A 72,089-nucleotide genomic window follows, 5' to 3' on the forward strand; every position below is an offset into this window, starting at 1 on the left:
GGTGTTAATTCTACGGAAGTTCATTTCATCTATATAGAGTTTTGTCACATGACAATGTAACAAACATGATGCCAATCGTCAATTTGAAACACTCGTAAACGAGGGATGAATTTTTATTAAAAATGATCATTAAAAGATTTTAGCTTTAAGTGTTGCACACAAATGAAAGGAATTTTAGCGACATTTTCAAGTGTTCAAACTTATTTCGAAATATACATTTTCTAGCAAATGCATCGCTACATTTAGACTCTAAGTTTCATCTGAAAACTCGATTACCATCTCTCTTTCAATAAATAGGAATTTATACGCAAATATTACCTCTAATAGATTCCTACAAGGCGATGGGGAAAGAAAATATTTTTAAACAGAGAAATATTTTCCTGCAATTTCATGTATGTGATATTGATTGATATTTTGACAGAAGAAGAAAATGTAAAATGCTTAAAATAAAAAGGCATTTGACAATGTTGAATTTCATAATCAAACGGGAAGTTTTCAGGACTCACATATTTGATGTCCCAAACAACTGTGCTTGCCCTAGCGCTGTCGCGCTGTCAACATATTGCTTAAAATTCAATACAACAGGAAATTTAAATTCAAAATAATTTTGATGAATTTCAAATCAATATACTTAGCGCTGCCTATTACTTTCAGTACTTTGATTTATTATGAAAACGTTGAAATTTCGTTATCATTTGTACTTCAATGGCAATTTACTTTCTTTGATTAGTACATGTACCTATATCACATGTAGAATAACTGCAGCTGGTAAAAGAAAAATTACTATTAATGTACTTATACTTACCCTTGCAAATGAATTGAATTGAAGTTCTCTCTTGAAATTATAAAATTTTATATTTAACAAATATCAAATATCTTGAAAGATTAAACGAATTGGAACACATTGTTTACTGATGAGCACAACTGTTTAACAGATAACAAATGTCCTTAAGAAAAGTTTGAATCAAGTCTATAAACCCATTACTTTACAATACTACGACCAGTTGGTCAAAACATTCCGATCACATCTTCATTTGTGGTTCAGTGAAGCACAAACTTTACCAGAGTATACGTGAAGTTAGTAACTTTTCAACATTTTCTTGTATAATCTTTGTATACTAAACAAATACCAATATATTTTTTGTTGAATGAATATTTAATTTCCTGTTGTATTTTTTTTTTCTTTTTAAAATTTCAAAATAGTACGAAAAATGATGATCAAAAGAATTCCTTTATTTAAGTGTATTACAAAACATTCTTAACAAGAACGAGGGCGCTTTTGATTGCCATTCGGCAGGAATCGGCGCACTTGAAAATTTCATTAACATGTCACTTGAAATTTTGATTTTGATTGTCATTCGGCATGAATCGGCGCACTTGAAAATATGTCACTTGAAATTTTTATTTTGATTGCATGCCATTCGGCAGGAATCGGCGCACTTGAAAATTTCGTTGATATACATTTCACTTGAAATGTTCGCATTTTTAATGTATCAGAATCCTGAAAAAGAAGAAGCTTGTTACATGTAAAGGGTTTCATGCATATTCAGCTTACAGTTATATAGCAAATACTTGTACGGTAATTTCTGGTAGATATATTGTAGAAAGACAGAAATAGCTAACATTTGATAATTTCGACGAAGTTGGCGGGAGCTTATTGTCCTTTCTGACATAATATATTTTATCAACAAAGTTTCAGTTGCTTCAATTTCAGTCAATTAAGGAATGACCGGGTTAGAGCAGGTTAAGGTTTTTGAGCAGGTCCTATTTCCAAGTACCTTAAAACCCTATGTTGATCAAATCTGCATTAGATGATACTTCACCTGACTTGTTTCTGTTGCTGGACCTGACTTAGATTTTCCGGATGAGAGACCAGATTTGGTTTTAGAGCAAGTTCATTCTAAAGTAACTTTAATAAGCCCTTTGATGACCAAACTTGCATGGATGATACATCGATCTAAGGATGCACAATGATTACCTGACTTGCTTTGGATGCTGGATCTGACCTTTATTTCTGAATGAGGGACCAAGTTAAATATTTTCTGGAGTAAGTTCATTCAAAGGTAAATATTTGCCGTATGCTGACCAAATTTGCGGCATGGGTAATACTTCTGGGGATGCATACCACTTGATTTTTTTTTCTTGATGAGTGACTAGACTATCATAATTGCTTAGTGTTGCGTCTTGGGATATACATGTAACTACTAGATTATCAGTGTAAAATGGGACTTTGCTTTACGCACTTAATTTTGAATTGAAATATTTTTTTGCAGTTGATGGTGTGTATGCATTTTTTACGTCTGGATTTTGTAAAAAAAAAAAAAAAAAAAAAATAGTAATATATAAATAAATAATGAAATAAAATAAATAATTATTTAAGGTACTCAAGTTCAGAAAATCGTACATTTACTAACTGAAAATGCTCACAATAATCTCTCCGAATTCTCAATCATGTGTTTTTACCCACGATTATTCAAAATTAATTCTAAGTTAATCAAATTGTATTGGGAAAGTAGTAAATCTCTTTTTGTCAGGAAATGCAAATAAAAACACATACAATATACATCTGATAAACAGACATATTAATTTAGACATTAGAATCATTTGGTACCCAGGCTTTTTGGAAAAAAAAATTTCTTATACATAATACATGTACAAGGTACTTTTATTTTCTTCTATTAACTTCGATCAGTGTATATTTAATTCAACTAAAGTTATGATATTTAACTCAAATGGCAAGCCTCAAGGAAATGAATTTAGTTTTAATGGTAATGCAATACAAATTGTACCAAGATACATGTACTGTTATTTAGGTATTATGATGAAATGTAATAGGAAGTTTAATTTAGCAACAGCTTTGCTTATTGAAAAGGCTAGAAAAGCATGTTTTAAAATGAAAAGAATTATTGGATTTGATAACCCATGTAAACTTTGATACATGCATGGCGGAAAGGTGGATTAATAATTTTTTTCATTTCAATATTCAGACTTTTTTAATCAAGTGATTTCTTTTATTGAAGATTAAAAAAAATAAATATTATTGATTTGTAGTTTTTACTCGTGATTTTTTCTTTTATGTAAGGAAATCATTTTCTAAAACGATCTACATTGTACATGTATCTTCTTTTTTTTTTTCCTTCAAAACATTTAATTTACTATGATTACGATGAATGCGTTTAGGTTACAAATAAATTTCATATTAAAATAATTATTTTACGTAGTTTCACTCAAAACCAGACACAAAACACGAAATGTTGACCCTGATTTATAAATTACAAATATTAAAGAGAACTTGATCCTTCCGTTCTGAAAAATATCGGGCTAGGAATCCTTTTAATAGAAACCGGAAGTCTCAATGTTGTCGACGATCCACTCTGACGCAACGCACGTTGTCTTCACACGATGGACATGTCAAGTATTTTCAGCAATACCGTTGAAGGAATAAAAAATGGGGATCCTTCAGCGATTGGAATCTTAGTTGCTGTATCTGTAGTAGTCTTAACTATACGTAAGTCTATTGTAAATAACAGTTCTTGTTTTTTTTTCACTATATACTAGACGGAGATCCACAATGAACATATGGACAGATGAAATTAAAATGTTTGGTCAAGGAAGTATTTCTTTACCTTACCATTTAAAAACATCTTTTATCCAAAGTTATTGGAAATTGGCTAGCCTGAAAAAGAAACCAGAATATATTTACAATATAGGAAAGACTACATGTGCACATCTGACCTCAGCTGTTGAAAAATCATCTCTGATCTACTCAACCTTACAAATTTATTTCATTTTAATTTGAATTCAGGAAAATTAGCGATCTGATAAACAGAGTACACTTGAGTACACTTGCTCCGAAGGAGAGGGGGATAATCCGATATATTTAGATTAATTATTTTTATTAAATAATATTGCAATATTTTAGTGTTGTCAAAGAGTACCAAGTTAACCATCAAAGAATGCAAGTGCATGTATCAGATAGTAAAACACAGCTATGCTGATACTCGGATAAACCATATTTTACGTGATAAATACGTTAAATATTAATGTTATACTGTTTAGAAATGTATAGACTAACAAATTTCCTTCATTTTTATGTACCGTTAGACTCGATCTTGTTAGTAGTTCTTCACAAAATAGGATTGAATTTTTTTTATTAGTTTTCATTGTTTAATATAATTTGGGTAACACAAATCAAAGAAATGGTTGCTGGGGGGGGGTATACAGTTTGAAAAACTGAGTTATAATGACCTCTTTTTAATGATTTCTATGAGATGCCGCCACAGACATATGACACTTGGAGGTGTTTTTAAAGAACTTAGTTGAAATCTGTGAAAGGTGAATTATCCAAATTGGAGTCATCATGTACGGGTTTGACTATAAATACATGTATGTAAAATCACCTAAGCTTAAAAATTATTTGGAAACCAGCGTTTTACTGGACACTCCACAAATTAATCAGTAATAACAGAGTACAGTATGTAATAATTCAAAAGTTTCATATAATGTTAAATACTGCTACTAATGATCTAATATATCTGTTTATCATTTATATAATAGTGTTGCATTATGCATGTACTATGCCTAAATAGTAGGCAGGGTTTGACACATGGTGCACGAGCCGGAGGCGAGTGCACTATGTGTTAAACCCTGCCTACTATTTAGGCATAGTACATGCATAATGCAACACTATTGTTATTATTATGCTGACTGTTGTTATTATTTATGCGGCAATCCATTTGATTTTTTCCTGAAAATAATGGTGGTAACACAGCGCACTTGCAAATATTTGTCTATTTTCTCCTTCTTGTGTCAATTGTATAAATTAAGTTTATATATTTAATAAAATTCTCTCAATCAGTGATCGTCTCTGTGGCGTAATGGATAAGGCATCGGACTGGCAACCTCACGGTCGTGAGTTCGATTCCCGGTGTGTGCATTGAAGAATTTTCTTCAGAGAGTAAGGTCGTGCACTGTTTCGGCATAGTATGCTTACGCTATATAAATCCTTAGACCACTATGCGAGAATAGTAGGGTATGGGCTAATATAGAGACAAACTGACAGGAAGCATAATAATTTATGATAATTTTTCAACAAGTGTTCAAATTTATAGTTTTAGATAAAATTATTATAGATTTACAGTATTAGTAATTACACTTATAAAGTCATAAAGTCATAAAGTTATAAAGTCCAGGGATGGGCTTTGTTATAAGTGAAATTTGTTATATATCAGTTAAGTTTACAATATATTTTAAAGTCACAGGGAATGAAAGTCACTAAGTGACTTTGTTACAAACATAATTCATTATAAGCTTGTTCACTAATCACTATATGAATGTTTTACTGTACATACTTTTTTTTTATCTAGATTGAACTTATTTTGCATACTTTCAGTGATATTTCTTCTGGGTGGCAAAAGCAACAAACGCCAGGGTGTACTACTACTGGGAATGTGTGACACAGGAAAAACCCTCATATTTCATAGGGTAATAGATTTTAGGAATATTTTAGAGCAGAATAGAGTTGAAATAATTTTTTTACCTAGGCTATTAAAAGAATACAGTTCTACTATCAATCCTGTTTCCAATTTTAATTAACTGTGATCAATCACATTGTAAATTGTGAATAGTGAAAATTGAATTCCTTTCGTAAATTCTTGATTATTATTTAGTATTTACCAGTAATTATTTTCTTTTGTAGCTTGTTCACAGAAGTGAAAAACCAATACATACTGTAACATCAATATCCCCCAACAGTGGAGATTATTCTGTGCCAGGAAAGGTAATGCTGCTTTATTGAATTCATTAAGTAATGTTCAAGTACAATTTATATTACATGTACAACTTGAACTATATCATTATGTGTTTGACTTTCAATTATCACATGGAATATTTACAGATATCATATGAAATATCTTGGAAATTTTTTTTAAGAAAAAAGCAAGTGTGTCATACTGTTTGACAGAATCATCAAATTTTGTTACTGTCAAATTTATGTTTGCTGATGATTGCAAAGATCATGGTTAAACCATAGGCCCCAACCGCCCTAAAATTTTAAAGTTTTACTACCCCACAAAGATATATTGATAATATTTTCTGGATTTTAGATTTTTTCAAAGAGTATCCAGATAAATAAGGTAAAGATGATCTTAGACCCCCCTTAAAATACTCCTGTAGATGACCCTACCCCTTGCTAAAATGGTATGTTAGGAAATGGAATTCATTTATTTAAGGAATCACTGTCTACATAGTAGAGTGTGTCGTCAACGATAGTTGGAAACATGGAATAATTTATGTAGAATGAGCTTCGAAATCCATGTTTCATTGATGTCCCTGGCATACTCTACTAAACTAGACACTGATTCCTTATATTTCCATTTCATTGAGAAATAAAATAGTAAATTTAGATTTTAAAGATCGAGACTTATAGATTTAAATTACATGAGGCCTTCCATGTCAATTTCATTAGTCCCTGCCCACTGACAAAAACACAAGGACAATAACAGGAGATTTTCATGCATGTTAGGTAGGCCTCCTTAGCATCAGACACAAAAATAGAATGATTCAGAAGATTGACATGCATATTAGACCTCCTAAGCTCCTGACCTTTTTCTTGCAGAAATTTACATTCACATTACATTTACATTTTGACATTTACATGATAATAAAAATCAACATAACAAACTTTAAAATCAACCTTCTACAAGCATCTATAGCAAAAGGGGCATGTATCAACTTTCATATAATGTACAGAATATACTAAAAGATAAATGAGTTATTTCCCTTTTTAATATGTCAATAAAATTGATCGATGAAACAATGTTTGACTAATCACAACTTCTCGACCTTTCTGACTAGCGGAAAATGTGTCTTGAATGTGTTATGTAGACGCCATGACAACCCCATTTTTCACAAACTTTGAAATAAATGTTAGAAAACATCTAATCTGTGGAGTATGGGGGTTTAACTTTATTTGATGTAAAGATATTACCTATTTTGTACCACAGAAAGGACTTTAAAATCCTTCTATCCTAAAATTATATAAAAAGGAAGATGTATAGATTTTTAACATCCAGTGATCATAATAATTGTAAACTCTAATTTATTTTTCCCAGGTTTCTTTAATTACCTAATTTCATATAAACTTGGTGCTGAACGAAAAATTGATAACACTGCAGTGCTGGAAATTGGTTAAACCTAAATAAACTGTATACTGTTTACTAATACATAGATAATCCAAGAAAAAGTCTCAGTGGTCGGAATTAAATACAGTGTACTTAAAATAAAAAAGAAAAACACGAAAAACCTCAGTCATACTGTATACTAATACTATACATATTTTTTAACAATGATTCCTTTCTTTACAGAATTTAACATTGATTCCTTTCTTTACAGAACAAGTCTTTGAAGATCTATGATCTGCCAGGCCATGAGAGATTGAGACTTCAGGTGTTGGATCAGTTCAAAGGACTGGCCAGGTAAGAGATCTCAGTAAATGAGGTGGATTTTTTTTTTGCCATTTATTGAACGGTACAATAATGTACATGTTGTGATGCGTCTAGGAGTACAGTTAAAGCTGTCAATTATAGGCTCATGGGATGAACTTGCTAAATGATTAGCTTTGATTTGTATGATTTATGTAGGGAATCTATTGAGACAAACTGCCTATGAAATACTGGAATATTGATCCAGGCTGTTATATACAATGTATATGTTAGATGTTTGAACTCTGCTTTGCCTTTTTATTGAACATATAGCCATTTAGGAAAGCAAAGATAATTATTATGATTAGAATGTTATAGCCTTGGCCTAGGCCTACCAATTTCAGCAGTCACTGAATGATTAGATTTTATAATGTTTTTATGTATTGATACTCTTTTTAGCTCACCTGAGCTGAAGGCTCAAGTGAGCTTTTCTGATCACATTTTGTCCGTCGTCTGTCTGTCCGTCTGTAAACCTTTCACATTTTCGACTTCTTCTCAAGAACCACTGGGCCAATTTTGACCAAACTTGGTACAAAGCATCTTTGGGTGAAGGGGAATTTAAATTGTCAAAATAAAGGGCCAAGTCCCCTCACAAGGGGAGATAATCAAGAAAAGACAAAAATAGGGTGGGGTCATTAAAAAATCTTCTTCTCAAGAACCACTGGGCCAGAAAAGCTGAAACTTATGTGGAAGCATCCTAGGGTAGTGTAGATTCTAAATTTTAAAAATTATGACCCCCGGGGGAAGGGCGAGGCCACAATGGGGAATCAAAGTTTTACATAGAAATATATAGGAAAAATCTTTGCAAATCTTCTTCTCAAGAACCATTGGGTCAGAAAAGCTGGAACTTATGTGGAAGCATTCTGGGGTAGTGTAGATTCTAGATTGTAAAAATCATGACCCCCGGGGGAAGGGCGGGGCCACAATGGGGAATCAAAGTTTTACAAAGAAATATATTGGAAAAATCTTTGAAAATCTTCTTCTCAAGAACCACTGAACCAGAAAAGCTGAAACTTATGTGGAAGCATCCTGGGGTAGTGTAGATTTTAAATTGTTCAAATCATGACCCCTGGGGGAAGGGCGGGGCCACAATTGGGAATCAAACTTTTGCATAAAAATATATAGGAAAAATCTTTGAAAATCTTCTTCTCAAGAACCACTGGGCCAGAAAAGCTGAAACTTGTGTGGAAGCATCCTGGTATAGTGCAGATTCTAAATTTTTTTAAATCATGACCCCCCGGGGAAGGGCGGGGCCACAATGGGAATTTTACATAGAAATATATAGAACAAATCTTTGAAAATCTTCTTCTCAAGAACCACTGAACCAGAAAAGCTGAAACTTATGTGGAAGCATCCTGAGGTAGTGTAGATTTTAAATTGTTCAAATCATGACCTCTGGGGGTAGGGTGGGGCCACAACGAGTAATCAAAGTTTTACATAGAAATATATGGGAAAAATCTTTGAAAATCTTCTTCTCAAGAACCACTGGGCCAGAAAAGCTGAAACTTATGTGGAAGCATCCTGGGGTAGTATAGATTTTAAATTGTTCAAATCATGACCCCCTGGGGAAGGGCGGGGCCACTATGGGTAATCCAAGTTTTACATAGAAATATATAGGAAAAATCTTTGAAAATCTTCTTCTCAAGAACCACTGGGCAAGAAAAGCTGAAACTTATGTGTACATGGAAGGATTCTGGGGTAGTCTAGATTTCAAAATGTCTAAATTATGATCAGTTGGGTATAGTGGGGATGCATTATGTATTACAAGGAGGAAATCTGGTAAAAAACAGAATGGTCAAAGCTTCTCAGGTGAGCGATGTGGCCCATGAGCCTCTTGTTTGAAAGAATTGTCCACATTTTTACTTCATAATGATCCTAACACCTGTGGTTATTGACATCCCAGTGAGTGCCTTTGCCCTCACATATCTATGTTTCAAAATCTCCCAGCCATTATTTAGTTTTTTGCAGTGTTTGAAACTCATCGTAAAATAAGCTAGACATGTAGGGCTGACTGTGAATTATAAAGTTGTCAGCCCTGGAAAAAATGGCCCTAGAAAATATTAATAAATTCATTTTGTAGGCTGAAAAATTTTATCTGTTTGCTTGTTTCACGTAGCAGCAATCATGTTTAGAAGTTTTGAAAGAGATTTATCAAATACAGTTGTATCTAAATTTCAATTTTAAAAATCTTTACATATCCAGCATGGCTTCAATACATGCAAATCTGTTTGCCCACGACCAAAATTTGTGCAACTTAAGAAACAAAATAGAATTTAAAAACAGTGTGTCTATTAATTCTTTAAGTCCTTTTCTATGTCATTGATGAGATCCCTCCATCATGTTTCAAGTAGTAGAGCCCTAATTGCAATGAAACCTTGGAAATTAAAAAAAAAATTGTTTCATATATCTCCTAATATTAATTATGTGTGTGTAAATTGACTTTGAATACGGATGTGAATTTTTTGGTGCTCAAAAATTCTGTCAGAAACTTGAACTTTTCGAAGACATGCATATATACTGTAAATCACTTTTTACTCGTGAGAACTTTATTTTCATGTAATTACACAAGACAATAAGCTCGCAAAAATTTCATTTTTGCATATAATAGTATACCTTATGATTTATTGAGAAGTAACACAATTCATGAAAATTATGTCTCGCTAATAAAAAGTAAATGACAATCTCGCGAAAATAAGGTGTCGTGAAAATTTATTGATCTACAGTACATAAAAATATTAAGTTTCATGTATCTCCTAATATTAATAACGTGTGTGTGTAAAATGACTTTGAATATGGATGTGAATTTTTTGGTGCTCAAAAATTTTCAGAAATTTGACCTTTTCAAAGACATGCATATATGTACATAATGTATGCTCGATGACTTACATTTACATGTATATTTTACACAAAATATGTTGTTCACTAATCACTTTGTATAAGTCCAGATTTACTTGTTTCATTTACTTTTTGATATTAAATGTACAAAAATAAGACTTAGTGTAGAAGTCTTTTACTTGCTTAGTCTGCCCACTTGCCTATACTACATGTATATTGTGAACAATATGTGTGTGGAATTATACTGGAATAACTTAACTTTAATTTATAAATATTGTTTAGAGAATGCACTTTTAATTTTTTTTCCAGGGGTATTGTGTATGTGATAGACAGTACTTCTCTACAGAAAGATATCAAAGAAGTAGCAGAGTAAGTACATGTACAAACTCCTTTTTTTATGCATCAAGATCAAGAGGAAGGATAAAACAAGAGACTTCTGAATATTCCTTTCCAAGGTCTCAGGTTTTATCTTACATCTATAACCCCAAATGGAAATAGATGTATCTCATCCGATGTCGTATATTGTATCGAGGTAATATTAGGGAATGAACGAGTGGTTTACAATAGAGAAGCTCAAACAGAAACTTCTGAAACGTTGACAAGAAAAAAGTCTCCCCAAGCAAACAAAGTCATTTTAAAGTAGGTTAATGATTGATTTACTCAATGGAGTACCCTGTATACGAAACAAGTGCCTGTGATCAAGACCAGAGATTGTTGGAGGGGGTATAGTGTTTTTGTTCCATCGGATCATCTGTCATTCTTTGTCTATATCACCCTTCCTGATAATTTTTTTACCACTAAACTTAGCAACTTTATATTTGATAGAGTGTTAGAATTAATGTTTTTCATCCTTCATTTTCCAGAAGTAAAAATTATGAATATAAGTGAAAATTGTATGAAATTTTAATTTTAAAACTTTTTTACTTACTCACTTGAGCAGAAAGATCAGGTTAGCTCAAGTAAGGTTTTCTGATACTTCAGATGTATACTTTAAAACAAATCTTGATTCAGAAGAATGTATTAACATTTACAAAAAATTATACATTTATAAAATGGATGTCTTTAATGAATATCTTGTAGGTGCATGTAGGTGCATGCATATGTATTTCTTGGATGGAATCAAATTTTAGATTATACTGTATAAGTAGAAATTTTAGCTAGGATTGAATAATTATTTTAGCATATTTAGGAAGAGCTTGCTAAAATTAAATGTTATACAAATATTGACTGGGGTTAAAGGCAACATTGACCACTTTGGACAGAGTTATGCCCCCTGGACTTAGAAAAATTAATTTTTTTTTTGCAGAGGTTGCACATATTGAAATGAAATTTGATAAACAGATTAAACATGAGAATATCTGGATCAAGTTTTGTTTTGGGTATGATCGAGATATTTTGGATAGAGTTATGCCCCTTGGACTTTCAAAAATTCCAATCATTTGATTGAGGGGGACAAACATTTCTTGTTAAGTTTGGTATTATAATATCACCAAATGATGGATATGGAGATAATGAACAGCATTCAATATCAAAGTCCATAAAAAAGTACAAAACAGAAGCAGAGCAAACACAGATCTCCAAAACATCAGAGGTGGGATCAAGTGCCATGGAGGAGTGAACATCCCCCAGCCGACCGGTCACACCCGCCTTGTGCTCATGATAGGGAAATAACAGAATAATCCGTCATCAATTCAGTGTATAAATAATAGACTCACAAAAAGTATGAAAATTGTCAGTCGGCATTTGACTCAATGATAAATTGTATTTGCTGACAAGGTCATTGTATCGACCATAGAACTTACAAAATGATGACTTAAAAGGACACTGCTGATATTCTTGTTTCATCAACTTGTTTGCCAAAAATACTTCTTCCTAAAATTATGACTGAATGTACTGATTTTTAAGCACAATTTTCTTGCTAAATTTGTGACTTGCTGAAAATTCAACTTACATGACATTGCATTTATATTTTTGCATCATGTGCATGTATACATGTAATATTACGTTTTATAAAATATATGTTAAATTAACAAAAAATTATAAGTGCAAAAATGCTCAAGAACATTTTATTTTCAAATTACTGAGCCTAAGTTTTTGTTATAGATTCCTGTACACAGTACTGAGCGACCCAGTGGTTCTGGGTCATGCCCCTCCTGTTCTGATTGCATGTAACAAGCAGGATCAACATCTAGTCAAAGGAGCTGGCTTTATAGAGAAACAGCTGCAAAAAGAAATGTAAGTCCTTCATTTAACACATTGTTACAATCATTGTTGATGGCAGTGGTATTTGCATTACTAATCAGTAATGATAATTATTTCTCCCCTCCTCCCTCCAAACAGAAAGGGGAATGGAATGTGAATTTCAGTAGAATTTATCCCAATGGTTGACCGGTTCCAAAGAAATTGGCTGAACTAGACAACATTCTGCAATATTTAACATTTTAAAAAATTGAAATTAATGAAAAGGACTTTAAGCTCACATCTTAATATTAGACAAAATTTTAGAATACACTACATCTAGATAAGATTTTACTGTATTTTAGGAACACTCTGAGAGTGACCCGCTCAGCTGCTCTCCAGCAACTAGAGGGAACCACAGGAAATAATAACACCTACCTAGGCAAGCGCAACAAGGACTTTGAATTTTCAGATCTGAAGCCAATGAAAGTTCAGTTTGTAGAATGTAGTGCAGTAGACACTTCTGACAAAGATCAACCTGGACTCATGGAAGTGGAGAAATGGCTCTCAGCATTAGTATAAGTAAAGTTGATTAGATAATATTATGGGTAACTTCAAGATGTACATGTAACAGATTTGTAGATTGTGTAAGGAAAATGTATTGGATGTACATTGTATAAATGTTGTTTGATGTTTATGAGTGAAAACAGTTGACTGCAAAGGTTACAGACATATTTCTTCATTTATCAAGTTCATCACCAGTATCATTATTTTTTAGGGAGGATGGTATTTTCAATTTCATTTTAAGCTCTACTGGTCAGAGACCAGAAGAGCTTATGCGATAGTAATGCGTCCGGCGTCCGTCCGTCTGTCTGTCTAGCTGTCCGTCTGTCCGTCTGTCTGTAAACAATTTTTCAAAATGCTACTCCTCCTACAGTTTTGGTCTAATTTCAATATAACTTGGCACACAAGTAGACTACACTAAGATACATAATTCTGTGTATCGGTTTTTGATTTCGATGAACGGTGTTGCCGTGGTTACTAAAAATAGAAATTTCTGTGAAATTCTTTCAAAATGCTACTCCTCCTACAGTTTTAGTCTGATTTCAGTATAACTTGGCACACAAGTAGACTACACTAAGATACGTAATTCTGTATATCGGTTTTTGATTTCGATGAACGGTGTTGCCGTGGTTACTAAAAAATAGAAATTTCTGTGAAATTCTTTCAAAATGCTACTCCTCCTACAGTTTTGGTCTGATTTCAGTATAACTTGGCACACAAGTAGACTACACTAAGATACATAATTCTGTGTATCGGTTTTTGATTTCTATGAACGGTGTTGCCGTGGTTACTAAAAATAGAAATTTCTGTGAAATTCTTTCAAAATGCTACTCCTCCTACAGTTTTGGTCTGATTTCAGTATAACTTGGCACACAAGTAGAATACACTAAGATACATAATTTTGTGTATCGGTTTTTGATTTCAATGAACGGTGTTGCCGTGGTTACTAAGAACAGAAATTTCTGTGAAATTCTTTCAAAATGCTACTCCTCCTACAGTTTTGGTCTGATTTCAGTATAATTTGGCACACAAGTAGAATACACTAAGATACATAAATCTGTATATCGGTTTTTGATTTAGATGAACGGTGTTGCCTTGGTTACTAAAAATAGAAATATCTGTAAAATTGTTTCAAAATGCTACTCCTCCTTCAGTTTTGGTCTGATTTCAATATAACTTGGCACACAAGTAGAATACACTAAGATACATAATTCTGTGTATCAAATTTTAATTTTGATGAACTGTGTTGCCGTGGTTACTAAAAATTGAAATGTCTGTAAAATTGTTTCAAAATGCTTCTCCTCCTACAGTTTTGGTCTGATTTCAATATAACTTGGCACACAAGTAGACTACACTAAGAACATAAAGTGACTTTATCAACGATCATTATTCTATATATTGCTGTTGTAAAGTTTCAAATCCCAGCTGCTTAAGTACTCTTCTCTTCCTTTGCTATAAGTTCAAACCAGTAGAGCTTCAGTCTCGACAGAGACTTCTGGTTCTATCCTGCCATTATTTTGTCCACAATCTTTTAAATAAATTTGGATGAATGTTCTGCTTGTGTTTTACTTGATAATAATTGTTATGTGTATTAAAAAACACATCTAGAGATAGAGATGCCAACAAAATTATTAGTCAATCTTGTGTAAAACAAAACCCGGTTATACAGAAGTTCCCTGGACCTTCGAATTTACTTCCCTATATCCCTAAGTCATTATATCTTATTTAACAAAGTCATTAATGTATGCATAGAGTGAATTTGTTGTATAAATTTTTTCCTGCAAGTATATCTTCCTAATGTATTTACGGAAGTTTGAAATATACATGTAACATTTATCTTGGAACTCAGAATTTTAACTATGAACCGAGTTTCAAATGTTTATACGTACAGAGTTATTATACACTCAATGCTTTAAAAATTGAAATCTTTCAAAATTCGTGTCAGATAAAAGTTGTCAATTTTGTTATATCTGTGTTCCTACTAAACGAGTTTTACTGTACTGTGTATATAAAGAGCCAATAGAATGAGGCTGTGAATATTATAGTACTAGTTCTCAAAATGTAAAATTGTATTGAAAGAAAGGTGTGATTGTGAAAGACTGACCCCCAGCCGTGGCAGAGGTCAAAAGCGTAATGGTAAAGATTTCCCTGACACTTAAAATCTGTTAATTAGATAAGAAAAACCAATGGCAATACTAATCAATAAAATATTATGGACACGATTAAATTTGTTCAAGAGTACATTGCAGGTAAACTGTCCATTAATATGGTCTTGTCACAAGGGATATACCTGTGAAATGTAAGAGTTGTGGAAAGTATGCCAAAATCCAATGTCTTTGGTTTATCACGGAGAACAAATCTATGAAATATGAAAGTCCTAGACTCCTATCACTAAGTCTTCAAAAGTTATGGTCAAAGTGAATGTTTTAATTAAAAAAAGATGAAACCCATACATGTATGTCAAGGTCAAAAGGACAGATTGAAATATAAGGAGGAAAGATCTTATCACAAGGAATATGCATGTGAAGGATATTATGAGATTTAAAGTCCCCTGGTTTTTTATGCCCCTGTAATTGAAGATTCAGGGGTATATGGTTTTTGCCCCGTCTGTCCATCATTCTACTGAGTTTTAAATTAGTATTTGTCTGTTTATCTGTTTGTCCGCAAAAACTTAAACCTTGCCTACAACTTTTGAATGGGTTGAGCTATGGATTTCGTATTTCACAGGTGTATTCCTTGTGAAAAGACATTTTTATGGATACCACCAAATTTGACCTTGAAGTTGGACCCACTTTCAAAAAAAATACCAAACTTTAACCTTGGCCATAACTTTTGAACAGTTGGTGGGGCTTTCTTCCTTCACATACATGTATGTACAATGTATTTATGATGACAAGACCTTTCAATTGGTACAAATATTTTGACCCTAGAATTTGACCTACTTTATAGAAACAAAACTTTAACTATAAAAGAATCATCTATCACCAGATGAGAAATTCAAAAATCAAGATGTGTTAAATTTGTGAAACACTGATGCCCTTGTAAAAATTGAAGTTTCTCAAATACAAGTCAAATTCCAAGCTCAGTAAGTCAAAATTGTTGGTATTGAGCGAAAGGTCATTTCACAAGGAATACGCCTGCTAAATATGAAAGCACTGAGGCAACGCACTTTGAAAAAATTACGCACTTTTATTAAAAAATTTTTCAAAGTTCTTAAAATTGGGACAAAACGCACTTTGAAATTTTTTTTCAAGGTGCGTTAATTTTAATTTGGGACAAATTCAACGCAAAGTGCGTTAAGAGTTCACATCTACATATGGTTACCATTGAGACACTTACGCACTTTGAAAAAAAAATATCAATAAAACAAAAATTCTGGACTTAGATTTTAGTAATGGAATGCATTGATTTGTTATTTATCTTTCGAACAACTTAAGAATTCATTTACTCCCGTCGAGAAGAGAAGACGGATAGAAGGTTTCTAAGCCCAACTCTTTAGCTTTTCAAGCCAATACATAGATGTTGGTGGCAAATTGAATGGGGGGAGGGAAGTAATGAACCCCAACAAGGGTAAGTCGCATTTTCAATGACTATATACTAGTAATGTAAATCTTTACCAAAAAAGGTGGGCGACTAAGCCCCCCTCCCCTTGCTCTTAGCCCGGTTTCGATGCCTACATGCATGCTTTACCCAAAACATGTATATCTATTTACATGAACATAACTGGTATGACGTTGAAAACTTTTAATTGAATTAACTTAAAACTGATAAAATCTTAAATTTTTAAGTACAATAAAACGTATGAGAAAGAAAGAATTTTCATGGTACTGAAAAATCAAATCGCCCCTTTTTTTTCTTCAGAGGAGTCCGCCCCCTCCATCTACCGAACTTATTACAGACTAGAATATTTAAAAAGAAACGAAATTATATTATACTACCTGCTGATTTTTTTTTTCTAGAAGACCAATTTCCCTTTTATAACATTTATCGAAACCTAAAATATTCAAAACGTCAATATCTCAGGTCCTGAAGTGACCTTATCACCAAATAGTTATCAATTATTTAACATACCGAAAATTTTTAATAATATTGATCAAGCTATCATATACATTTTTTTTTCAAAGTGCGTTAATATGGTCGATATTAACGCACTTTGACAAGAAATTTTATTTTTTTTCGAAGTGCATTAGCTTGGTCCCAAATTTAACGCACCTTGAAATTTTTTTCAAAGTGCGTTGTAACAAGGCACTAATACTAACTGTTCAAGGTATTGCCAAGGAATAATTATTTAACAAGGAAAATTATTCGAATGTGACATGAATTTGGGAGCATTTTCACAAAAAATTAAATAAACGTTTTAATGAATGATCTTTCTCATAATATTTTGGCTATCTATTGATAAATCGGTTTACTGTCATATGTTGAAAAAGTTCTATGAAATATATCACCAATATCGCGTTCTAATTGACTAAAAATGCGCTTAATTAGAAATACTAGATAAGTCATAAGGTAAACATCTTACAATTTTAAACTATAAATTTACTTTTTCTAAACCATTTCTTCACGATTTTAAAACCCTTCGCTCAAATAGAAACGAGCATATAACTGCAATGTTGAAGGATGTAACAGCATCATACTAGTAATCGAAAACACGGATCCGCCCCCCTGGACACGCCTCTCCCGAGATCTGAAGTCATCAAACCAATTGCGATGTTCTCTGGACAGAGAGAACGTAGCAGAGCCTATATACTTGCAACTAATAGAGAAAAACTCATTCTGTAACCATTATTTATTTATTTAAAAAAAAAATTGTACTTTGCCTTTAAGATGGGCGTGTTGTGTGACATCTCTGCTATAATAATACGTGAACTGAGTGCTTGCAATAGACACCGGATAGAAAGTCGGCACAGAAGTGTACATACTTGGCCACAGAAAAATGATTTTATCCTTAGATGTTGAATGCATGTGCAGAGAAATGACAGCATCACGTTCATCTTGTAGTAAAAAGTAAACACGTGAGTACAGAAAGTTTCTGAAAAAATTTCTTCATTTTCTTCCTTAAAATAATAAATCAACATAATATGAAATTTGAGGAAACAAAATTAAAATGATAATATTGGTTTCTAGATTTTAGAGTGTTAAAACTCTGACGCTAATTGTTGGATTCTATCATCTCAAAGCTTCAAATGCATAGTCTTTTTTGAAACTGCAAAAATAGGCAGAAAAAAATGATTAAAAATATACATATGAATCACAGGCACTTGTTTCTGTAATAAATTTTTGACCCGTAGTATAATAATACTACGGGTCAAAAATTTATTACAGAAACAAGTGCCTGTGATGTGAATTTCTTTTTAAGGAGTAAAACATCCATGCATTAATCATTGTGCGTTGGTGTTTTTTGGATATTTGAAATTTAGAGCTATAATTAATTTCTGAAGTATTTTATATGATCGCTGACTGTGATATGAATTGACAAATTGATATTAACATGATTAAGTATGAAAAAATAAATTGTATTTGAGAACATATTGTAGTAACTGTAACCTCTCTCTCTCTCTGCCAGTTTGCAAATTTGGACGATCCAAATCAATAAAAAAGTAATCAAGTTGGTTTTACAGTATAGGGGGACTTGATTAACCAATTAATTGTTTGGAGACGAGTCTATGCAAATAAGAGGTTAAGATATTTTGTTTCATCTTTTTTGTTTGAGATTTAATTCCATATTGTTAATTAAAGATTATACAGAACCACCCCTATTATCTTCGGGCATACATTCCAAACAAAGCATTTATATTGGAAAATAGATAGGTTTATGGAAATATCTCATCAACAACTCCCTTTATTTCGGAAGAGCTTGCTACGATCGAGCAAGGTTTAAAAGACGAATTAAGCTAATATTTTATCGGCTCTCAGTTCATTTGATCCCGAGCTTGTTTTCACGTGCTTCATTGATATTTTCGCCATCTACATATTTTGCATTGCCTTCTCAGCGCAGTCCATCTGATATCTAAAATTTTGTATTTTTTTTTTTTTTTTGCCAAGATTTTAGAAGAGTCAAATGATGGAGTTGAGGTTTTAATTAAGATGCATTTAATTAGTACTATATATTGAAATGTTTTATCTCTGACGATCAGGACGTACACGGGATTTTCCATTTCCGTTCTGCTTCCTGTTAATTATGCTCACATTATGAAAACTGCCAATCTGTCAGCACTCGGATCTAATTAACATTGAATGTCAATATCGCCGTGTCGGGGTAGATATAATGACTCGTTGAATACATGTATATTATTTGTATTACAGATTAGATTTACATTTATATATGCATTATAAAAAAGATATTAAAGAAAAATATATACAAGTATACAAAAATATTGACAGACCAACAATACTTTGTACATGATCATCCAATACCATCGGATATTAAATCCTTTCAACAAGTTCCATGTTCAATCACTCCAAATCTATTTTACGTGCTTAATATGTAGATTGAAAATAAGATTTAAAAAAAATAATAAATAACTGTAAAAAAAATTCCCTCAAATTGTTTTTTTTATTATTTTTATTAAAGTGTCCTTTCTATATTTTTTTTCAAACTTGGTCGACACAACTTGCCGGTGGATGGCTGCAAATTAAGACCCGCATGAGGAACACATATTACATGTTTCAATTTAAAAGCTACATATACATGTATCTTGTGACATGAGTGGTGTTCGAGTCAAAAGCGGTATTTTTTTCTCACTGAAATATTTTCATTAAAAAATGTATTTATTTATCAAGGCCATAAATGTGTCTTTAATATTTCACGCCTTCTTTTTCAATTTCAGGAAAAGGAAAAGCTAATGAGAACCCAGCATTTCTGAACTGAGAAGTTCTTAACATCCTGACAATCAAAATGGATCCCATGTCAGCGGGCCTAATAACAGTGGATTTCCTTCTGATTTTTACCATTATTTTCACTAACACATTTGCAATCGTCTTTATATTGAAGAAATCAAAGAGAAATTCTAAAAATTTACTTTTAGTTTCTCTATCCCTTTCAGATATTGCCGTTGCAATTTTTGTTATTCCTAACGTTATTTTCTTGAAATTGCACAACTCTTCTGTAAGCCCAATCATATGCCAAATTTGCTTGTACGCAGAATACATGGCAAGTGCAGCAAATGTCTTTTCTATTTCCGTTCTGGCTTTGGACAGATTCAGAGCTTTAGTTTATCCTCTACAAAACAAGGACCCAAGACGCGAGGTGGTATACGGCAGTATTGTACTGATTTGGGTTGCATGCCTTTTCTATGCTATACGGGCACCTGTTGTTTTCAGGGGTAAGATGTTCAAAGTTGGAAGCGGCAACTCGACGACTGTAAAGTATGGATGTGCTGTACCAGACCCTCTTCTAAGTCTGCATGCTGGATTTATTGTGCTCGACTTCGTCATTCTCTTTGCCATCCCAGCTTTAATTTTAATTGGCTGTAATGTTAAGGTTTCTCTAGAACTGTGTAATAACACACCTGTAGCATCCACGATGCCAGAGACCATAGCAAAGAGACGCAGAAGGGCCGTGCGAATTTTGCTTATCCTGATTTTAATATTCATTGTTCTCAATTTTCCGCTACATTCTTTTCGATTGGCCAGACATGTCTTTAAGCAGACTATTACTGGAGCGTCAACAATCGGACATATATTTCTGATTCTTACCTTTACCAACAATTCCTTGAACGTTTTCTTCTACGCTTTGCTGAACGAGGACATAAAGACGGCCTGCTTGATGTGTTGCAAAAGGGGAAGAAATCAGGTGGTTCCTTCCGCTAGTACTAATCAAACAAATAAGACAATCCAACAACCAACCAGGAATCCGCATGTGTCATAGTGTATCCAGGAGTGATGATTTATAATTTTGTTTGTCAGTCATTCTACGATTGCAGAGCCAATTCATGGTAGATGTACATGTACTTATATACATGTATAACATGAAAAAATAAGTAGCTTTATATAGCCAATTTACACCATATAAACAAATTCTTTAAACAATGTTTCACTACACTTAACAAGCTAATTCAGAGAATTCGTGTCCCCCGCTTAGGGAAAAAGTCGGATCCCCCTGACTGAATTTGTAGAATTATTAAAAGTATACATGTATACTGAAGCAAATAAAATACATGTATATCAATATGCATATAAAGGTTTGATTGCTTATTCTTTATTATGTGTATAGAAGATTCTTTTTATATGGAATATTTATCACACTGTAATGATGATTTTATAACCTCATAAATTTTTCATTTCACATGCTGAATACTATCATTTAGTAAAAAAAGAAAAGTATTAAAAAAAAAAAAAAAAAGGATCGACCGAGATTCGATCCCGTGACTTCTCACATGTGAAGCGAGAGACATACCACTGGACCACGGAATCGCTTTATATGGTAACAAGTATATGCAGAACCGAAGTCACATACATGTATATATTCATGTTCGGTATTCTCAAAATTTTACACAATCCATGGTGTTTGATTTATTTAGCCTTTATTAAACAGTTCTAATAGATGTAATAAGAACATAAAGTCCGCCGAGAACCTGTTTTATACGCAATAACTCTCCTCATGCCCCTGTGCTAAAATAGCGACATGTAATACTATAAATACTAATAAAACAAACGGGGCGGGGCACTTTGAGAGGGGTGAGAGAGGTCCTAGGGAGTTTTGGTATAAAATTATATTGCATAAGCTCAAAATCTTCTTGAAATATCGCCCGGAAATGATAGTGTTACATACAGACAGAATGTATAAATTTACGACCTTGAACTTTGACCTTTTGACCTTAAAATCAATAGGGGTCTTCCTTAGGCCACAGGGAGTTGTTATGTAAAATTTCGTGTGGAAACGAAAGTGTTATAACAGACAGCATTTGCTTATTTATGACCTTGACCTTTTGACCTCAAAATCAATAGGGGTCTTCTTTAGTCCATAGGGAGTTGCTGTGCTAAATTTCATTGCAAACGCTCAAAGGGTTCTCGAGATATCGTGTGGAAACGAAAGCGTTACAGACAGACAGAAAGACGGACGGACGGACAAACCCAAACAAGCTAATTCAGAGAATTGGTGTCCCCCGCTTAGGGAAAAAGTCGGATCCCCCTGACTGAATTTGTAGAATTATTAAATGTATACATGTATACTGAAGCAAATAAAATACATGTATGTCAATATGCATATAAAGATTTGATTGCTTATTCTGTATTATGTATATAGAAGATTCTTTTTATATGGAATATTTATCACACTGTAATGATGATTTTATAACCTCATAAATTTTTCATTTCACATGCTGAATACTATCATTTAATAAAAAAAAAGTATTTAACAAAAAAAAAAAAAAAAAAAAAAAGGTTCGACAGAGATGCGATCCCGGGACCTCCCGCATGTGAAGCGAGTGATATAACCACTACACCACGGAATCGCTTTATCTGGTGTGAAGTATATGCAGAAGTAAAGTCACATACATGTGTATATTCATGTTCGGTATTCTCAAAATTTTACACAATCCATGGTGTTTGATTTATTTAGCCATTATTAAACAGTTCTAATAGATGTAATAAGAACTTAAAGTCCGCCGAGAACCTGTTTTATACGCAATAACTCTCCTCATGCCCCTGCGCTAAAAATAGCGACATGTAATACTATAAATACTAATAAAACAAACGGGGCGGGGCACTTTGAGAGGGGCGAGAGACGTCCTAGGGAGTTTTGGTATAAAATTACATTGCATAAGCTCAAAATCTTCTTGAAATATCGCCCGGAAATGATAGTGTTACACACAGACAGAATGTATAAATTTACGACCTTGAACTTTGACCTTTTGACCTCAAAATCAATAGGGGTCTTCAATAGGCCACAGGGAGTTGTTATGTAAAATTTCATTGCAATAGCTCAAATGGTTCTAGAGATATCGTGTGGAAACGAAAGTGTTTTAACAAACAGAATTTGCTTATTTATGACCTTGACCTTTGACCTTTTGACCTCAAAATCAATAGGGGTCTTCTTTAGTCCATAGGGGGTTGCTATGCTAAATTTCATTGCAAAAGCTCAAAGGGTTCTCGAGATATCGTGTGGAAACGAAAGCGTTACAGACAGACAGAAAGACGGACGGACGGACGGACAAACCCAAATTAATATCCCCCGCTTTTCAAGCGGGGGACAATTAATATCCCCCACTTTTCAAGCGGGGGACAAAAAGTACTCTAGTAATCTGATCTCGTTGTAATAATTTCATGTACAACAATTCAGAGATAAATCTGTGTCTTTGGTTATAAAGAAGTGTAATCGAAGCTCATGATTAAACAGGACTCATTAATAATTTCTATTAATAAACTTAAATTTTGACGTTGAGTATAGAAAGGTATAACAATTTTTATGTCTTGCAAAAATTTGGTATAAAGTTTAAATTTAGAATATCGTTACGGAAATCAATCGTTACGGAAGTTAATTTTCAGTAATAAAAATTAATTCTCAACAATAGATAATTATGATTACCGTTCGTTTTAAGATTTTTATGAAAAGAATGAAGTAATTCGCTACCAAGATAACTTTTAAAAAACCTTATTAATTATTCCTAAAGTACAAAAACAATTTAAACATTCATATACATAACCGTTACGGAGATGAATTTTTGACAGAAACTGCGAAGAAATTTATTTTCCCGTATATAATTTTATTATGTCGAAAATGTAACGGTCTTTAAATGAGGGATTCTAATTTCAAGTCAAATAATATTTTACTTGAAAATAGAATCGGTCATATTAAGTTTCCGAGGTCATTTTTTCGGAAGTTCCGGGGGGTAGGGCTGGCCCACAATAGGGAATCCAAGTTTTACATTGAAATACATAAGAAAAATCTTTAAAAATATTCTTCTCAAGAACCGACGTCGATGGAAAGCTGAAACTTATGTGGAAGCATCCTGGGGAAAGGTAGTTTCTAAATTGTTAAAATCATGACCCCCAGGCCAGGTGTAGGACGGGGCCACAATAAGGAATCCAAATTTTACATAGAAATAGGAAAAATCTTTATATTCTTCGCAAGAACAATTGGCCAGAAATGCTGAAACTTATGTGGAAGCAATATGGGGTAGTGAAGATTTTAAATTGTTAAAATCATGAACACCCTCCCCCCCCCCCCCCCCCCCCGGGGGCATGTTCACAGTAGGTATTACAAGGGGGAATTCTGGTTAAAAACGACATGTATTTAATTTATTATTATAACGAAAAAGTATTCGTTCCTGTAACAAAGTTTTTGGCGAGTACTTTTTATCGCGAACTTGGCCTTCAACGTCAAATCTCGAAAATTATAATTGAATGGACGGTTGATCAACAAAATTCACAAAGATTTCAGCACCAGAAAAATAACAGCAAGATTTATTTTTTCGCGAGTAATGCTTCTCGCGAAATTACGCGGAAATTAATTCCTCGCGTATAATTAGGAATCTACAGTATTTTCTAAAAGTATAGAGATCGTATAGGCTATTAATTCAAGTCTTTGTAAACATACGGAGATAACGAACAGTATTCAAGATCAAAAGTCCATAAAACAATACAAAATAGGAGCAGAGCAAACATGGACCTCAAAAACGTCAGAGGTTGGATTAGGTGCCATGGAGGAGTGAGCATCCCATGCCGGTCGGTCACACCCGCTGTGTGCTCCTTGTCGGGAAAATCCGTCGTCAATTCAATGTATAAATAATGGACTAACTATTAGTATGAAAAACGTCAGTCAGTATTTGATCAATGATAAATTCTATTGTGACAAGTTTTCTTGTCTTAAGAAATTTGATCAGCAGGGTGGGGTGGGGTGGGGTGGGTTGTTACACCTTCACTTTCATGCAGATTTCTTTGGTCTTTCTCAATAGTTTTTTAATATAACAAGTATTTATTGATATAAAGAACATTTCCTCTTTGAAAAAGCCTTGCATACAAATATAGATTTTTTTTATTATCATCTGAACTTTATAATTTTGAGTGAACGTGACCATACCGACAGAAATTACGTACTCTTCATCACTGAAACTGATTTGAATATAAAGTAATTTTAAAGAATACATATATTTCTTAATACCAAATTATTAATAGTAAATATGCAAGGTCATGTTGTAAATTTTGAGTTTACTACTGTTACCCGGTAGTTTTAAATTATACAATATTACAACATTTAGGACTATTTCCTTTTAAGCTTGAATTTCAGTAAGGCGTGGCATTTTTGACATTACATAATTAGCTTCTGTTTAAACAGCTTTCCTTCACTGTTGAAATATACTTGGGATAGAAATTCGGGCAAATGCCAAGTAGTGTATCAATAACATTGTCTCTTCCCGCAAAGAGGTTGAGCTTAAGTCGTCTCATCGTTGTCAACAACAATTAAAAGTTCCTTATGTTATTAATTTCTCAAGCAATGAGAATCTATTTGGCAATTGAGAGCCGCTATTTACGTAGCGCCGAGAATGCCACGCCTTACTGAAAGTCTAAAACTTACCTGGAAATGGTTCTAAAAAGCGTTATTTAAACAATAGATAAGGGTGACTGGAAAATAACCTCTTTCGCATGTTTCGGGCAAGTGTAAAATGAACCCCAGCAGCCATTATGCTTTTTAAGCAACACTGGTTAGTCATGATCTTGCAAATACACCATGTTCATGAACTCAACTCTGCGTCTTAAAAAAAATACCTACACTAGTATACGATATTAATAAATGTCCTTCACATTAGATTGTCAACCATTTTTTTTTTAATTTTATAAGTTAGAGTAACTTGACAGTTGTCCATGTAATTAGTATCATGAGTAAAATTATATGTATCTATTATTAGTTTTTTATATAGTATTTGCTATTTTTAATGATTTTTTTAATTCAGGTAATAAATAAAAATATTTAATTTTAATGTATATTATTCTTTCCATATGCTAGTATTCTCTTTCTCCAAATCACAATTATGATATAGAGTATAACAGTAATTACATGTAATTATCTTGGACAAATTCAGTTTCGCGCATATTTTTTTCAATATCTAAAATTCAAATGTGTGGAAAACGGGAACAAACTCTGCATATTAATCCACCCCTGATAGGCGTTTTGATAGTCACACATATAATAAGCAGTTGGTGTGGCCTTCAGTCCATTCCTAAAAGTAAGTCGATTCAATCATGCGGAAAAGCTTTTTCAACGGATGAATGTATTACATAACCTGATAATGGCGATAATGAAAGGGTCAATGCTTGGTCTTGGTTTATCCCCGGGGAGTCACAAGCCATTTAATGTAAATAAAAGTACAATGAAAGTAAGAGGGGTCTTTTATGTCGACTTTGTTTAATTGGTGAAAAACGACATATTCAATAATTGAATGTTTGTCAATTTCGTCTAACGGGAAAAGGGTAACGGATGTTACATGGAGCACTCTCGTGTATATACATGTATCTAGAGAGTGGAAGTCAAGTTATGTATACGAGAATATAAAGGAGTAATACACCAAGTATGGAATTGCTGCGGCCTTAAAAACGTTATCCTGTACATGTTTGGAAGAGGGAAAAGCATAACTATGATAAGATGGACAAGCAACAGCAAAGGGTCTTTTTAACATTGGATGTAATATTTATGTGTTGGATTATTGTTTTCAACATTTCATCAATTGTTGTCATTATACGAAAATCAAAATTGAGGAATCCCAAAAATTACCTGTTAATTTGCCTTGCTTTTTCGGACCTGTGTATTGGTGTGTTCGTGATACCAAATGTAGTGTTCTTATCGCTTCATAATTCTCCTGTGTCTGCCTTGGTTTGCCAAATGTGTATGTATTCCGAATTCATGGCAAAGGTAGCCCATGCGTGTTCGATTGTTGCACTTGCAATAGACCGATTTATAGCAATACAGTTTCCTATGAAGTCAAAGCAACTTAGAACCCAGAGAAACTATATGTTTGTTGTTGGTGCTATAACCGTTTTCTCTCTCCTGTACGGCATTCGTGGGCCTACCCTTTACAGACAGACAGAAAAAGTCATCCCAAGCCAGAACAACGGTAACAACACAGTGGTGAAATACCTATGTAAAGTTACAGATGATGTAATTCCCATTCATTTAGGATTTTTGATTGTGGACTTTCTAGTGCTTTTTCTTCTTCCCGCCATTGTATTAATCATCTCAAATACTGCCGTATCCCGGACGTTAAGCAAGAAAGCAATAACAAGGACCGGAAAGATCCCTCCGCCATTACTTGCCACAAGGAAGAAAGCCATGCGTCTTCTGCTTATTATGGTCGCCATCTTCATCATCCTGAACTTTCCACTATGGTATTATCGAATGGCAATGGACATTTTTAAGCAGAATATCCCGAATTCCGCAATAGTGAAACACAGTTTTTTGCTTCTAGTTTTCTTTTATAACTGTTCTAATGTGTTCTTTTACGGGATGCTGAATAGTGAGTTGCGCATGATGCTGTTTAAGATATTCAATGCGTGTGGACTCTGCCAAGACGTGGATATGTTAAGAAGGTCCAGCTTCATGAGTCATTGCTCCTCCAGTAACACAAGTTTATACAACATTTCAAGAAGAAATACGAACTCTTCACTGCGACAGATGACAGTAATTGTTGAGAATACTTAACTAATACATGTCTTTGAAAGAAACCTTCATTTCATTATTAAACTTGTAAAATTTAAAATGCGTTTTGACTTGTGACCTTACATTTTATCCAAGAATGAAAACTACATTCTACGTGTAGATCCATTTTGAGCAAATTGATTGTGACGACGTGTTCAATTCCTGCAATACCGCAACGTGAACAAATTTAACACCTCAATTAATAAGAAACAAAAAATAAAACTATGCATCCACTTCATTATATTTCAGAAATGTACACACTAGTCCATCATGCTTTCCCTACCAATGCAGTCGCATTGACAAAAGAACGGAAAGATACACTTACAAGTCATGTATTTGTACAATGGATGTAAAGGGAGTTAACGCGATAAGATATAATTATACATCTCATAATAAAAGCTTTATTATTGATTGTCCAATTGTCATCTTATTTCCTAATTACAGCATTAAAATTCATAACAAAAAATTAAGTAAATTTTAATATATTCTATATTTGATGAAATATAAGTGTGAATGGATGTCAATTCAACAAAGAAAATTTATAATGTTTCCCAGAAATTGTTGAGAATTTTTTGATACATTTACATGTCTATCCTAAAATGTTGAATTAATAACGTATAATTTAACATCTGTGACTGCTGATGTTCAAATATTACTATCAAAAAGGAACCCTATTTTAAAAGTATTTGCAGACTGTTTAGCCAGTGATATTTCTAAAACTGGGTATATTTCGCCGTCTACTTTGTATTTCTTGCTAGAAAATATTTTAAAAAGAAGAGGAATTAAGGTAAAGAAAAGAGTTGTAGAGCTAGAGTAAACTCAAAAATCACATATCAAAGAAGGATAGGACATTTGCTCATTAGAAACTGCATTTGGTTTAGAAAATGAGTTTCACTCCTATTGTAGCCCTACTCTGTCTTTCTCTCTGCTGAATTCCTATCCATTTTTCAATATTTTGACATACATGAATCGATAATAGACAATTAATGAAATATCATGTTTCAGAGGCATCCCTGCTTTTGTACTTCTTTGATAATAAATATCTATAATATGGTTTCTTTTTTAAAAGCACTCATTTTGAACATTAGCAATCGACTGGAAGAATGCAAAGGAAATGGTAAATTATTCGTGTAAACTGCATTGTACATGTAGCTGTGTCATTTGATAAAATAAATCACACATCATTTAGTGTGAAAAAAAATTCTGTGCAATATTTTAAATGATTGTATTAAACAATGTTAAATGAATTGTATAAAAAGCATGGAACTAAAGCATTAAAAAAAAATTTCAAACTATTAATATTCCAATTTTTTTTAATATTTAAAAATCCAAAAAATATTCTCAATAATTTCTGGGAACACTATAATTAAAATCAGTAACAAAGCTTTGAAAAGATTAACATGTATATTTATACAACATTTATACATGTACATATTGATCACATAGTTTATCTGAGAAACTGACAATCTCTTTTTATTTAATTCATTCTTATAAATCACCATCTCACATACATGTATCATCAACAATGATATTGTTACTGATAAAACCTTGTCATAGTATTTTTCATCTGAAGAAAAGGGGTACATGTGTGTGAAAATGCAAGCCATTTAAAATGCAAAAAACAAAATTATCTTACGTGTACATGTATATCATATTTTACAGAAGAAAACAAGCCAAATAATACTGTATTTTGTAATTGTAAAGCAATGTTACATGCATTTATGTTATTTTTATAACACAGACACACAAGTAGTCTAACAAAACAAGAGGCCCAGGGGCCACATCGCTCACCTGAACAATTGGCTGGGAAAAACACATATCAGATCAGAACTGAAAGTTTACTGGGGGGAGGGAGGCTTGAATTTTAACCCCCCAGGGGGTCATGATTTGAACAAACTAGAATCTACAATACCTGAGGATGATTCCCTATAAATATCACTAAGCATGGCTTTGAAGTACTTGAAAAGAAGATTTTAAAAGGTTTTCCTATATATTACTACATGTATTTAAACTTTTATTGGCCAATTGGCCCCACCCTACCCCAGGGGATCATGAATTGAAGAAACTTGAATCTACACTACCTGGGGATGATTCTACAAGAGTTTCATCTTTCCTGTCTCAATGGTTCTTGAGAAGAAGATTTTTCCTATATATTCCTATATAAAACTTTGATCGGCCATTTTGGCCCCACCGTACCCCCGGAGGTCATGATTTGAACAAACTTGAATCTACACTACCTGAGTATGATTCCATATGAGTTTCATCTTTCCTGGCCCAGTGGTTCTTGAGAAGATTTTAAAGATTTTTCCTAATATATTCCTATGTAAAACTTTGATCGACCATTTTTCCCCCACCCTATCCCCGGGAGTCATGATTTGAACAAACTTGAATTTACACTACCTGAAGATGATTCCACATGAGTTTCATCTTTCCTGGCCCAGTGGTTCTTGAGAGGAAGATTTTAAAGATTTTTCCTAATATATTCCTATGTAAAACTTTGATCGACTGTGGTTCCTTCCTACCCAGGCGATCATGATTTTGAACAAACTTGAATTTACACTACCTGTGGATGTTTTCACATGACTTTCATCTTTCCTGGCCCAGTGGTTCTTGAGAAGAAGATTTTTAAAGATTTTTCCTATATATTCCTATGTAAAACTTTGATCGACCATTTTTCCCCACCCTACCCCCGGGGGTTATGATTTGAACAAACTTGAATTACACTACCTGAAGATCATTCTACATGAGTTTCATCTTTCCTGGGCCAGTGGTTCTTGAGGAGAAGATTTTTAAAGATTTTTCCTATATATTCCTATGTAAAGCTTTGATCGACCATTTTGGCCCCACCCTACCCCCAGAGGTTATGATTTGAACAAACTTGAATATACACTACCTGAAGATCATTCTACATGAGTTTCATCTTTCCTGGGCCAGTTGTTCTTGAGGAGAAGATTTTTAAAGATTTTTCCTATATATTTCTATGTAAAACTTTGATCGGCCATTAAGGCCCCACCTACCCTCGGGGGTCATGGTTTGAACAAACTTGAATCTACACTACCTGAAGATGATTCCACATGAGTTTCATCTTTCCTGGCCCAGTGGTTCTTGAGAACAAGATTTTTTAATAATGCCATTAATTTTTCTCTAATTCATAATTATCTCCCCTTGGAAAAGGGCGTGGCCCTTCATTTGAACAAACATGAATCCCCTTTACCCAAGGATACTTTGTGGCAAGTTTGGTTGAAATTGGCCCAGTGGTTCTTGAGAAGAAGATGAAAATGTAAAATGTTTACGACGACAACGACAACGAAGACAGACGACGGACAAATTTTGATCAGAAAAGCTCACTTGAGCCTTCGGCTCAGGTGAGCTAAAAATCTGTTGTACTTGAATATTGACATTCAATATGTGTGACCAAGATAAAATAAAAAGACATGAAGGTTTAAGAATAGTTAAGTACATTTTCAAGTAAAGAACACATCAACATTCAAAAAATAGATTAAGTTTTAAAATTTAAAACATTGAAAAAAGTGTATGAGTACATATGGTACATGAAAAAATCATCATTCAGTTGGTTCACATAGTTACATGTATCACTTAATAAAAATTCTAGAGGAAAATAAAGGCACATTTTCATTATTATGTGTGTGTGTCTGCTTTGTAAATTATACTTTTCATGTACGATATTCAAATACTGATAGCATGTTACAAATATGGATAAAATAAAAAAAAAACATGTAGTAGTTATTCATGCTTACATATGATAAAAATTTGGCATAGCTTTAACTTGACAAACCACAGCCTATTAATCCTCTAATGTAAGACTTCAACTCTATGACAAGTATTGCTACAAATAAGCACCAAAAAATTTCATTAATAGATTAAATAAATTTCATATTCTATCAAACCGGGCATCAATGCTATCAAATTTATCAATATTTTTCAATACTTCATACAGTACATGGATTAAAGTAGCTTAATTTTTTTTTAAAAAGTAAAAAAGAAATGAAGTTAAGTTCCTTTAAATACCTCAATCAAGATGATTTTAAATATTGATAAAACCAAATTAAACTTTAATTCTTTTGATTTTATATCATTATGGAAAATAGATAAGCAGAGATCATGTTCTGGGCCATAAAACTTAAATGAGCTCACTTTTGATATCCGTCTCACTTTTACCAATGGAATTAGTAGTAGAAAAGAGAGACTGAGAGCAAAAGTGAGCTCATTTGACTTTTTATGGACCCTGAACCATATCAATATGCGAGTTTCGAGACTGTAACTCTCTTACAACAGAGACGCAAAAAGTATCCAAATCAGCATGGAATTGGGACGGGTTGCTGTGTATACAAACGTGCATAAATAAATGAAAGAGTTTTTGGCTTTTAAAATTCATATAATGTTATAAAAAAGATAATAACAGTAAGGCCCCAAAAAATTAATCAATTGTTTCTCAGGCACCGCCGCATCAGTTCAAAAACGGCCGCATTGATCAATTTTATTGACATATTGAAAAGGGAAATAACCCAATTTTCTAATTTTCCAAGTTGAAAAAGAAAATCGAGTTATTGCCCTTTTCATAAATGCTAAGATAGACGTTTATATTAGAAAAACAATGTCTTTCTTCTAAATCTACAGTATTTTATAAGTTAACTTTTAAATAAATGTTTGGAATAACATTATTTAAAGTTGAATACATACTATAACTAATTTCAGAGAATAAAACTTAAAAATTACTTCAATTAGTAGATATTATCATTTTATGAGAACAAATGACTTTTAAAAAAGGTGTAGACTAAATCCTGCTTCAAAAAAAAAAAAAAAAAAAAAAAAAAAAGCCTGCCTGCCGCATTGAATTTAGATTTTTTTGGCCTGAGAAACAATTGATTAATTTTTTTTGGCCTAATGCATTTTAAGATTTCATTAAGCTCAACTATGCATATTTAATTTACATATCTACTTTCAATTAGGATATTTGAAAACTTGTAGTCTTTATAAAAAAATAAAAGATTTCCTTCATTATGCAAACCTTTGCTAAAAAATTAGCGGGCTCCTTGAAGTTATAGTAAGGGAAAGAATCATTCAGATAGCTGACATTCAATGTCAGATCAGATATATATGTATTTCCTAGAGACCCATATCTCTTTCCTCGTCTGAAAAGTCTTACTTTGATTGATATTTCCTTTTGTTACAATTGTTTTGTTTAAAAAAAATTACGTCCTTTCATCAGTTTGGTTCTTTTTGAGTTGAAGAGTACATCCTGACAATCATGTACATGTAGTTATGATAAACCAGTATATCAATGATGCAATGTGTTTAATATAACTAAGTGTCCCACCTGTCTGTTAATGCAGCAACAAAACTCCCCTCCTCAATGAAAGAGTGCAGAAAGGGAGATAATCTCGAAACTTGCGTATTGCTCCAAATGATCATTTTTTTAGCAATTTCTGATTAAGTTGATGTGTTCTTTCTTATTCGATATATACCAGTGCTTAAAGCGCAATAGTGATAATGGTTTTAAACAATAAAGATATATTTACATAAAGCTGCCCTCCATATTTGAGCCAACAGTAGATGTCCCATTTAAAAGATAGATAATAGATAATACATGCATTGTGATAAAACAATATACTAGGCACTTACATAGTCAAAAGCTTTCTAGAATTGTTATGCTCGGTATATGTTTTATCTATGGGCATTTCTGCTTTCTGAGAGCACCACGATCAGCACACATCATGAAATGGTTACCATAGATCCGTCCAATGGATATTGCAACTGCTTTATGGTTATGGGAATAAAGCTGCCAAGCTATTCACACTCTTTAGCAGTCTGTTGCAGGAGCATGTATGCCTTGAATGGGACAAGTGACCATGGCCCTGATTTTTTCTGCGGTCAAGCGGGGCGCTGTTTGCAGGGACAGCCAGCGAGGGACTGGGATGCTAGTCTGAGTATTTAACAGTTTTATTTCAATCAAGACAGTTGAATGATAATTTTGAATGTTAACCTTTCTGATCAAACCCATCAGTTCCATCCGGACCACGTGGTTGTCTCAAAATAGCCACAGTACAGTTATTATTCACGTTAAGTCTTCCATCTTCTAGCTGCATCAGCCTCGGTGGTCTGGAATTAAAAAATAAAATATTTCAAAAAGCAAGGTTCTTAAGAGTCTTACTGGCAAGTGCTGTCTATATAAACAATAACAAGATTCCATGGCCACAGTGCTCACATGGATTATCTTGGCCCTGTTATTCTGCTTCAGATTTTTTTCAAATTAACATGTACAGCTGCATTGCTGTGAAAAAAGTTTGATTTCTTGTTAGAATATACCTATAAAATTCACTGCTTTCTAGTCCCTCACTTCTTATAATTCCCCAAGTTTCTTCATGTTGGCATCATAAACTGCATCAATGTCCCGTATTCATGAAAACTCCTTCAAACTTTCATAGCCAAGGACTTTTTTTATATCTTTGCCATTAGGAAACAAACTAACTTTGGTGACCCACTCTCTACTGACCTGTTATTAGTCACTGTGACTTCCTCTTTCACTTCTGTTGATGAAGTTGAGCCTAAGATTCTTCTTCTTGCTTCAGCATACTCTGCTTCTCTTTGTTCCAAAGTCTTTGTAGGTTTGTTATTTGCTCTGCAAATTCAATGAACTCAATATTGAAAATCATTTCAATAAACAGAACATGTAAATACTGATGTACAGGTACATATGCACCTAAATGAACAAAGGTCGCTTTCCCATGTTTACAATGCATAAACAAATATTACATGTATTCCAAAATTCCAAAGTAGCATAGACTGTTGGAGAGATAAGACGTGTTTTTATGAGCTCTTATCAATACCTAGCTGATTACTAAAAATTGATAATGGAATAATGGATCTGAGTGGAAGTTCTAGTATTTTTAAATCATTTTTGAACTCATTTAGTGGATTTTCACAATCTTTTAATGGAAATGATAATGAATTGGACTTAAACCCATCGGCGAATTTACCAGACTTTATTCAGGTTAAGCTTAACACAGAAAGTGTCACCGTAAACTACGATGACCAGAAGCATGAATTTGTGTTATCCGTGCTTCAGAAATTGCTTTCATTTCATGGGAATAATAAGAGGAATGGATGCATTTACAAATCTGTGTGTGATACAGTTACTGTAACTATCTACAGTAGCACACATACCATTCTCATTCAAGGGACTAGAGCGTTTGAATGGTACAGGAACGACTTTCTGAAAGAAATAAATTGTCAACCAGATATAACCCACAATGACTCTGAAACGGAGTGCAAAATTATTGTTGACCAGCCGAACTGTACCTCGACCCCACGGCCCTCTAAGAAACTGAATGAATCAAATATTGCGACAGGATGCGGTGGCCATTGTAAGAGTGCAGAAAGCATAAAACATCTTTCCGAGACAGTGAAAATGCTCACCAAAGAAGTTGAAATCCTGAAGAAGCAGCTAATGGAAGCAGAACAAGCCAAGCCGCATTCTAATACTTCTACACAAACTTGTGGGAAAAAAGTGAAGCAGAAGGAAACTATGACTGAGGGACTCTCTGTAACAAATGGGATTTCAAGGCATACCCAGTGTACAATTACTGTTGAGAAAAGAACCTCCAGTACCTCAACAGATGCAGATGTCAGTCCCAGTCCTGTGTTGAAAAACACCCAGTCCATCAAGAAAGTGACAAATAAAAAGACAGATGCACACATCTCCAAAGAGAGTCAAAATATATCGACCTCTAACAGACAAAACATCATCACAAGAAATTCTCAGCCTCCTGCAAGAGAATATAACGAAATACCGGTATCTACACTTGTCATCGGGAGTTCAATTCTTCAAAGAATAAAAACCCGTGGCTTAGATCAAAGTGTGAGAGTAAGTACAAATCGAGGTGCCAGTATTGCACACATTCGTTCAAAACTACAAAAGTTTGATGTGTCCTCAATCCAAAATGTTATTATTCAGGCTGGAGGAAATGATATTGCAAATTTCCGTAACATTGATGCGATTGAGAACGACTTTGCAGAAATAGTTGCTGATTTAAAAAGAAGAAATCCTAACATTGCAGTGTATCTATCGGAAGTGATTCCAAGACGGGATGCAGATGTAACCGAAGTGAATAAGTGCATTAGATATGTTTGTGAGGAGTACGGTGCTGTGTTAATCGAATCGAATAAGTCATTCAAACACTGGAATTCCCCTTCTTTTTGGAGAGATGGCATTCATTTGTCCGACCGTGGCACTGCTTCGCTTCTCAAGCTCTACAGTACTCATGTGAAAATTCTAAAACATCAAAATTCCTCAACTGTGCAGAACTGCTACTACTGTGGAGAGCAAGGTCATTCTTCGCGCAACTGCCGACACGGTAACAAAGTAACTTGCTGGTACTGTGGTGAACATGGCCACAAGCAGAAATTTTGCACAAAGTAGGATCGCGGCAAAGAAAGCTGTGCCGATTATACGAATTACTGTCCGATTATTAACAATGTCAAAAATTATTTTCACCCTTTGATTAATGTCTGTTTTGATTGTAATGAATCAATTTGCACCTGTCTTTTGTTCAATGATAACTCAAGTAATTATAGCTTAAAATCTGTAAATTCAGATCTATGTAAATCTAAACAGAAAATCCTTTTGAACCAAAATCAAAGAAAACTTTACAATTCCTCTCCAACAACAGACACTCCAAAAAATCATAACAAACAAAATGTGTGTGATTCAAAAGTTGGCCTTTTAAAAAAAGGTCTACATTTTGTAAATTTAAATGTTTGTCACATTTTACCGAAGTTAGATGAATTAATTTTATTTTTACAGGATCAACAAAATGTTGACATTTTTTCTCTATGTGAAACTTTTCTTGACGAAAATATTAGTGATTGTATTATAAATGTAAATGGATATACTTTTGAAAGAAAAGATAGAAAAGGAAAGGCGGGTGGTGGACTAGTTACATATATTTCAAATGATTTGAAATATAAACGGCGAACTGATTTAGAAATTAGTAATTTAGAAACATTGTGGCTTGAAATTAATCTTAAGAATTCTAAACCTATACTTTATTGTTCAGTTTACCGTCCACCATCTGCCCCCTCCTGCTGGGTAGACGATTTTGTTAGAGAGGTTCAGTGCGCTACCTGCTGTGACGATCAGGAAGTGATTATTACAGGTGATTTCAATATAGATATGCTCAAAGACCCCCCGCAGAGTTGGTCATCTGCAATTGTAGATTTGGGATTAACACAATTAATTAACACCCCAACAAGAATTACCAATAGCTCTAAAACTCTCATTGACCATTTCTACACTACGCACCCTGCTAACATATGTGAAATATCAGTACCCCCTGTAGCAATGTCTGACCATTATCCAATATGTGCTACCCGAAGATCTAACAGCATGCAACGCAAAGGCAGACACACTGAAATACAATACCGTGACTTTAAAACCTTTAATGAACATGATTTTTTGCATGATTTAAATAATGCAAATTTTGATGAATTAATTCTCCTGCATGATCCTGATGAAATTTTAACATATTTTTATGCAATTTTCAATTCTGTACTTAATAAGCATGCGAAAGTTAAAACAAAGCGTGTGAAATCAGAAATTCGCACTAAATGGTTAACTCCAGAAATAAATGAGGCTAGGATTAAAAGAGATCAATTCCATAAACAGGGAGACATGGGCAATTTTAGATTTTGGAGAAACAAGGTCACCTCTCTAATTAATGATGCAAAATCTACATATTATAAGACAGTAATTGAAAATAGTTCTACATCAAAAGAAATGTGGGGTCATTTAAATCAGCTTTCCTCAAAATCAGATAAATATTCATCCCCTTCCAATATAACTTATAATGGATTAGAATTTGATAATTTAAAAGACATTTCAAATGCTTTTAATGAGCATTTTGCACATATTCCAAGAAAATTGTTAAATAATCTTTCATTGACTAGTTTTGATTCAGAAAAATTGAAAAGATACACGGAAACAAAACTTGGAGATCAAGACTTTTTTGAAATTCCATTGATTAATGAAACAAAAGTATTTGATATGTTAAATAGGCTTGACATAAACAAATCTGCTGGCATAGACTTTCTTGGACCCAGATTACTTAAAATTTCAGCTAGTGTAATATCCAAACCTCTAACACACTTAATAAATTCCAGCATAATCAAGGGGTCCTTTCCTTCACAGTTAAAAATAGCAAAAGTAACTCCTCTATTTAAAAAGGGTGATAAATCAGACCCAGGAAATTATAGACCAATCTCAATCTTACCAACTATTTCGAAAGTCTTAGAGAAGCATGTAGCAGAAAATATACGAATCTTTACTTCTCACTATGATTTATTAATGAAAGCACAATCTGGATTTAGAGAATTTCACTCTTGCCAGACAGCTCTCACAAAACTAACTGATAATTGGCTACATGCAATAGATGAAGGAAATTTCGTTGGCATTACTTATTTGGATTTTAGCAAAGCATTTGATCTCGTAAATCATGATATACTTATTACTAAACTTAAATGCTACAACTTTGATCCTATATCGATTCAATGGTTTGAATCATACTTAAATGATCGAACGCAGAGTGTTAAAATTGGTGCGTACACATCTGAATCACTGCCTGTCACAGCAGGTGTGCCACAGGGATCTATTTTAGGTCCCTTGTTATTCCTGTTATATATTGCTGATTTACCATTATCTGTTGAACATTGTAATATTGATATGTTTGCTGATGACACTACAATGCATTTTCATGGTAACAATATTTCATATATTGAAGCAGCTCTGAATCAAGACCTTTTTCAAATACAAAACTGGTGTCAACAAAATCAGATGATTTTGAATACGGACAAAACTAAGAGTATGTTAATGGGAACACATCAAAAGAAATCAAAATTAGAAAACGCTAATCTTCATTTACAACTTTCTGGCCAACCCCTTGAAAATGTTACAACAGAGAAATTATTAGGTGTTCACATTGATCATAATCTTCAATTTACTAGTCATGTAGATGCAGTTTGCAAAACTCTTGCTTATAAATTATTTACTCTACGAAAAATTAAGAAGTTCCTTCCATTGCATACTAGAAAGCTATTTTATAACGCATTTATTTTACCATCAATTTTATATTGTCTATCTATTTGGGGTAACTCTCCTCAAACTCACATCGATAGAATATACAAACTTCAAAAACGAGCAGCTAGGATTATTTTAAATGAAAAATACGATGCACCTTCAATGCCCTTGTTTAACATATTAGGCTGGTTAACAGTTCATGAACTTCTATATTTACAGAAAAGCATTCTGATGTTCAAAACATTCCATGGTATGTCTCCTGATTATATGCATGATTTGTTTGAATTTCAAAGTTGTGGATCATACACGCTACGCTCACAGACAAATTCAGAACTTCGTTTACCAAAATTTAAAACTAATTTATTTAAAAATTCTTTGCAATATTCAGGGGTTATTATATGGAATGAGTTGCCTATTAGTATAAGGAATTCCCAATCCCTTTCAATATTTAAAAGTAGGGTAGAACATTTTTTACTTATGAAACGTTCTTCATGAAAAAAAAAAAAAAAAAAAAATTTTCATTCCTCTGAACTTATAATGAAACGAAAGTGTTTAATTTATTCTAGTGTAACATAATGTGTGTTTATATCTTATTGTTCCATGTTTGTGATTATTGTCTTTATTATTGTATAAAACATTGTATATGTGTTTTTAAGAAGGCCCCGAGGAAGACTAGTGCTCGCACTAATCGGATTACCTTCTATAAATAAAGTATTATTATTATTATTATTATTATTATTATTATATCTACACAAAAATACTGTCACATAATAACCCAAATTCCAATTTCAAGTTTCAAATTGTTTTTAAAATTGCCAATTTAACTCTGACATAGTTAATTATGGTGTTATCTTTCTGTTTACTATGTCAGTATGTGATAAATTTAAAAGTTTTTTGACCACAGATAAACAAAATTTACTTTGTACAGAATAATCAATATGTAAAATATTTTTTCCCCAAGGAAAGAATTCATTTCTCATTTCTGAATTATTTACACAATTTCCAGATTTCTCCACTTAATTCTTTTCTTCACTTTATAAATGTACTCTACAATAATTTTCAAAGACAAGAAAATTTCTCGCAGGATACATGTAATTGTTTTGACAATCTGACAAGTAAAATTCACTAATTTTGATAAATCTAATTAAACAGTCAATCTTGCCTTGTCCCTTGGTTTGCTGTAGAATTAGCATCTGATTTCCTTTTTAGTATGCGAACCTGTGGAGCATACTGTGTTCTATTTCCATCTTCAACCACAACTGCTTCTGATGCAAGTCTACAAAAAATAAAAAGGCAAACACTGACATTTATTTATTTCATTAATAAAACTCATTAATAAAATAAATAAACTGTACCAATACGTTCAAGCAGACATCATGCAACCTTAAAAGATCAGAGACATGCAATATAAAATATATTTTATTAGGCCTCTAAGGGTTGTGATATGATGTATATTTTTGTGTTCGTCTCAGTAATGTTGAGTGTCTTATGCTTGAAACTGGAAAGTTCCAAAACGTAAAAAAAAAAAAAAAACATTTTCTATAACAAAAAAATCTTTCTTTTGGATAGTTAAATTTGGTATAATTTAACAAATTTAAACAGCTCTCTCCAGTTTTAGACTAAATTTAAATCATTATAATTAAGAATTCCCTTTCATTACTTTCACAATAATGCACATGAATATACAAGCATAGACAGTCCTAAAAACATTGAAATATCTTCTCAGTCCATGTGCACACTGCTAATACAGACTTACTTTTTGGATTCCTTTAATTTCATTTCTTCTAATTTCTTGTCAAGATCCTTTAAAATAAAGAAAAATTCTGAAATCACAAAATTGTCAGGAAAAAATCCACAGTTGTAACAGTGCATGTCAACATTGTAGACATACAATGTTTATTTGAAGTGAGAATATTACAAAAATATGTGCATTTTTCAGAGAAAAATACATCAGGGCTCGACATTAATGCTTGTCCGGTACTGATGAAAAAATTTATGGACAAGTGAATATGCTGGGAACTAGTCCAATTGGACAAGTCACTTTAGTGCATTTTAATGTAAAAGTCTCTTTATCATGTTTATAATAAAAAGAACAACTGTTGAAAGTTAATTCGTAGTTTCAAGTCAGAAGCTGTACATAAACCCAAGCTTCAATTGCTATTAATTGAGATCACATTCAATCAGGATCCAAGTTCACTAACTGCATACTTCTGGAAAGGCATGGAGCTTACAAAGTTTGGATTCTGTTGGATGTTGACAGGTTCACTTGTGAACATTTATGTTGTTGTCAGGACAGAAAGCCTAGATAAAATTTCATTTTCTTTTTTTTGTTGTATTTATAAATAATATCATGAATCAATCAAAATTTACAATAATATCACGGATCAATCAAAATTTATTGAAAAATTTTCAGACAAGTGAAGTTGAAGTTCCGACAAGTTAATGTCTTGCCGAATGGTTACTTGTTTGAATGGACAAGTAGGAAAAAATGTTAATGTAGAGCCCTGTGCATATATAACTGCTCCCTATATAACACCTAAAACTTGGTTAATCAATATTTAATTTAATTGATACTTTCAGTTACTTTCCAAAAATCATGACAGAGTAAATCCATTCTCTTATTTACTAGATTGCAAATATATAGAACATGTTCTGAATGTCAGGGACCAACCTAGACCAAAAATTTAGGGAGACTTCACTTCTCCCTCAGAGAATTTTAGGGAGAAGTTTCAAATTTTAGGGAGACTTCTCAGCGCGCGCAATGCGCATGAATTATTTAATGAAATTTTAATGTATATTCAACCATTGATTTCTTTGAAGTATTCCATCATTCTAAACCTATTTAAGGAGACAGAAAATGTAGGTCTTTAAACAATGTATTTAATTATTTTTTCATCAATTAATTAGTCATCAATTCATAGCATGAAAATACATTTTTACACAATCCATTTAAATGGCTGTCAACTTGTACAAAATGAGTTTTGAATCAGTATTTACAAATTTTACACATGTACACATCATTTCAAAACTTTAAGATTGAAAAAGTTTTCTCTTTTTTTCATCTTTCCAGATTTTCAGAGCCTTAGCAAAGTCAAAGTTTTCAATTGATGGACCATCCTCTGAAATCCTCATTAAGTCATTCACTGAATTATTATTCAAGTTTGTTCTTAGCCTTGATTTGATCCGATTTTGAGTGGAAAACCCCCTCTCACAGGTAGCACTGTTCACTGGCAACAGTGTGCAACACTGAACAAGTTTGATGACGTTTGGCAGGATATCCTCATATTCTGAACCAAGTTTCTCACAAACTTCACTCAAAGAAGATGTTGCGAAAGAGCCTACCACAAGTCTTTTGTACTGTTTGTATTCCATAGGTACTTGATCCGTTTCTATTCCTTGGACAGCAAAATGTTCAGCTAAAACAGCTACACTTTCATTTCCAAATTTGGCTAACTCTCCTTTTTTGTGAGCTGAAGTGATATGAAGAGGCTGTAACACTTGCATTTTTTCAATTAATCCACTTTCTTGAAATCTATCTTTCAAATTCTTTACTATGTTGTCCACATATTGTGGCATGATAGATCTGAGAATGTTTCTCTGCTGGGAAAAGAATTTGACTTGAACTCCTTGTTGTCCTTCATCTTCATCATCAGAGCTCTCAAATCCATCAAAACCATCAATGTTAGTGTCAATGGCCTCTTGGACAACTGATTTTTTGCTTTCACTCTCAGGTCGATTGTACGTTACATCATCCCCATCTATAGTAGTAAATTCCTCAAGTTTATCTACATAGATGCCTTGAGCCTTTTTGAAATCAAGAAGGGCTTCACAGGTACTTTCCACTATTGGTGTAAGTTTACTCTGGTCCAAGTCCTTGGTTTGGAAAATCCGACTCAATCTACCCAGGAAAGGCAAAATGTCCATCAGCATATGAGTAATTGCAATGAAACTGTACTGGGAAACTTCTGCATGAATTCCCCTTGCAGCTGGGTTGGAAGTTCCTTCATGCTCTAGGGCTATAAGAAGGGCAGGGTAAGTCCTATAGAGAATTTCAACTGATTTCTGAAGACTTAACCATCTCACAGAGTGAATTTGGGCAAATTTCAGTGTAGGAAGGTTAAGCAGCATTTGGATTTCTCGCAGCTTATTTGATCGTAGTGCAGATCCACTGAAATAAAAGAAAATGTTTGACACTGTATCAGAGTATTTTTTCAGTTGAGGAATACATTTTGATGCTTGTGAGGCAGCAAGGGCACATCGGTGTGCAGCGCAGTGAATCCCGACTAAAGCTGGGCTGTATTCTTTGAGCCTCACAATTACTCCATTTTTCCTTCCTGTCATGACGCTGGCTCCATCAGTTCCAACACCAACAAGTTTTGACACATCTAGGCCCTTAACTCTCAGCTCTGAAATCACATGACTAACTATGGTCTCTGCATCTGCCTTGGGTGTAGAAATTTCTATGTTGCTTAGAAACCGTGTTTCCAGTTGTCTCTCCTGCAGGTAGTGAGCATAGACGAGGAGACGTTTTCGATTTCCCCGGTCTGTGCTTTCATCCAGTGTTAAAGAAAAGATGCCAGAGTTTGTGATATTTTCAACTAGATCGAGTGATATAACTTTAGCACATGCACTCTGAAATTCTCCAACACTTTTGGAACTGGTGTAAGAAAGTTCTTCTTTCAGTGTTTGGCTCCCTATTTCACCCATTAAACTAATGATGTATGGAAATTCTTCCTTAGGTAGCTCTCTCTTGGCAAGGAAATAGGCACACTTAATGTAATGGGTGATGAGTTGCTCATCTTTGTCAAGCTTACTGGCTAGTAGCTTCTGGAGTGGTTGCTGTTTGGCCAGTTTGGACTTTGTAATGGCAGTCAAGTGGAGCTGAGCTGAAATAAAATTGTTGAAAAGTTATTATTTTTTAATTCTGTTCTTACATTGAGCTTAATTTTTTTTCCAGAGTGGTCATTTGAAATCTTGCTAAAAATAACAAAGTTAATGTATGAAAAATAAAATTATTGATATTAAAAATTGTTCAGAAAAAAATATCTATTTTAAGTACAGACACTAATTAACTGTACAAAAAATAAAATTTTAAGGGTTTTATCTCAGAAAGTATTTAAGCGAAGTTTTTATTTTATGCAAAAATAAAATATTAACAAAAAATTCAATAAAACATAAAAACTTACAGGACGCATGTCGCATATGGTTCGTTGTTTTCGCTGGCTTTTCATGACCATGTGCGTATGGATTGTCCAAACCTGCAGCTCTACACAATGTACAGTGCCACTTTTTTTCAGAATCCAATTCATACCATTCAAATGCATTTTGTGTGATTTCTTTAGCAAACTTCTTTCTTGGAGATTGGATTACATTTTCGTCTTGTAACTTTCGCTTACTTCCGGGTTTCGGCGAACCGCCTGTCAGCCACGCTTGTAACGACATTTATTCTTTCTTGTTCAATTTTCTCTTGTGCTCGTTTATACAATAATGATTTTTTATTTTTAGCACATATATATATTTATAAATGAAAACAAAGGACAATAAATATATCAATTTATTATGTCAATATGTGTATACTTCATACTGCCGATCGAGCGATTTCATGTCTTGGACAGTCCAGTCCAATACGAAAAATCGTAATATTACTAAAATTCGTAATATAAGCAATTTCTAACTCTTATAAGAGTTACTTCCCTTTTTTCTGATACAATATCTTTGTTATGTTTCATCAGAGATTATATGTGTCTGGTTTTATCATCGTGGATATGTATGGTTAGTGCATTTTCTTTGTTTTTGTGCATTCGATCCAAGTGCAAGCAGATTCAGAGCCTAGTGAGAGTCTTACAAGTTATCTCTCGTAACATCTCGTTATTTGAGATGAGGGTCTGATTTTCAGGGTAGACTTCGGGAAAAAAATAGGGAATTCGGGGATTATAGACCACTGTGACAAGCTTGAGGATACATTGAAATTTTATGGAAAATTGTTCCCAACCTTGGGAAAATTCTTATATAAGAATAATAAAACAAAATGTTCACTCACCCATTACAATTGTTACTTTCTTCTTGCTTTTCCATACTTTTCAATAGACGTCACTGACCAAGATGACCACGTGATACTAGTACCATTGGGGCATAATGTATTTCTGACGTCATACTTCCCTAAACATCATTCAGTTTTTTTCAATGCTTAATTTTGTCTTGCATTACGAAAACTTGTAATATATTCTCTCTCAACTTGCTATATTATGAGTTTCAGTAATTTAACTATATTACGAAAAATAGTAATATAAGAATAATATTACAATATTCTGTAATATTACGATTTCTTGTAATATTACTATATTTCGTAACATTACGATTTTTCGTATTGGACTGGACTGTTGGATGTTGACATGTGTATAGTAAACGGTACATTTTGACAATAAAATTCTTGATATGCGACTGTATTTATGACATGAGTGTAATATGCAGTTAATTTAAAAGTCTAAAAATCGTCTTCAACAACTTTGACATCATATCGATAGCTGGTCAGGTGTTTTTCGTCTCTTGTGTATTATTTCCACTTACAGACTTTTTCATATGTTAAAGCGTAAATTTTAGAGGTGTTCCGACGGAGTATTCGCTCAGTGGCCAGTAGCAGTGAAACAGATGCAAGCGCCCTGCTGTGATTCATGTTACTTCAACGGTGAAAAACACCATAAATTTTTCTTAAAGACAGTGTCGATTTTACCAGTTGTTCTTGATAGATTTTAATGAATAAAAGAAAATAGGGGGGTTAACATTTTAGGGCGACTTAAACTTCGCTTTTGTGATAATCTACGGCGAAGTTTGGAGCCCAAAAGCGACTATTTCGCCCCAGTCGCCCCCTAGGTTGGTCCTTGTGAATGTTGAAGGGGCTTGTTCAAAGATCCAGTTAGATCATTTAAATTCTAACTTGTTTGTCCGAAACACAGTTACATTATTAGAAAGCAATTTGTTTATAGCCGCCCAATGTAGGACAAATAAGAAGATCATATGAAAATTGACAATAACTGGATGGTGCAATCTTTCAGAATTGTTAGCTTGTTTCAATCGATACAAAATGTTTTTGATCAGCACAGTACATATGTATTAATTATCTCAGGATTAATGTTCCTTCATCAGCATGTCAGATAAGAGCATAATTTGATGAACCCCTTGTCACAAGAGCATAATTTGATGAACCCCTTGTCACAACAAGGAAAGCTTTATAGCATACAAACATCTGGGTTTTTTCCGTTTTAATGAGTATTTTTCAGTCAATTGAAGAAAATGCAAGGGGCTTTGAATGAAAAGATTTAAAAGACTTTCTAGCCTATACTAACACATAGGGCTAGAACTGTAGAAGATAACAACTTTACCCCAGTATCTTCAAACTCCTCCCAGCTATCAAGTACCTCTCCATTCGCGTCTTCTGCCATACTATATATGTGTAAATATATATTTTCTCTCAATATCAAGATTACTATTTCATTTGATTCGAAAGAGGGGTGGTGTTTCTCAAACTATTTTCATTTCAAACGATTTTTGCGACCTGCCAAAAGTGAAGAGGAAGTTCACATAAAAGTAAACTGTAACCGTGAAATATATCCGGATAGAACTAAGCACAATAAAAAAAATATGTTAAGATAGAAAATAATTCAACGTATGGTGTATATTCCATGTATATTGAATCATTTGATAACTATATTTTTTTAATTCTTTAAACTGAATAATTTTTAGTTCTTTGGTAACAAGGTGCAAGATCTACTAAACGTTTATATTATAATCAAGCGTGTATTGGAAGCGTTCATATGATTAAGTTTGTTGTCATTTTAGAAGGACAAACGTGAAACCGTCAGAACAATGTCAAGTGGTGATCATAATCATGTTTCTGCTCATGACAATGCTGTATTGAACAGAATATTCAATCCCAATTTACCATACGGCGATGTTGTGGACGAAGAAGAAGTGGAGAATGAAACTGGTAGTTGCAAAAGCATTTTTTTTTCTGTGTCATCATCCACCCAAATGTTAAATTTATCAATTGCCAGTTGATAAATTTAACTAATTTCTTCAATCAAATGGCAAGTCGTCACCTATGAGGAATGTTTTAATAATACCAATCTAATGTGTTTATGTTGCTTCATATCTTTACTTTATGGCCAAGCAAGTTCAATTTGCAATCTACATGTCAGATTGCTCATGAACTGATGAATGCAGTTGTTTCAGCTGTAATCAGGGTAATAGGAGGAGAGAGAAATGCAGTGGACCAGACTGGGATTCGAACTCTGAGTCCCTCAGAATCTCCAGTCAGGTGCGCTATCATCAGAGCTATCTGGCAACCAGTAATCGACCTGTCTCTTCCAGGGCATGGCACAGCACCAAATGTAATGGGAAAGGAGAAAAATTCAGCAGACCAGAATGAGATTTGAACCAAGGCCCCCTGAATCTGTAGTCAGTTGCTCTACCAACTGAGCTATCCAATCACTGCGAATTCAACCTGATATGACAGCCAAAAAACATTGTCTAGAATTCACAGGATCAAACTAAAGTTTGAATTCTGGTCTGCTCTGCTCGTTTTCTAACTTTCCTTTATATTGTCATGCCTTGGAAGTGACATGTAGGAGTCGTGATGTATTGCTGGGGCTTAATCCTGTTATGAGAAAATGTGACATGATGTAAATTATATACTGCAGAATGTAAGAAAATCTAGCATTTGAATGTTTGAAATCTTTTAAATTAATGTATCTGTTAATACAGAAATTAACCAACGTTTATGAGAAAATATATTTATGTAAGTATTTGTTTCATTTCAGAGGAAGAAACTGATGAAATTAAAGTCTCAAAGCAACTAGAAATTGAAGGGGTCCAAGCAGCTGAGAGTGGGGACATAGAGACAGCATTAAATTCATTCTCCAGGGCCATTCAAAACACCCCTCAAAGGGCCTCAGGTTATAATAATCGTGCACAGGCTCTCCGGCTTAAGGGAGATGTCCAGGGTAAATTATATATAGATAAACATTGATTTGATGCAAGTATTTTTTTATATTCTCAGGCAGAGAAAAAACTTTATTTTTCACTACAATGTATATGATCTAAAACACCACCCTAACACCAGAACCTCTGACCAGGGAATATGAATTGCACATTTTAGAAGAAGTATTCTTGCTTGTCTTAAGGATACACCAAAGGCTTTTTTCAAGATTTTTGTCAATTTTGAGATTTGTGGCTAAAAAAACAATGCTAATGACTGCTTTATGATGCATGAAAAATTCTTCCTGATTATTAAATGGTTTCTAATTATTTAACAATAATCAAACATAAACACTAACACATGTGAATGTGCCGTTATTGAAGCTTCTGATTTGGTCTGTAACTGCCTGCTTCTGAAAGGAGCAATAAATCACTGTGACCACTTGGGGAATTCTTCACTTAGCCACACAGAGGTTAACAGTAATTAAACTACAGGGACTCTACATTTAGGGAAGGAGATCTAACAGGTCACTAATGACCGTGAAATAGGAGGTGGGGCTTAGCTTTTGCCATTTTGCCGGGAAATCTTTCTGATTCAGAAATGAACCTACATATGTATTTTACTTCATTAAAAGCACCTTAATAAAGAATAGAACCTCCCATTCTTGTGAATATGCATAGGAAATATGGATGTGACAGGTATCCAAAGCTGAATCTCCAAGGTGTCATATATTTCTAGTTTTGACAGACTTTGTTGTGTAATGGGTTTTTGCCCTCTACTGTAAAGTAAGATCAGACAGTTGGTGGTATTATTTCAAAGGATTCAGCTCCCTCATTTATTGACCAATTTCTCTGAAAACTGGCCAGAATGCGTCTCAAATGTGTGTTCACAAAACCATATCTCAGATTTTTGATATCTTGCTCAGTTCTCGATTTACTCGGGGAAATGTAGAATTTTGGTATTAAATCAGTAACATTGAAAGAAAAATGAATGTAACTTTTGAATAAGAAGATTTATCAAAAATCTGAGATCCAGTTTTAAAGTTCAATCTTTAATCTACATTCAATGAGGCAAAATTTTGACTTTGAAAGGTGGAATACAAAAAAGTTGATTTATAAAATATAAATGCACTAATATTTATATTAAAATATTAATAATCTGTTAATAAGATAAAAATGAAAGTTTATATCCCAGATAGCAAGACATAGTTGGGCCAACGTTGGCCCAATTTTTTTTCCAACGTTGGCCCACTGTTGGTAACCTTACGTTGGCCCACGGTAATTTTGCTCATCGGCCCAACGTTGGTCCAACATGTTGGCATATTGTTGGGCCAACGTAGGTATAATTGTATGACAACTAACAGCCAACCTTAATAACTGGTTGGTTAGGTTGGCCCAACGTTGGCCCTTTGTTGAAATGTGAGATGGCATATTGTTGGGCCAACGTAGTTATTAGTGTATGCCAACTAGCAGCCAACCTTAACAACTGTTTGGTTAGGTTGGCCCAACGTTGGCCCTTTGTTGAAATGTCAGATGGCATATTGTTGGGCCAACGTAGTTTTTAGTGTTTGCCAACTAACAGCCAACCTTAACAACTGGTTGGTTAGGTTGGCCCAATGTTGACCCTTTTTTTACAATGTCAGTTGGCAAATTGTTGGGCCAACGTAGTTGTTACATTGAAACATTTGCAATTGGTTAAGTGATGCTTTACATAAACCTATTTTATGACTGTTTAAAAAATTAATAAACAATTCAATCTGCATTCATAATGCATACATGGACATGTTCAATGAAAACATTACTAATGATTCACTGTGAAAATATTTTATATACATCAATTCAATCATAATTTACAAAATAAATTTTAAAATAGACAATAGAGATAAATTATGAAAAATTATCAATTCAAAGCTCTTAATCAGGGCTCACTTCCTTTATGCCTTTTGTTGCATCCCCGCTCTTTTTCCGTCCTTCGTCGCCTCCCGTTTTCTTCATCTTGATCTTTGTCATACGTACTCGTACTTTATACACTTCTTTATGCATGGTCTTCGATTTAATTGTTATTTACCGCCACAACATTTGTTTTCCTTGCAGTCTCTGACTGAAAATACAAAATAGTTTGATATTAAAAACAATAAAATTACTGGTCCAACTTATGAATAAATATTACTTAAATCTTTTAATAAAGAGAATGATGTATTATACTATCAGTGCACCTTAATTTCCTTGTTACAATCGTGTCTGTAATAGACAGTTAAGAATTAGATAGAAACAACTTAAAAGATGTTATTTTAATAACCTTAACTTACAGTGCTTGTGTGCAAAAACATGAAAAGAATGAATTCCGAATCAATTTTAACAGTTAACCTGAATAAATAAGAATAAATATACTTACATCGCATCTAAATGCAGCTATAGCAAGTGTATAATCCACAAATTTAAATTTCACTTCTTCTTGCTTGCCCTGCGTTTTCAGTCTATGACCTCACCACATGTGAGCAATTGAATCTGACAGCTCACTCCACAGTTTGGTGTAATTTGATTCCCCCTCTCCAATCTTTAGCGAACGCCTAACTTTTGTTTCAATTTAATTATAAAGCTGTGTCATTTTGATTTATGTATATGTAGGCTTCATTCACATCCTGTTCCTGAGAACTTATTCAGTCTTCTCTAAATTCTCATGAATACAACGCTCATGAAAAAATTCATTATTTCAAGGGTTTTATTTCAAATAAATAAGCATGCATATGCACAATTCAGAAAATATAATAAAACACTCTTTGGCGCTCTGATCACTTAAGTTCAAAGTTAAAATATTGAAAATATCAGATCTAAAAAAAAACAGTCACACAATTAAAAGCATGGACATAGAATGTCCTCTTAATTATTTCAGAATGTGCATCTAAATTAAAACTTAATTAGAACCAACGTTGTCCCAACGTAAAGCTCAGCAGCTAAAAATGACACCATCATTTAGTTGGCAGTATAATAATTGGGCCAGCGTTGGCCCAATATAAATATCCCATCTTTGAAACACCTAAACAAAAGAACACTCGTGCTAACATCGGGCCAACGTCGGGCCAACATACTACTACCAACTTGATAAGACACTTTCTTTAAGGGTGTATTACAAACATAGGGCCAACGTTGGGCCAACATATTACTATCAATTTGATAAGACACTTTCTTTAAGGGTGTATTACAAACATTGGGCCAACGTTGAGCTAACATACTACTACCAATTTGATAAGACACTTTTTAAGGATGTATTACAAAGAGTGGGCCAACGTTGGGCCAACATACTACCATCAACTTGATAAGACGCATTCTTTATGGATGTATTACAAACATCGGGCCAACGTTGGGCCAACATACTACTACCAACTTTAAAAGACACTTTCTTTAAGGGCGTATTACAAACATTGGGCCAACGTTGGGCCAGCATACTACTACCAACTTTAAAAGACACTTTTTTAAGGGTGTATTACAAATATTGGGCCAACGTTGGGCCAACATACTACTACCAACTTTAAAAGACACTTTTTTTAAGGGTGTATTACAAACATTGGGCCAACGTTGGGCCAACATACTACTACCAACTTTAAAAAACACTTTCTTTAAGGGTGTATTACAAACAGTGGGCCAACGTTGGGCCAACATCAACATCCCTCCTTCCTTGGGAAGTGATATGACCATGCAAATCCAATCTGAATGAAAAAGTGAATGGAAGTTGCTAACGTTGGACCAACGTTGGGCCAACATAGGCATTCTGTCGTGGTTGAGAAGGTTGGCATGGTGACATTGGTCCAACGTTGGCCCAACGTTGTTCCCCCAACGCCAACCATACAACCTTTTGCCAATGTTGGCCCAACATAGTCTTGCTATCTGGGATTAGAATCATTAAATAGTACATTTAACAAGCTTTCAAATGATATATACTTTTAATATGTTATATCTTTCATACATTTGTACAGTAATGAAAGAATTACAAGCAAATTAAATTTTGCCCTTTGGAAACCTTTGGTGTATTCTTAAGACCATTTAACTAATGGTTTGTATTAAAATAATACATAATCACGAACTTAGTTTGTTCAATTTAGTACTCCCTGCAGAATAAAAAAATGCATACTCCCTTTATGACCAATAGAGCCCCACCCAACACAGAAACCCTTCGAACTGTCAACATTAGGAGCCATAGATTTCATAACTTTGGAAGAAGCACCCTTGGTCATCTGATCATAGCTTTCCACCTAGTATATCTGCTAGATAATTAGAGGGGGAAATACCTACATGTATGAAGAATATATGCTACATGTAGTACATTTTTCTATATGTTCTATGGAGCCCCAATCTCACACAAGAACCTCTGCTCCTGGGGCCATGAATTTCACAGTTTTGGTAGAGGATCGACTCAATGCTAATTACAATTATTATTCTTATGTCAACATGAAATGAAAATACATTAATTCTTTGAAAATCCTTTACTCTATTCTTGAGTATTTTAAGACAATCTATGTGTAAACTTATGGTAGGAAAACGTATTGTTTCTCTTTTTTAAAATTTGTTTAGTTATGACCTGGGGTCAGGGGCACTGCATGGAGTTGGATTTGGCTGCAATAATCTCAGTGACAATGTATTGTTTGAAAATCTTCTCTACTCTTGAGTATTTAGCATAAAAACTAAGTGCATGATTATGATGTGAATGAGTGCTTCTTCCAAAATACATGTAGTGAAATTGTGACCCCCTGCGACAGAGGTTCTGGAGTTAGGTGGGGCTCTATATAGACATCATTTAAGACATTTGAGTCCAGATTTATTTGAAGGTGATGAGTTAGATGATGAAAACCAATTTTGAAAAAGGATATAATTTATTTCTGATTTTTTTTTCCAAAATTATTTACAAATACCCCTGGTACTTGACATGTATTAAATTTTTTTGAACAGGTTGAAAACTTGAAAATAATAAAAGTTATCAGGGTTTTTGATTTTATTTTCAATTGAAACAAGTTAAGAATTTTTAAAACAAAAGAAATTTGAAATTACTTAATATTTAATATGTTCAAACAATTGCTTCCTCTAATATTTCATCCATATATTCAATCTCCTATGCAAAGTTGTGGTTTGTTCCTGCACTCTCGGACACCTTTGCAATGGGCTTGTGTCAAGATTTTTGACATAACGTAAACATGGTAAACGAAATAACATTTCTGGCAAGAATTATTTCAAATCAAACTAATAGATTTATACCTTTAAGGACTATCATTAGCTCAGACATTTAATTAATATGATGAATTTAAAGAAACACACTATATCTCATGCTTAGGCCAAAAAAAATAATAGTCTTGTTTCCTGCTACCAGCCAGAAAAAAATAGGGTAGGTAGGTAGGAAAATTATTTTATTTTTTTATTTTATTTTATTTTTTCCAACGGTATTTTTTGGATATGAACTACTACAAAACCAAATTGAACATGTCATAGCTTAGATAGCTAAGGTCAATATCATCTTTCAAAATGAAATTCCATGTCTTTGGATGCACAACTCAAGTGGAATTTTACGAAAGTCCATATTTTAAACATATATTTCATGAAATACAACTTGAGAATTTTTTAATTTTTTTACTTTTGAAACATGACATTTCTGAACTTTTGAATTTTTTCCCCAAAAGCTAAAAAAAACTTTAGGGTCGGCTGCAAAATAATAGGGTAGGTCGGGTAGCAGGAAACAAGACTATTTTTTATTTTGGCCTTATCACTGTAATATATACGCAGTATTTGAAACTCACTGTAAAATTAGCTAGACATGCCAGAATGACTGCTAGTAAAAGTTGTCAGCCCTACCAAAAATCCTCTTGCCTGAGAAAACAATAAACTTTTACAAATTTATTTATATAGCGATTATGAGAATGGGGCCAGACCACCATAACTTTGATTCTGAATCATTCTATAGGCTAATAAATTCTACCCCTTTAACCCATTACACTTTGCTACCGATACTTTAAGATAATCTGAAAAAGATTTATCAAATATATGAATTTTGATTTAAGGGAAATTTTAACACTTCCAATCGGGCGTCGATATGTGCCAATTTTTTTGCCCATGGCAACATTTGTGCGTCTCGGGCGGTCAGGCACACAGATATTTCAAAAACTGCTGTATGCTAGCCAACAACAGAGTTGATTGTATGAGCTGATGGTTGAGAGTGCCATTTATTATAACAATTTTAAACATATCATAATTTTTGGTCATAGTAATTCTGATATTACATAATTTTTTAATACATGTGTGTACTTAATTCAAGTAGAATATATACATTGTTAATTTTTTTTCTCAATTGTAAATTCCTTAAAAATTTGTTAAACATGACCCTAAATTCCTACAAGCTAAGGGTTTGCCAGAAGAGTTTTATAAATGTTCAGTTTTACTATAAAAGTATTCAAGTAACAAATATCTTTGACAGGTGCTCTAGAGGATTTGAACACTGCTATAACACTAAGCTGTGGTGTTGGTTCCGTGGCCTGCCAGGCATACACTCAGCGGGGCCTTATCTACAAACTGGAAGGTAAGAAGCTAACTGATTAGTCTTTTATTCTTAATTTGATGTTAATTCATTGTGGTTTAGGACTTAGATATGAAATAATAAATTTAGGCAATCAATTCATTTTTGAAATTCACAATGGGACTAGTATGACTAAAAAGTCTGCTGGAAAATTTGTCACTTGTCCAATGATGATAAACTGTGTCGACATCTCTATTTCGTTTTGCATAAACTTTTTTTGCAAAGTTGAAAGGTGTATGGAAAATGAAAAATCTTTTTACCGGTTATAGGTTTTAATTAATATACATGTATTATTTCCAGGTGAGGATGAGAAGTCTTTAGAAGACTTCAAGCATGCAAGCAGATTGGGTGGTCAGTTTGCCAAACAGCAAGTTGTTGCCATGAATCCATATGCAGCGCTGTGTAACCAGATGCTCTGTGAAGTAATGCAGAAAGTTCGTAATGGAGAGGTTTAGCATGGACATCTTTCCATATCAAGATTTTATTTTAAGCGTCCTGAATTATTCAGTGTCAGATCTGTTTTCAACAGTTGTTCACCATTGTTCTCTGTCATCTTTCATGCAAAAACTTTTCATATTTCTAAACATCTGAACTAAAACCAAAGCAACCAAATCATTACCACAATGTATCCTTGGATGATGGACATAAAGACTATGCCTCTTTCCAAAGGGGGAAAATTTGTATATATCATGATTATGTACTGTAAATTACTTTTTATTCGCGAGAACTTTATTTTCGCATAATTACGCGAGATGGTATGCTCGCGAAAATTTCATTCTCGCGTATAATAGAATTCCTGAAGATTATGTAGAGCTATGACCACAATTCATGAAAAATTTGTCTCGTTAATAAAGAGTCATTGACAATCTCGCGAAAATAAGGTGTCGCGAAAATTCAGTGATCTACAGTATTGTGTGTCATTTTAATCACCGAAGCAGAATAGATATAAATTTATTAGCCTTCTCCTCTCTCCCTTTACTGAAATTATGACATACACAAATGTAAAAGGAGTCGAAGTTTTTACATGAATGTCTACAGGAAAAATTCTTTATTTTATTTTCCTTTAGCGGACATACATACAATGCTGTGAATTGTTTTGTTAATTTTATATACAGTCTTCACATTGCAATGTACATTGAAGAATGAATGTATTTTTTAAATAATTATATTTTATGATTAAATTCATACCCATTTTTCCACAAAAAGCTACATGTATTGAAAATATTTTCATGTATATATTAAACATTTCCAAAATTTTGTCCTGAAGATTATATAGAGCTATGACCACAATTCTTGAAAATTAGAAGTTGTAGAAAATAATGCGAAAATTAAGTGATCTACAGTATATTAAACATTTCCAAAATTTTGTCCTCAGCAGAAGTTGCAGATGCATTTCAATTCAAATGCTACTCATGTGAAAGATGAAATACTGTATATGTTTGACTGCGCTGCAAATCACAATTTAGGAAAACCAAGAAGAGTATTAACTGAAATTATGATTATAGACTCTCAAGTGACCCTATGGGACGCTTGTTTTTTTTTTTCTTGAAACGAATCTCAAGTTGAAAGTATTGTTAAATTACTGAAAATAAATTTTAATTAAATGCTATTCATTAATGATTATATATTATCCATTGGATTGTAAATCTACATATAAAACATGTACACGTATTTAATTATTTAGCCATATTTTGAGCTAAATAAATTTGTTGAAACACATACATTATTTTTATTACGTTTGTATTATCAAAAGTTTTACCAGTCATTCAAAAAGGTATGTTTTTTTTCATATAAATCACCATTTTTGAACATGGAGAAATGATTTAATATATGAAACATTTTTATTTCATACTTATTCTCACATACATGTACCCATACTATTAGTTGCCCACAATATCACTTCAAAAATAATAATGCAACTTTTTGAGTAATTGTGGATATTAAAAAGTAATATTTTTAGCTCACATGAGCTTTTCTGATCACATTTTGTCCGTCGTCTGTCTGTCTGTAAACTTTTAACATTTTTGCCGTCTTCTCAAGAAACACTGGGCCAATTTTAACCAAACTTGGTACAAAGCATCCTTGGGTAAAAAGGAGTTTAAATTGTTAAATCAAGGGCCACGTCCCTTCACAAGGGGAGATAATCAAGAAAAGACAAAAATAGGGTGGGGTCATTAAAAAATCTTCTTCTCAAGAACCACTGGACCAGAAAAGCTGAAACATATGTGGAAGCATCCTGGGGTAGTGTTGTTTCTAAATTGTTCAAACCATGACCTCCCGGGGTAGGGCAGGGCCACAATAGGTAATCAAAGTAAGCTTTAAAAAATTTCTCCTCAAGAACCACTGGGCCAGAAAAGCTGAAACTTATGTGGAAGCATCCTGGGGTAGTGTAGATTCTAAATTGTTCAATGCATGACCCCCGAGGGTAGGGTGGGGGCACAATGGGGAACACAAGTTTTAAATTGAAAATTTGAAATATATAGGAAAATACTTTAAAAATCTTCTTCACAGGAACTACTGGGCTAGAAAAGCTGAAACTTATGTGGAAGCATCCATGTGTAGTGCAGATTTTGAATTGTCCAAATTATGACCCATGTGGTACGGTTGGGTCACAATATGTATTACAAAGGGGTATTTGCTAAAGAACAACACGGTCAAAGCTACTCAGGTGAGCGTTGTGGTCCATGGACCTCTTGTTTAACTCTGAAAAGCAAAATTTCAAAACAGTCTTATTTTTCTACAGAACCTTAAAGCTTTTTTATGTTTTTAATTTTTTGAACTTGCGGTTCTTGCATGACGGTTCTTGCATGACGCCAGTTCGTGAATGAATGAATGAGCGTTAAGTTTCATTCTGTAATACAATGAGAAATATTAAATGTACGTTAATCTGAGAAAGTTAATGCCATAACGATGTCAAGATTTTTTTTCAGTAATTTTAATTCGTGTATGTTAATCAGTTAATAAGAAAACATAATCTTAAGTAACTTGATATGAAGAAGATTAAATTATTTCCCCTTTCTATTGCTTGATCATGAAAATCTAGAAGAAACATTGAAGATATAATATATACATTGGCAATACTTCCGATTTTATTCAATAAAACATATAAAATTAATATATTGTATATATTCACCCAGAGACGCCATGTGCCTACATATGTCAAAAGGGAAGTCATATCTATACGTCCCTGGTATGTTTAGATATGATAAATAACTTGCTTTATTGTCATTAATAAACACATCCTTAAATCACAATCACATCCACACACACCGAAAGAGAGGTATTTGCCAACCTGTCCATTATTCAGACAAAAAAATTTGTTTAGCTTAAAATATTTTAGCCATGAAGGAATCATTTTAAATGAAAGTGGTTCGATCCCGACCTTATGATTTATACTATATATTGTGTTGATTTTATTATGTATTACATATATTTCTTCAATCGCTAAATGCTTTGTGTATAAAGGTTTAAGAAATTTCAAAAAGCGCTAAATCAAATCTACGCTAACTTGTTGAAAATTCAATTTCCGCCAAATATCGTACACGCCAAATATAATACATTTACAGTATTTCTTCAATAACGGGATTTGACCAGAATTAAAATGTCCTAAACAATGGTGAACGTGAAACTGGGTTCTGAAGGACGAGAAAACTGTCTGGTTATAGAAAACATTTTCAGTTTCAAGAATCTCTTGTAGTTGCATTGCTTTTGACCTTTGTTCATTGAGAAGATCAACAGCAATGCAATTGAAACCAATTATTGAAAACTGAAAATGCTTTCAATGACCAGTTTTCTATGACGTCCTTCAGAGAAAGTCAACTTGATCGAGGTACGTGCATTGATTTGTACCCAAACGTGGTTTCAAAATGTCATTTTGGAAATACATAAATGTATATATACAACTAATGCTCCCAATGAAAATTGTATGGTGTTTTACATTCTGACACAAGAACTGGTAACAAGTCTTGAAGAGCTGATATAAATAGAAGTATTTTAAAATAAGGTATTTACTATCAGAATACAAATACATGTAAAACAATAATGTAAAACTTATAAAACTAATCAAAAAGTTAGGCTCGTTAAAAAGAAAAAAAAATGAAAATAACAGGTAACTTTGTGTGTATTGAAAATTGCGAGGTTATCAAATAAAAAAGTTCAATGTATCTACAATTTTTGAAACCAAAAACGAGTGCTTCAACGGACACGTGTACCATCTATCATTTAACTCATTCCACATTCTCTCGATTTCCTCAGGGTAATAATGATGCCCCGTGATTTTGTGTCTAAAGTGTGCTCCACACGGCCCATCGTCTCTATAGCCACAAGTAAAGCCCGGGTGAGCGAAGGCATCAGCATTGATGTATTGTCTGCATATTCCATTCACATACACATCTTCCAAGAAAATTCGTTCCACAACATTTGTAGCAAGATAAAGTTTAGAAATAATATCACCGGTTATGACGTATGCTGGTCCACTGATGTAATCTGGAAATGTATCGGGGCTGTATTGTTTCCGTGAGATATACCACTTTGATAACGGAAATCTAAATGGCGACGTATTAGTCACTTTACATCCCATAATGGAATTGCTCGGTTTCATACGTTTGAGATCATCAATTAGATTCCTAACATTTAAGAATATGTCATCGTCCACTTTTATATAATATTTAGCGCGATTACAATTCACATGTATCCATTGTAGAATGCTAATGGACTTCTTTGCTAAATTTTCGTACATCTCTTTGACGTTCACTCTTATTACGTCATTATAAATTTCATTTTCCTTCGTCACTATGTGATTAATTTTTTGGTTGTCCGATGCTCCAACGAAGAAAACCAATTTAAGAGAAGGATCTGATTTAGCTACACTTCCCCATGCTTTTCGTATGACTACCCTTTCCTTGAAATTGTTAATGGCACTAGGAACAGATATGAAGAGAAATAAAGATGATCCGTTTTTTGAACAGCTAAGTGGTGACACAGAACCGAAGGGTTCAACCTTTCTATTAAGGATAATATCAGCATCGTTATTGCTGCTTGTGAAAATTGCTTTACATAATTTCAATAAAACTAGAACAATTGTAAACACCACTGCACTGTAGGTGAGACACGTTGCGTATTTCCGAGTTTTCCTCTTGAAAGACACTGGGAATAGAGTCATGGTCTACAATGGAACAAAAAAAAAAGAGTTAATTTCTTTCTTTCAGGATATGAAAAACAAACAAAAGTGTATGGATTCATCTTTCAAATTAATATTTTAAAACATAATTCTTGGGTTGTGAAAAGTACTCACACAAATGTGAAAATATAACCCTAGGTTAATAAAAATCTTATCTTTGAAAGCTGTATATAGATTTTGTTCAGCTTATTCCCTGTTACGCTTTACATGAACGATGATTTTGTTGTACAGTGTAGCTTTTTTTAATAATTGTAATAAATCTTCCTTCAAAACTTTCTGTATTATTAACAATGTCTCCAATATTGCTTCCATATTGACATGAAGAGCAATATCATTTTGTAAATAGGCATACGCCAGTGTAGACACATCAATACTAGGGTATTTTTCGTTACATATTTGTCACGGGTATCGGCGTGGAATCTTGCTGGTTAACTTGCATTACCTTTGTTTATATTTTATTGCAGTTACGTTTATCTGTGTTGTTTGAATACTGCACTGACTTATACAAATATAATTGTAAATTTATTTAGTATCTCATTTTCCTGCATTAGACGAAGTAGTAATATTCCGTCTACACCTTCCATACTGAACAGTGACATGAAGAGCAATATAAGCCAAAACGTTAAGAGAAAGAATTGAAAGCTGTTTTACTTGTACAATATTACACGTACACATAGCCAAACAAAAGAGGAAAAATCAGCCCCCTGTAATATTTTGCTTTTTAATTAATGCAGAACTTTCTTGAGTTATTTTTTTTTCAAAGTAAGAAGGCTGGAAAATTCCCACCATTTACACATAATAATATTAATTGAGTTGAATGATCAGGATACTAAAATGTACTAGTCGGAACAGAAATACTTAATTACATACCATAAATTGGACCAAACTTTAGCTTCTGGAAGATGTTATAAACAGTCTGTAATAGAAATAAGAATATAAAAAAGCATATCATATGAAATAAACTGACAATTTGTAAACTGACCTATGTTGCCTTTTATATTCACTCACTCCTACATGTATTCAAATTGGAACGTAACACACGCACACGCAGAAATATATCAACAAGGGAAATAAAGTCATTAAGGTAGAAAAAATAATATCCTAAATAAATTCGAGACATGCAACATATGATGCACATATTCTTCTACAATTCCATGGTCTTCAGAAATATTATCTATAAAATGTGTCGGTAATGCATAGAAAAAATATTTTTGTCATAAAAAAAAAATCGGTTATGTGCCATCGATTTTCGGTTTAGCAAAATTGCGATCTGAAATACGCTTAATCCGATATACATTTTATGGTGTCCGGATAGGGCCATTTGCGTTAGCGCGACATCGCGTTCAGATAAACGAGACATCGCGCTAACACACAACACGCCGTCGCGCTAACGCAACTTTGCACAACACGCCGTCGCACTAACACACAACACGCCGTCGCGCCAACGCAACTTTGCACAACACGCCGTCGCGCTAACACACAACACGCGCTAACATAACTTTTTAACACACAACACGCTGTCGCGCGATGTCGCGCTAACACACAACCCGCTGTCGCGCTAACAAATGGCGCGCTACGCGCCGTCACGCTAACGCACAACACACCATAACATGTACATATACTTGTTGATATCTACATGTATGTACTGTGTATATATACATAAATGTACCGCAGGTAAATAGTCTAGACAGTTATTTTTTTGTAGATGTACTTGTTTTTGTATACGAAGCAAAACAGGGACAGGGAAAAAATCTAGGAACCTCTCGGAAATATAAGACCCATGCTTAATCATATAATGGATGAAATTCTGGATGAGATTGGTCCTATACATACAATGTTATAACAAATTATTAATTTGTTATAACAAACAGTTAAACAAATTGATAATTTGTTATTACAATTTGATAATTTGTTATAACAAATTGATAATTTTTTATAACAAATTGATAATTTGTTTTAACAAATTATTCATTTGTTTATACAAATTGCTAATTTGTTTTAACAAAATATTAATTTGTTTATACAAATTGTTAATTTGTTATAACAAATTACTAATTTGTTTAAACAAATTGATAATTTGTTTTAACAAATTACTAATTTGTTTCAACAAATTTCATAACAAATTAATAATTTGTTATAACAAATTAAAAAAAATAAAAAGATTTCAACAAAACTTTTTACAGATGCACGTGTTGTGTGTTAGCGCGACGGCGCGTTGTGCATATATACGGCGTGTTGTGTGTATCTATGTCGCGCTAACAGACACCATAACATGTACATATACTTGTTGATATCTACATGTATGTACTGTGTATATATACATAAATGTACCGCAGGTAAATAGTCTAGACAGTTATTTTTTTGTATATGTATACTTGTTTTTGTTACAAGCAGAAAAATCTACCTCTCCCCGTTTCCGATCCTATACACACAATGATACATAAACCGACAGTTACATTTAGTAAATGTATACTATTGCTGTATATTTTTCTTGTGTAATGTTTTCTGATCGTTCTTAGCCTTAAAAAAGATTTCAACAAAACTTTTTACAGATGCACATATATAGTATCTATAACAGTACTTAAGTTATTCAGATATGAGAATGCCATTCTTGAAACTAATCAAGTTCACAACAAAGAAGTCAATGAATAACGAGTTTATTACTAGTATTAACAAAGCCTTGACTTGAATCTAAAGTTACTGTCGTATCTTTTTACAGAAAATACACGCAAAAATGTAAAATTTCAACGACCTACATTCAATACTTTAAAAATGATATTTTTTCATGCATCGTCACCTCAACGATACTCACAACATTCTTGTCATATTCTCCACATTACAAGTTCATATACTAGTACTTCGGGGCCTTAATGAAGTCGACTTATTATTTCCCTTCAACCAGGAAGTATTTCTTACTAGTAAGGATATAATAATACGATTTCACAAAGCCCCATTAATGTAGGTCATGCTTGCTTATTGCACTAGGTACAAACCTCATAAATACGACTAATCTTAACGAGATGGGTAGAGACTGAAAATTTGGACTGACGTCTACTACCCATCTCAGACCATTCCCACACAACGTGATTCGGGGTCTTTTGCTCCAATTTTGGCAGCTCGTTTCAATAAATACAGGCTGAAATGAATTAGCTGCCCGCCTCAACTTTTTCCTTTGAACATCCCTTAAAGTCTCTATCACTATAAAACTTTCCTTTCTTACCTTTAAAAGGTTTAAATCCAATAAAATATAAAGTTGTTTATTTTTCCTGACAGCATGATGGCTGTTTGCTATTCATTTAAATCTCCGCTGCTGAAGAGTTCCACAATAATCTTTTTCAAATAATTCGTTCTACTACTATTTCTTATATGAATCATCTATAGTATGAATTATTTGAAACAGATAATTATGGAACTCTTCAGCAGCGGAGGTTTAAATGAATAGCAAACAGCTATCATGCTGTGAGGAAAAATAAACAACTTTATATTTTATTGGATTTAAACCTTTTAAAGGTAAGAAAGGAAAGTTTTATAGTGATAGAGACTTTAAGGGATGTTCAAAGGAAAAAGTTGAGGCGGGCAGCTGATTCATTTCAGCCTGTATTTATTGAAACGAGCTGCCGAAGTCGGAGCAAAAAACCCCGAATCACGTTGTGTGGAAATGGTCTGAGATGGGTAGTAAACGTCAGTCCAAAATTTCAGTCTCTACCCATCTCGCTGAGATTAAAATACGACGGGCTCATCGACAGGTGTGTGTGGAGAGGGGGTGCGAACAAGAGTATGGAAGGTGAACAATAGCATCCCCTCCGCTCCAGCCAGATTTTTAAAAAATAATTATCATTTTTGCGTTCTTGTGCATTGTTGATTTTTTTTTCGCAAATTAAGTAAATGCAATCTAGTAGTATAAACTATAAAATATAAAGGAGATGGGTGAACTTAGCGTACAGAAAGCCCACTAGCTTCAGATATATAAACATCATACTAGTATTCAAATTGTGAATTTAGTATTTAGAGTAAACATGGTAAAGTTCTCATCATTGTTTTTTGTAAAATCATGATAAACAAATTGTTTTGAGGATTTTTTTAAAATAAAATTTATTCTTTTAATAACAAAAAATAATGTGGTATCCATTGGGTTTGAACCCTGGCAATAAAAATCCTGAGTTGCATTCTCTATTGAGACTAGCACGCTAACCACTGCGCTACACAAGTCCTGATGAAGTGTGGCATTTAAATCATGTTTGTGATATGACCATTGACTTAAGGGACTTCAAGTATTACTTGAAAAGATACGAAAGTTATGTCAAAAAATTATATTTTTAAGGTATAGTGGGTCTTTGCTCCATAATTTTGGAAACCAACATATGTATGTTTGTATGCAAACTTTGAGGATTAACTCTCAGAAATATGGAGAGAAGACACACTCATATCGAAAAATAGTGTTACAAAGTGAAAAACTGACTCGTTTTGTCCTCTTTCGTGTGTGTACAGTATTTCATAAGCAAATAACTTCAACCTTCATGAAACTTGTGCAAGTTGTAGAGATTTTACATAAAGTATACTTTAATGTTAGATGAAATATTAAGGAAAATTTTGATATAATTGAGATTTGATTTTTCACCTTCTTGTTTGTTGTACTATGGGCTTATCTCACGTCATGTTCACCCATGTCCTTATGATTTGTTTGAATTTTTCTTTAAAAGGGGCATATCTTTGCTAGCCAAGAGTTTCTAAGCGGTTCATGCAAAGTCACCTTTGGGTGGCGAAGATGCAAAAGGACGGGTGCAATCAGGTTCATGTACACTTGCTATGTGGGAAACACAAAATATGGATAAGAGATGGGTACCCCAAAACGTGACAGACAGACGGTCGTACAGACGAACGGACAACCCATTACTATATCCCCCCTGATTCTCCAGCGGGGGCATAATATCGTCACTCTGAATAATAATAAATTGCTTCTTCCAGACAGAAAATTAAATGCAGGGAGACTAAAGTCATTATTTTTTAAATTAAAACAATTTGCTAACATGCTTCAACATGAAATATGATAGATTTACAAAGTAATGTGATAATTTAGAGTAATAACACTCGATTCCATTAATATGACTTTCTCCTTCCTGACACGGAATCGGAACTTTTAGCAGAATAAGTTAACTTCTTTTGTTTTCGATTCTCACACAAAATTTCATACATCTATCGAAAAGTTTTACTCACAAAAAGCAGTTGAAAAAAGCAATAGAAACCGAACACATAATAATTATATAAATGTTCATGTATCATGTGTATTGTTCGACTATACCCACATATTTACTTTCAGAACTGTCAGTACCTTGATTATTATGGATTGTTTACGCATGCATAAGGTGATTGTCAAATTTTAACTTGAGTAAGATATAATAAGAGTACTGCTTTCCCATTTATAAAATGGTGTACGAAAAATCCTATAAAATGATACATTTTTTAAAATCAACAGAAAACAAAATGCAGTAATCTGATGCTTGTAAAAAGTTCCATCAATCCAAAATAAGGAAGTACTAGTATAAAACTTATATAAAATACATGTATACACTGAAGTATTTTGTAAAGTCACCAAATATGTTGCTCCCCCCTTCTTAAAAAAAATCACAAACCTTATAAAGTGTCATTCAGGGATTATTTGTAAAGGTAAAATATCGTCTACAATGTATTATACTGTGTTTATAGATTGCCATTCAATATTTATTTAGCTTTTAAATCTACAAACAATTCGAGACACGTTCGGTCATCTACACTACCGGTGTGAATTCTCTCAACCTTGAAAAAAAGTCAATATTTTTCTGAATTAAAGATGATATGCAACGAAGCACACGATATTGGGGTTGTAGCAGTGCAGCTTTGTTATTACGCTAAAAACCAATCAGTATATTTTATGTACTTTTCATTGATTTTATTGTTATTGCGCATTATATTTCACAATAGATACAGTGTGCTGGAAAGAATTTCTTTCCATTCTTTCATTTCACATGATGTATGAGTAATCTACCCTATTATCGACATCATATATATCCATTTATTTAAGCGAATCAATTACCAAATAACCATCTACAATATTCTTTAACGTACTTTGATTTCTTTATCTTTGTCAACCTTTGAGCTGAAGCCCATCTACCATTGCTATTCTACCCCCTCCCCCTACCCGAAATTCACCACCACCAAATGCATGATAGCCGTATTCGTTGAATCTTTACAATTATATTAACGATGTGAACTTTCATTATCGCGTAATTGATTGTGTTTAAAAATAGCGACACATTTAAGACATCTTAAGACCCTCAAAATTTATATCAAGATTCTATATATAGAAATGTCTACTTACTTATCTTCACGTCAATATCTCCGTTTTATACTGCCAGTGCACGGAGTAAAGAAATTCGCCATTTTGGGACAATTGCAACATCGCTGTGTTGTTTGGTTTTGTCAGGGCTGATAAGGTCCTTTGCATTTAAAAAGTTTAAAGGCCTTACGTTTATCGATGAGAGAAACATGAGAAAGGCAAGATCGAGCTGTGATCCATTTACCTGTTCTTTTCATACTGAATACTTAACGTGCAGGTATACACTGTAACTGCGCGGCACGATAGTAAAGTCACACCCTGTTGAACGTAACGCATGGTTTAAATTAACTTTCTTTTTTAAATGGTTCTATGCATCCCAAGGCAAGTTCAGCACAATTCAAATTGCAAAGGACTTCCTTAAAATCTGTGATTAACAACAGTGAAATATATCTGTACTATGTGCACATACAAGTTAACTTTACTAAATTCATATGTGGTAGTTTTTTTTTCATTCTAAAATATATGGTCTTGTGCGGATTCCGGATTTTTTTTCGGGGGGGGGGGGGGGGGGTGCAACACTACATATCTGGGACATTTTTGACAAAAAAAGACCCGTGGGCTGTGCAATGCTAACTTGTGTCAATTGGATCCTATAGTTGCCTTTTTTAAAAAACAAGACTTTAAATTTCATAGGTATTTTGAGTCCATATGTATGGACCAAAATCAAGTCATAAGATGCTAATACATTGTATATGTATATAGTTTAATTTAACAAATTTTAATCGACTTACCCCGAGACAAATATTTAAGATAAATATGATTCCATATTACCGAGGTATGTTTTTGCTTTTATGATATAGAAGGGTCTTGCACCTCTTGAAGAAAACATTTCTTTCTATTACAATTAATACATCTATACACTCTCTTCCAAAACCTTTATCATTTGTTGCAGACTCAACTTCTTCCTAAAAGCACTGAACAAAATTACATATTGATCCAACTTGCACATCAAAATGGCTACTCGTTAATAATGACTTTGCTAAACATGAGACGAATCATTTTTGAAATTCGTACATGTTAAAATGTGTAAAAATTTATCTCATTATTAACTCTATCTAACCAATGGGATCCAGTATTGATTTTGAGAAACTTGAATCTATACTACCTGAAGATGCTTCCATATCTTATATGACTTTATTGCTTCTTTGCTTTGGGACATGTTATTCATTCATATTTTAAGATATATAATTATATACCAATGAATAACTTTGACGCCCGACGCCAGATCGAGTGAACATGGTTTAAACAAACTTAAATCCACATTACTGTATTTCGAAGCTTTTGTATATCATGTCTTATTCAGAGTGGTTCTTGAGATTAGATTTTAAATGTCACCTTAAATTCCCCTTGAAATGAAATTTCGCCCCCCCCCCCCCAGTTTGGGAAAAAAAGACCCAATCTCTTTCAGCCTTGGACTCCCTGTACCAAGTTTGGCTGAGATTATTTCAAGTTCCGGAAGAAAATGAAATTTTTAAAGTTTACAATACAACAACGGCAACAACGACAGTCATCAGAGTTTGGACAGGAGAGCTCACAGTCAGTCATGTGAGACTATTTTATAATTTCTAGACTCCAAAATAGTAATTGATTTAATCATTTAAATTTTATTTATGATATGTATACAATGTACTTGTAAATAAACAACGAAAATTTTCGAAATTGATAGCATTTTTCCTGCACTCCGGATTCTGAGCCTCAGATATAGATATATTAAAATGAAAACGACTTACGTACACCTTAAACACCTACATGTATATGTTTTGTCTGTATAGGAGTGGTTTGTGTTTTAGAAAACTTTTTTTACCCCATTCATACTACGAAAATTTGCTTATGTGTGCAAATTTACATATGAGTAAATCTACACACGTACGTTAAGTAAAAGTTAATTTGCTATGCGTTCAGACGAGATTTATGTACTGTTAGTAAATCCTCATAATTCCATATAAAATAAGGAGATAGACAGATTCAGAATTGTGAATTTTTATAGAAAAGTAATTTCCTTTCTGTTCGGGTAAAAGACTAACTTTTGAATGTTCCTTATAGACTAGAGTGGAAATCCGATCCACTAATTTATTGGTATGAAAGAAAAGGAACTTATGATTTTAAGGACAAAGAATTGTGTAAGAATTTACACACAAAGAAGGAAAATTTATTAAAATTATTGTTTAATGTTGGAAAATGTTTTGGCTCCGGTTCTAAAGACTGTAGAGGAGCCGTTGGGTGTAAAGAAAAAGGTGACAGTTGCCATCTACTGATTGACGTCTTCAGCAGAAATAGGACAATTTGAATCTTTTTGGTGTTGTATCCAGTACATCAAGTGTGCGAGGCAATTATAAAATAGCCGCTTGAATATGATACATGAAGGATATTGAAATGACAAACAGTATTCAATATCAAAGTCCATAAAGCAATACAAAATAGGAACAGAGTTAACACGGACAAACCATCAGAGGTGGGATCAGGTGCCATGGAGAGGTGATCATACCCTGCCGACCGGTCACACCCGCCGTGTGCTCATTGTCATGATCGTGAAATAACGGAAAAAATCCCTCGTTAATTCATGTATATACAATCGACAAACAATTAGTATGAAAAACGTCAGTCTTGTAATCATGTATTTTCAAGGAGAATGAAAAGGATAAAGAAAACTAACAGCGATCGATCTAAAAAATCTTTGAACAATACAAATATATGAATAGGAAATAAACACGAACCCCTGGACATTCATGCTGGGATCAGATGCCAAGGAGGATACTTACGAGTGCTTACTTTAAACGAGTTAATTGAAATTCCTGTAACATTAACTTATATGTGAGTAGCTTGCCTGAATTAAAAACAGAGAAAGGTAGTAGAAAGTCATCAAGAGCTAAACGGTAATGGGGCCAGAGCAATTCATGGAATGCATGTTCCTATCACAGCTCCGGAGCATTCCAAAAGAGACAACTTGTATAGTAAGGACACTACTTATTGATCCTACAAGGCACTTGCTTGCGACCACAGCTATATCTTTAGAGACATAAACATAGGTTTGCCAGAAAGGGTGCTAGATGCCCTAGTTTTGGCAAATTCGAAAATTTATCTCGGAGGAGATAATGGCTCCTTGTTTAGAGTTTTGCCTTCTATAGCCACCATGTTTACCAATTGATATTTTACGCGCCAATACATACACAACCGGAGATTTTTGCAATAAACAAAACAAAATACATACATAAGCATTTGCTGCGTGTTCATACGTCAAAATTTACACACATGAACTAATAATTTGCTACAAAGTGTATGCAAAAGTTAATTTGCATGCACCTAGTCCTGACCAGGTGTAAATTTACTCAACTGTGCAGAATTTGCATATGAGTAAATCAGTTCATACGACAAAAATTGCACATGGGAGTAAATTTACTTGTGTGTAAAATATACTGAGGTATGAAAATCATGTATGAATGGGGTAAGACAGTAGTCATTAGGTGTGCATATGCATGTCTATATCTCATTACCATGCACTTTACGAAACGTCTGAGGTTTTGTGTTTCTTGGAGGGGGAGGGGGATCCTAGATATTTTTTAATTCTTATACTTTTCATAGAAAATTAATAAATCTGATTAAAAACCTCATGCAGGGGAGTGTGGTTAGGAAGACTCTGGAGTATAAAGAGAGGAAGTTACATTTAGCTCCATATGCTGGCACATATGCTGGCATATGTCGTAAACTGTATGTTCAATCAAGGGCTGTATATTGTCTGTAATTGGAAAACAGTAAGGGCAAAAACATGGAAATAATTTATTGTTTTATAGTCTAAAACTATTTTTAATATTTAATTTGGTGCCAAATTAACAGACTTCTGTTGTAAATATGCAAAAATGAAAAAAAGTTTAAGATTTAAAAGCAACAGAAGCGATTGAAAAAGACCCAAATTACCCCGTTAATTGCAGTCATCCTCTTCAGTTTCTGCTCTCAAGTTTTTGGAACAACCCTTGTAATTGACAGAAGTAGGGTGTCTTGTCCGACGTTAAATGTTACACCAATAAAAATGTTTGGTGTCCCACTCCCGACAGAATGACTAAAATGGCTCCCATTTTTTTTAACATTCCAGGTCACGATACCTTTCTTTCTTTTTATTCCTCTTATCTCGTCGTCACCGCGCGGCGCAGTGGCTAGAGCGTCTGCTCTAGAGTTGCGAAGTAAGCAGTCGATACTTAGTTCGCAGGTTCGAATCCCACTGTGGGACGTGGAGACCGGTCCTTCGGATGAGACCGTATAAACCGAGGTCCCGTGTGGCAGTAGGTACTGGCACGAAAAGAATCCCTCCCTGTTCAATGGCCCTGAGTGCCGAGTATAGAACAAAATTTGCAGCTCTTCACCGGCAAGTGGTGGCGTCTCCATATGAATGAAAAAATCTCAAGAGGGACGTTAAACAATATACAATCAACCAATCAATCTTATGGATTGACTGGATGTTGTTTTACATACCATTCGAGATTTTTTCACTCATGTAGAGACGTTACCATATACCCGTAACCGATGAAGGGCTTCAAAGTTTGACCTTTACTCGACACTCAGGGTCACTGAGCAGTAAGGGGTTCTTTATCGTATCAACGCCTGCCGTGACAAAGGACCTCAGTTTTTAAGGTATCATTCGAAGGACTCGGAACTTTTACTTCTAGTGCCGAACACATGGTAAAGGAACAGCTGCTACCCATTTTTTATCAACTTAGGTCAGTCGTGGCCGAGATTCGAACTCCCGATCACGGGGTGAGCACTCTACTTGATGATATTTTCTGGAGAAAAAAATTCCTGCCTACCTACCCACCCAATGATTCTACACTGAGTTGGGAGAGAGCAAGCAAACATTATTTTAAAAATGGTCCGATTGCCAGAACATTCAAGGTCCTTTTTCACATACCTGTCTTTGGTCGAGTTTTGGTAGAGATATTACATTTTACTTAGAATTAAGTTGATACACTGGAATAAATGTAAAATCTAGATTCATATAGAATGAAGTAATTATCGTAATCACTTCTGAATTCAAAATAAAAAAACACTTTTAATTATTATTACAAAATACATGATTGTCCTATCACGCATCTAACATAACATTTATCCATTTCCAACTGCAAAAATACCTCTACTTTTTACCTGTGTCATATGACTGGAAGCTTCTAATATTAATTAACCTGCCTTTCTAGCTGTACATGTATACAGTACTACATAAACTAAGAATTTGATATATATGTATGATTTTACAAGACATGATGATGTAATTTAATGTACCTAAAACTTCAAGAATATCTGCTTCTGGATATTAAAGCCGCTTAGTCCGATTCTAATCGCAGAAAAATATATTCGCTTTTCTTCTTGAAAAATAATTGTCCATAAATTGTTTCAACTTTTGTCAAATCATATCCCCAAAGTCTTTCTCTTTTAAAAGATATCAAAATTCAAAAGTTAAAAAATAATTTTTGTTAGGTCACAAAAAAATAATCCTATGTTGATATCGCGTGAAATCACCTTCGAAAAATTTGATTTATCGCTTACATGTATATCTCATGAAGAACAAACCCGACCATTTTTTTTCCATAACAAAGTACTTATACCTGTACACGGACAATATTTTAGCCTTCGTTACTAAACTTCCTTTAAAAAAGATCTTTAAAAATATCTGATTTTCCTTTATTCTTTAAATATCCTTATTCATATAAAAATTCCTTTAGATTGTATTCAATTAATTTCATAATTTTTATAAGGACTTAGGCTTTTACTAATGGAAAAAATACTCGGGTTTGAATTATCTTCATAATTAGATATAACCGATAAATCTTTTTTGTTCAAAGGTGACTTCGCAACAGATCTCAACTTCCCGTCAGGAACTTCTGTTTGTCAATAAGGATTTTGATCTATGTTTTCCTTGTTAGGATTATTGTTATAAACTATTAAATTAATCTTATAATTTATTTTTATATATTATCTATGTAATGAAGTACTTTTATTGTGCAAGATAATATGTGCCTGTTTCGGATCAAGCGGCTTTAAAATAGTGTTCGTATATATTCCATGTCGGAGATATTTAAGACATGGTTGGTTGATTCTTTACATTAAATGCACTTTCTGCAAGAATTAAAAAAACACTAGAAAAAATGTTTCCATTCATTCGGCGATATTGTTAATCAAATATTCAATATTGTGATACTCTCTTCTTTTCTCTTTAATACAGCGTCAGGGGTTATGAATCCAC

At 33.5% G+C, this 72,089-nt stretch overlaps 6 protein-coding genes across 7 annotated transcripts in view; 4 read left to right on the plus strand and 2 right to left on the minus strand.

The window, feature by feature from the left end:
- The first annotated feature begins 3,352 nt into the window (after positions 1–3,352).
- Positions 3,353–13,948, plus strand: LOC134239708 (signal recognition particle receptor subunit beta-like). Its single transcript, XM_062721868.1, has 7 exons — positions 3,353–3,508; positions 5,393–5,484; positions 5,699–5,779; positions 7,393–7,475; positions 10,626–10,685; positions 12,420–12,551; positions 12,860–13,948. The coding sequence occupies exons 1-7, from the start codon at positions 3,403–3,405 to the stop codon at positions 13,074–13,076; spliced, it is 771 nt and encodes a 256-aa protein (XP_062577852.1). The 5' UTR covers positions 3,353–3,402; the 3' UTR covers positions 13,077–13,948.
- Positions 13,949–19,763: 5,815 nt separating this feature from the next.
- Positions 19,764–21,201, plus strand: LOC134239707 (kappa-type opioid receptor-like). Its single transcript, XM_062721867.1, has 2 exons — positions 19,764–19,788; positions 19,934–21,201. Exons 1-2 carry the CDS (start codon positions 19,764–19,766, stop codon positions 20,926–20,928), a joined length of 1,020 nt encoding a protein of 339 aa, XP_062577851.1. The 3' UTR covers positions 20,929–21,201.
- A 5,354-nt stretch (positions 21,202–26,555) lies between these two features.
- Positions 26,556–27,718, plus strand: LOC134239710 (neuropeptide FF receptor 2-like). Its single transcript, XM_062721869.1, has one exon. The coding sequence runs from the start codon at positions 26,641–26,643 to the stop codon at positions 27,691–27,693; it is 1,053 nt and encodes a 350-aa protein (XP_062577853.1). The 5' UTR covers positions 26,556–26,640; the 3' UTR covers positions 27,694–27,718.
- A 4,887-nt stretch (positions 27,719–32,605) lies between these two features.
- LOC134239704 (SUZ domain-containing protein 1-like) lies at positions 32,606–46,393 on the minus strand. Its single transcript, XM_062721863.1, has 5 exons — positions 46,162–46,393; positions 40,539–40,585; positions 39,945–40,058; positions 34,205–34,330; positions 32,606–33,810 (listed from the first exon to the last, which is right to left on the minus strand). The coding sequence occupies exons 1-5, from the start codon at positions 46,219–46,221 to the stop codon at positions 33,690–33,692; spliced, it is 468 nt and encodes a 155-aa protein (XP_062577847.1). The 5' UTR covers positions 46,222–46,393; the 3' UTR covers positions 32,606–33,689.
- A 221-nt stretch (positions 46,394–46,614) lies between these two features.
- Positions 46,615–55,540, plus strand: LOC134239705 (tetratricopeptide repeat protein 36-like). Its single transcript, XM_062721864.1, has 4 exons — positions 46,615–46,766; positions 47,599–47,781; positions 54,213–54,314; positions 54,612–55,540. Exons 1-4 carry the CDS (start codon positions 46,646–46,648, stop codon positions 54,764–54,766), a joined length of 561 nt encoding a protein of 186 aa, XP_062577848.1. The 5' UTR covers positions 46,615–46,645; the 3' UTR covers positions 54,767–55,540.
- Positions 55,541–58,415: 2,875 nt separating this feature from the next.
- The window catches only part of LOC134239706 (beta-1,3-galactosyltransferase 1-like), a 13,950-nt gene continuing 276 nt past the window's right edge, over positions 58,416–72,089 (minus strand). The window contains exons 1-3 of one of the 2 annotated variants that reach the window (XM_062721865.1): positions 65,846–66,086; positions 60,361–60,406; positions 58,416–59,475 (exon numbers count right to left, since the gene is read on the minus strand). In XM_062721865.1, coding sequence (XP_062577849.1) covers positions 58,453–59,475; positions 60,361–60,363 — 1,026 coding nt within the window. In that variant the 5' untranslated portion in view covers positions 60,364–60,406; positions 65,846–66,086 and the 3' untranslated portion in view covers positions 58,416–58,452. Of the gene's footprint in view, positions 59,476–60,360; positions 60,407–65,845; positions 66,087–72,089 lie in introns of those variants that run through there. The other variant, XM_062721866.1, reaches the window with a different exon arrangement.

Source organism: Saccostrea cucullata, unplaced genomic scaffold (genome assembly GCF_032062105.1).
Source record: "Saccostrea cucullata isolate Sc308-1 unplaced genomic scaffold, CSIRO_AGI_Scuc_v1 ctg3231, whole genome shotgun sequence".
NCBI classification, from domain to species: domain Eukaryota; kingdom Metazoa; phylum Mollusca; class Bivalvia; order Ostreida; family Ostreidae; genus Saccostrea; species Saccostrea cuccullata.

Coding starts and splice junctions, on each gene's coding strand:
- LOC134239708 (XM_062721868.1), top strand. CDS start 3,403: ATGGACATGTCAAGTATTTTCAGCAATACCGTTGAAGGAATAAAAAAT. Junction 5,485..5,698: donor AAACCCTCATATTTCATAGG/GTAATAGATTTT, acceptor TTTCTTTTGTAG/CTTGTTCACAGAAGTGAAAA. Junction 10,686..12,419: donor GATATCAAAGAAGTAGCAGA/GTAAGTACATGT, acceptor TTTTTGTTATAG/ATTCCTGTACACAGTACTGA.
- LOC134239707 (XM_062721867.1), top strand. CDS start 19,764: ATGAGTGGTGTTCGAGTCAAAAGCG. Junction 19,789..19,933: donor TGGTGTTCGAGTCAAAAGCG/GTATTTTTTTCT, acceptor TGAACTGAGAAG/TTCTTAACATCCTGACAATC.
- LOC134239710 (XM_062721869.1), top strand. CDS start 26,641: ATGGACAAGCAACAGCAAAGGGTCTTTTTAACATTGGATGTAATATTT.
- LOC134239704 (XM_062721863.1), bottom strand. CDS start 46,221: ATGGCAGAAGACGCGAATGGAGAGGTACTTGATAGCTGGGAGGAGTTT. Junction 40,586..46,161: donor AGGAGTTTGAAGATACTGGG/GTAAAGTTGTTA, acceptor TTTATTTTAAAG/GATCTTGACAAGAAATTAGA. Junction 40,059..40,538: donor AAATTAAAGGAATCCAAAAA/GTAAGTCTGTAT, acceptor TATTTTTTGTAG/ACTTGCATCAGAAGCAGTTG.
- LOC134239705 (XM_062721864.1), top strand. CDS start 46,646: ATGTCAAGTGGTGATCATAATCATGTTTCTGCTCATGACAATGCTGTA. Junction 46,767..47,598: donor AGAAGTGGAGAATGAAACTG/GTAGTTGCAAAA, acceptor GTTTCATTTCAG/AGGAAGAAACTGATGAAATT. Junction 47,782..54,212: donor GCTTAAGGGAGATGTCCAGG/GTAAATTATATA, acceptor TATCTTTGACAG/GTGCTCTAGAGGATTTGAAC.